Below are 72,089 nucleotides of genomic sequence, written 5' to 3' on the forward strand. Positions count from 1 at the left end.
GCTGCACATTTCACTCCATGCATTTGCATGATGTTGCCATTCTTGTCCCTAACATGGGTAGTTTGGTTTGTACGTTTTCCACAGAGTCGCTTTGTGATTTTGTACACTGTGCCCAGGTTTCCATAGGCTGCAGCTTTCTCGGCTTCACTTGCCAGATGTTCAACAAAGACCCTTTTGTCTCTCCTAGCACTCCTCTTCATCTCTCTGTCCTTGTTTTTATAGGACATCTTGGTTTTCTTGAGGAGTCGTTGGGAAATGGTGTTCAGCATCTTTACCTTCAGCTGCTTCATCTCTTCAACTTTCTGCCCATTGTTAGCAGATATCCATTCTTTGGCCTCTTTCTGCTTGAAGCCCAGGACCTTTTGTGCTGTTTCAGAGTATATGGTCTTGATAGCATTCCATTTGCTGTTTATGGTGGGTTCTTCTTCCATTTCAGAGGAAGCCTCTGGCGTGCTGCAGCGGTTCCTGAGTTCCAACACAAACTCCTTGTTTTTCTTTGGAAACTGGAGTTTTGCAATGTCCAGTTTCTTCTACCGATGGCCTTGTGGGATTGACTTCTTTAACTTGAGTTTAATGGTGGCAGCGATTAGGTAGTGGTCACTATAGGCATCTGCACCCCAGTAAACTCTAACATCTTGCATTACGATTAGTGATGATGTGGTTGATTTGGTTGATGGTCCTACCTTCAGGTGACTGCCATGTGAGCTTATGGATGTTCTTGTGTGGGAAGATGGTACCGCCGATGACCAGGTTGTTACTCATGCAGAAATCAACAAGCGTTCACCATTGTTGTTTCTTTCGCCACATCCATGCCTGCCCATTGCCCTCTCGTTGTTGCAATTGTTGGTTCCCTCTTTGGAATTCATGTCACCAGTTAGGAGAAGAACGTCGTGTTGGGGTACCTTTGAAACCGCCATTTGGAGTTGTTCATACCAGTGTTCTATGACCTCCTCCTCAGCCTCATTGGTTGGTGCACAGCAAATTAAGACTTGCAGCTTAACTTATTTGAAGCAACATTTTAGAAGGTGTTGTTGGAAAACTGTAAGTAGAGAAGGATTTATGAATAAATCACTTAGCAGCCAGACAGCTCCATCCTGCACCAGCTTATTCTGTTTAAAAACGATAAATATTGACTTATCTGCTGGTTGATTTATGTGTTGCACTCTTGCAATGCCACAATCACTGAACGCAATGCTGTTTCACTTACAGTAAACACATGGATGGACCCAGATAAATATGAAATATGTTTCTACTTGTTGCTATGCCACTGCTGTTAGAACCCTTGCTCATCTGCATTTTAACCCTGCAAACTTGTAATGATGCATAGTTCTTGCATTGGATAAAATACCTAATTAAATACAAATCTGAAACATAAAATTGTGTAGGTGGAACACTATTCATCTAGAGAATACATGAAACCATGATCTTTTTTTTCTAATATAAATGCAAAAGTTTGAAATAACTGTTGGAACAGCAGATCACAGGTTAAATTTGGTTGCAAAGTAAAAAATGTTCATCAGACATTTAACACTGACGCCAGCCAATCACATCCACTTTAATACTCAGCTGGAGTGCCAGAACCAGGCAAAGCGTGGGTGGGTAGTTTTTACTAATTACTTAATAGGTAACCTATCAAGTCTGCTAGGAAGTTTTCTTTGGTTTGTATTATCTTATATGCTAATGACAGTCAAAGTGTGTGTTTCTCAGCCATATCATATAAGAGGCACCAGAACCGTCAGAGCGCAGTGTTTATTGTTTCCAGTGTACAGATACTGTCGTAGCTGCACCTGCTAATGGCCACACTCAATACTCAGGCTACCAGCAACTACAGCTTGGTAAGTCTTATACTAACACATACAATATTGATGTTCTGCTGAATGGGTTAGGCTCTGAACCTAAAATGTCTTCCTATTGAATCTGTTGTTGAAAATTGTCACAATTCCAAGTCATAGAACTGTTTCTATTATTACTCACGTTTGTCTCCTTTCCCTCTTACTTCCCTTCCTTTCTCCTCTATATTCCTCTATTCTTCCTTCTCTATTTTGTCCTCTTCTGTTCTGTCCTCAACCCCCCTCTTCTCTTCAGGTGCCACCTTGTACAAAGATCACTGAAGTGCTCGAGAGGTACTTCCTGTCACCGGCTTATGGCATCGAGTTCTGCATTGGTTTTCCTGGCAACTTTGTGGTTGTACTTGGTTACATTTTTTGTTTGCAGCAGTGGCAGAGCTGCAATATTTACCTCTTCAGCCTGGCAGTCTCCGACCTAATTTTCCTCTGCACGCTGCCACGTCTCTCGTACCTCTATGCGAGCAAACAACCAGAGACCAGTCCCCATGCTTGCATTATAAACCGCTATGTACTGTATGTAAATCTTTACACTTCCATCCTGTTTATGGTTTTGCTAAGCATGGACCGCTTCCTGCTCATAAGATATCCAACACGGAACCACTACCTGCTGAGACCACGATCAGCTTTGATCATAACAGGGCTGAGCTGGCTAGCTATCAATGTGGAAATTGCTCCAATGATATCACTGATGATCGATGACCTCCGGGGTGGAAACTGGAGTCGCTGCAGGGATTTTGCCAGCCTGGAAGGAAACATCAATACATTGGGCTACAGCCTGGGACTAACCCTGATTGGTTACCTTCTCCCTGTGCTTGGACTTTGTGGTTTCTCCTACCAAATTGCACATCTGCTCCGTGTCCAGGAAAGGGCTGTCCAGAACAGGACAACATCATACAAGCGGCCTTTGAGGGTTGTTGTATTGGCTGCAGTCATTTTTCTGGTTCTTTACACTCCATTCCATGTGCTGAGAAATGTCAGAATAGCATCTAATGAGGCCTGGGCAGGGCTTTGTACAAAGATGTACATACAGGGCATCTACATCTTGACCCGACCATGGGCCTTCTTGCACAGTGTCTTCGGCCCTGTCTTCTACTTCCTCATGGGTGACAAGTTCAGAGAGCTCCTATTCGCCAAGCTCAGAAAGCTGGGCAGAATGAAAGAGCGGCAAAGAGGGCCAGACTGAAAACATTCAACACATATCCCTATGAGACACACATCAACATAGTGCAACCAAACACGTGGACCACCTCTATCTTTACATGTATTTTGTTAAGGCTTTATGCTTTACTTTATTTCTGCTGTGTTTTAATTACCTCCACCCATGGAGGTTAGGTTTTCGGTTTGGCTTGTCCGTTGTTTGTTGGTTTGTTGGTTTGTGTGTTAGTCAGCAGGATTACGTAAAAACTACTGGCACGATTTTATGAAACTTGGTGGAAGGGTGTAGCAAAGAATCCAAAGAACAACCCATTGAATTTTGGAGCGGATCTGAATCACGGGGCATTTGTGTTGCATTTATGTGGTGTCGGAATAATTTTCCGTAGTGACTATTTCCACATATATTACATCGCATCCAAATAAGTATCACAATATTAAAGTAACTGTGTGGGCATAACTTGCACTGTACTGTGATGTTGTTCCACTTTTCTGCTTTAAATGCAAAATACTGCTGACATTTTCACCCAGTAAAAGCCGTTTTTTACTACTAACGTTAAAGACAGTGATAATGAAGCTGTAGCTCTGGTTTCACTCGAGAACAGAATGGTGTTGTGTGAGGTTCGTGAAGTGTTCTAATGTGTGCGCATGTGCATAGGAGTATATCATTCTTTATTTTAAGATGTAATCCTGCTAATAATCCCCATTTTTACTAAATGTATCGGTAATATGATTGTGTCTTTTTTGTTTGTAACTTTAACAAAATAGAGTTACTTTCCCATGTAGTCTATTCTCCCCAAGCCTGATTATATGTGATAGAAGATATGTCTAGATATCCATAAAGGGGAACTGATGCAAAGTTAGATTTCATGTTTACAAAGTAAAGTAACATAAAATAACTGATAAACATAATTAAAGATGTATAAACAATTTTAACATAATAATTCAGTTAAAGGCCAGAGCCTATTTTTATATTAATGCACTGTTTAAGCATGAGTATGTATGTGCAGAATGGTTGCTGTTTGTATTCGTATCTGTATTTGTTGAAAAAGCATAATTATTTGTAGTCAGATGAAACTGGAGGTGGATGTTTTGTCATTTGTACTACTATTTTTGGGATGTTAGTGCGTTACAGTCTGCCTTTTACTGTATTACTTTTAAATGTAATAAAATAGAACTTAACTCAACTAATAATTAATGGCTGCTACTTCTATTTTCTATTGGGAGGTTAATTATTTGTGAGAAAATAAAAAATATATTGGGAGATGAATTTAAGCATTTCTTTTTTCATCTTTAAATATTCATTATCTTTTAAATAAAAGGGTGATCAGGGTGTTTTGTGTTTTTTGACAGAAGACTAAAAGTTTAATGCAAAGCTGATCAGAAGCCACCTCTTACTATTTGGATGTATGGGCTTTTCATCAGCACCATAATTTAGTCATACTTTAGATAGATTTCAAATAAAAAGTGTTGAATTTCAATTCCATTACAGTACAAGCAATACCAAAATGTAAAAATGAGCAATGTCCTAATGGTTTATGATGTAAAATCCTTCCATCCCCATCTTGAAAAAAACGTCCACTGTGAAAATGGTGTTGCAGTATGTTCATTTAGCCTCTTGTTAGGACACACCATATTTCAATAAAGCTTGTTTATAGAGTTAGGTGGTCTCATTTATTGAAACCTTTTAATATATCCTTCAATTCTAATGTAAATTTCTAAAGTTGATTCCATGAAAGCCTCATTAATATTGGACTCAATATCAAGTCAATGATCTTTCATCAAACACATAACTTCATCGGGCTTTAATGCAACAGATAGCGTCAAGTGCTTTCTTTCAGCCATGACTAATCACACCATGCTTAATCCCTCATTTCTTTACATTGGCATCTCTGCTGGAATGAGCAAAGAAAATAAGCAATGGTGATATATTGGGCTGCGTACTATGTGTGCGTTTCAAGTTTTAATATAAAAGCCAGAGTAGTTATATTGCAACAGAACCAATGAGAAAAGCAGCAGAAAGGTTTATATGAGGATGAATACAAAACCTAAAGCTCTATTCTTCATATAATGTGACATATTATCGGCCATAAACACAGTTTTTCCCACACAATTACTCAGATTCTATTTGTGGTGGTAGCTGACCAGTTATCAAGCAAGTAAGCTAACGTTAGCCAGTATGGGGTGCGAAATGTAAAAGTTCGGTTACAATTTTTTAGCTGATAAATTTTCAACATTTAGCTCACTTTCCTCACATTAAGCGCATTTTCCTCACATTTGAGACAGAAATTATATATATATATATATATATATATATTTTATATCTAAATGTTAAATGTTAAATCTAAATGTTATATCTAAATCTACATGTTAAATTTATATCTAAATGTTATATTTACATCTAAATGTTAAATGTTAAATCTAAATATTATATCTAAATCTAAATCTTAAATATATATCTAAATATTATATCTAAATCTTAAATATATATCTAAATGTTAAATGTTAAATCTAAATGTTATATCTAAATGTGTCGCCAAGTGTAAAGCTAAACATTTAGAAAATATTCAAATCCCCAAGGAAACCACGGCCACTGCAGTGGCTTCAAATCGCGCTGCACTGCCCCCACCCCCTCCCCCGCTCCCACCCCACACTAATTGCAAGTAGCAGGAAACACATCTACAGGGAAACAGTTTTTGACACAACACCTGCCGTGATGCTCCAGCAAGGGGTATCTCTGCTATAGCCAGTGGGTACTTGGAAAGATTGTGGAGCAGCTTAACTAATCAAAATAATAATTGAACTATGATTGATTTAAAACAATATATCAGCTAAAACAGCTCAACACATACGTTAAAACATATAGCGAAGTAATCAATGGTAGAAAAAAATAGCTAAAAGTGGCCTACTGACTTAGCTAACAGTTGAAATGATTAGCTAAAAGTAATGGATGACTTTTGAAACATTAACCACACTTCAAGTAAAAGGTCTTGTTAGTAGAATTTCTGACCAAACCAACCTAAATGTTTAAAGTTCAATTGCATGAAAATGTAAGAATATTCACTTTAATATGATAAATAGTGTGAACACATTGGGAATTGATAGGGCGGGGTATGGGAGTTTATATGACAGGGCTGTGGGGGAACCTCAGACCAGAAGGGTTGGAAAGCACTGATCTACATTATTTTATATTATTGACCGACCAGTATATTACAGACATGTCTTAATAGTTGTGTTAATCACATTACCGTTGTTTGAATTACATATCTCCGTGTGTGACTAACATCATCCTTCCCAAGCAATCTAACATTAGCCCAGCATGGATAAAGTCCAGCTATGCATCCAACATATTCATCCGAACACAACTAAAATGTCACAATCCAGCCACTTGTAAGAATTTTGTAATACTAGTTACATAGCAAGTTATCGTGTTTTATTAACCTTAATTCTGTTTGCCAAGGCTATATTCATATTATATTTAGCTATCCGTTGCTAACGCTAACGTTAGCTAGCTAATTTACCGTATTTCCTCAAATAAAAACCGGTAGTCAATTACTCTGATAGTGGCCGGGGGCGTGGTCAACACGGACAAATAAAGGCCGGTCTCAAATTAAGGCCAGGGAAAAAATAGTGTGGATAATCTCCTAAATGCCTTTCATATAATATTAAGTCTAAATAAAATTCAAGTTCATTGTAATGTACATTTCTACCAATTTCATTTAACAGATTCAACAATATATTCATGCTTTTTTCCACACTTTGTTTTTCTGGATTATTGTCCAACCGGTATTTTAGTCAATGCGGCTATATGTGTAACTCAGCCAAGTGTAGTTTGCAGTAACGTACAGGTGCCAATAGATGGCAGTAGCTACATTGGATGTAACACGGGTCTCATTTAGTGCTAGCAGAGAAAGACGGACTCTGGTGCTATTGACGGACTTTTCAACAACAAAACGAAAAGAGTTTTAAAGTATGCGGAGGAAAACTCAGGTGAAAAAGCTGCGAGACGTTTCGACATTGACCCCAGGAGAATCCGATACTGGAAGAAACAGAAGGATGAGCTGACAAGATTAGCCGACAAAAGCAGAGCACAGCTAGCTAGCTGGAGGTGGGAGGAAAGAAGTTAGCCTGGAGCTAGAAACAAAGCTAGCTACCGTCTGTAACGTTAATCAGATACTAGTGTGCTGCAAACCAGCAACTACTGTATGCTCTTATTGTAATATACCAGCAATACTGTAGTACCTGTATTTGAAATAAATACCCGGTACATTTACAGGGTTCAAACTGACACAATGGTGGTGTTTGATTCATTCTGACCCAAATTGTTTTGTTGCCCTTCTGGCTGTTGTTGTATATGGTGATATTTTTGCAAATGTTTCTTAAAAAATGAATGATCTCTATCCACTGGAACGCTATGGTTTTTCATTTAAAACAGTTTATTTAAAATAGTTATACTTATCAAACAGATGAAATTAAGAATAAAGGCCTGCCTCTAATAAAAGCCTGCTTCAAATACAAGCCTGGTACCTTCTCCAGTTCAGGTAAATAAAGGCCCCGGCTTTTATTTGAGGAAATACGGTATATACACACACATATATATATATATATATATATATATATATATATATGTATATATATATGTATATATATGTATATATATATGTATATATATATATATATATATATATATATATATGTATGTATACCGGTATGTCAAAAAGCAGTAGCTAACGAATTTTACTGCCAAGATATGGTTTCATTGTAAGACAGTGTAAACACATGACAACACTTGACGAGTCTTACAACACCTCTCTGGTCTCTAGTGAAATCATATCTTGGCAGTAGTTAGCTAACGTTTCTGCTTTTTGAGATAAATTAGCGTTAGCAACGGATAGCTCCTTCGCAAGCTAATATAGCAACATAATTCAGGTTAATAAAATACGGTAATGTAACCAAAGTATTGAAAACTACTTACATGTGGCTATAGTGTGACAGGCCTACTGCTGTTCAGTCTCACATTGCGAGATCTAGCTAACTTAGCTAGTTACAGTGCTGCGAGGCCTGTTCAGATGACATGTCGGCTGCAGTGTGTGAGCTAGATTGCTTGTGAAGGATGAGTCAAACTAACGTTAAACACAAAAGGATATATGAGTCAAACAAAACAACGGCATTATAGTACACACAAATATTAAGAAATTTCTGTGATATAAGTCAATAATACAAAATACTGACCGAAATATGTTTTAATCCAGTAACATTAGTCGAACAGCTCCACTGTAGTCAGTATTTACTATACCAACAGGTGTTGACTGAAAATTGCGGTGCAGCGCGATGTGAAGCCACTGCAGTGGGCGTGGTTTCCTTGGGGATTTGAATATTTTCTAAATATTTAGCTTTACACTTGGCGACACATTTAGATATAACATTTAGATTTAACATTTAACATTTAGATATATATTTAAGATTTAGATTTAGATATAATATTTAGATATATATTTAAGATTTAGATTTAGATATAATATTTAGATTTAACATTTAACATTTAGATATAAATTTAACATTTAGATTTAGATATAACATTTAGATTTAACATTTAACATTTAGATATAAAATTAACATTTAGATTTAGATATAAATTTAACATTTAGATTTAGATATAACATTTAGATTTAACATTTAACATTTAGATATATATTTAACATTTAGATTTAGATTTAACATTTAGATTTAGATATAACATTTAGATATAAATTTAACATTTAGATTTAGATATAACATTTAGATTTAACATTTATATATATATATATATATATATATATATATATATATATATATACCTACCAGGTATACCTCCCTATATATATATATATATATATATATATATAATTTCTGTCTCAAATGTGAAGAAAATGCTCTAAATGTGAGGACAGTGAGCTAAATGTTGAAAATTTATCAACTAAAAAATTGTAACCGAACTTTTACATTCGGCACCCCATAAGCCAGCAGCTAAAACCAAGATATCACAATATATTTCTCGTCATAGGCTCCTCTCTGATTTTTTCACCACTGGGGGTAAAAGGTGTTGTTATACTCCACGCACCTGGGAGACTTACTTCATGGGTGTCCGTTATTACAAAGTTTCTTAGCAGCAGGAAATGAGGCAGATGCTAGCTTACTTAGCATTAGATTAGTCAACTACCAATACAGCTGTGGCAAATTTAAATGTGGGTTAGGTTAGTGCTAGTCTCGCATTGCCAGACCTTACTCTGGATACACCCATCATGCGCTCTAGGATAGGTAAAAAAACGCTCTGCGTTGTTTGCATTTCTTTGAACCAATCACAATCATCTTGGCGGCGCTAAGCTCTGGACGAAGCAACGGTGTATCTGCAATAGTTTCAGGGAGGAACTTGCTTTGGTGGAACATGTGCACCCCGCAAAAGAAAACCCCACTTAGAATATTAAATTAATATAACTGTTCACACAACGTGAGCTATTTAAATTAGCTGGATACATGGTTAAACGTAATTTGTTCAGACCAATGTGTTGCCGTGTGTACTTTGTCCATAGCAGGTCTGCCTTTTTGCACGATCCAAATTTTCTTCAAAACTTGCCATTTTCAGCATGTATCTTGCAATCCCTCTCCGGGAACCATCACCTTATGGTGGTGGAGAGGTTTGTGTGTCCCTATGAACCTGAGGGCTGTGTTGTCTGGAGCTTGGTGCTCCTGGTAGGGTCTCCCTTGGCAAAGTGGTTTCAGGTGAGGGGCCAGACAAAGAATGGTTCATAAACCCCTATGAGTCATCGAGGAAGAGATGAAGTTACCCTGCCCGGAGGAAGCCCGGGGCCCCCGTTTGGAGCCAGGCCCAGATGGAGGGCTCGTCAGCGAGCGCCTGGTTTCCGGGTTTGCCACGGAGCCTGGTGGGGCACAGCCTCCCTCTCCAACCCATGGGCCCACCACCTGTGGGAGGAACTGCTAGGGGCAGGTGCGCTGCCACACGGGTGGCAGTGAAGGTCAGGGGCCTCGACAGACCAGACCCAGGCGACAGAGGCTGCCTCTGGGAATGTAGAACGTCACCTCGCTGTGGGGGAGCCGGAACTTGCGCGGGAGGTGGAGCGCTACCAATTAGATCTGGTGGGGCTTACCTCTACGCACAGTCTCGGTTCTGGAACCATACTCCTGGATAAGGGTTGGACTCTTTTCTTCTCCGGAGTTGCCCAGGGTGTGAGGCGTCAGGCGGATGTGGGGATACTCACGAGCACCCGGCTGAGCGCCGCTACGTTGGAGTTCACCCCAGTGGACGAGAGGGTCGCCTCCTTATGCCTGCGGGTTGTGGGGGGAAAACTCTGACTGTTGTTTGTGCATATGCACCAAACAAAAGCTCGGAGTATTCGGCCTTCTTGGAGACCTTGAATGGAGTCCTGCATGGGGCTCCAGGGGGGGGACTCCATAGTTCTGCTGGGGGACTTCAACGCGCACGTGGGCAATGACGGAGACACATGGAGAGGCGTGATTGGGAGGAACGGCCTCCCTGATCTAAATCCGAGTGGTTGTTTGTTGTTGGACTTCTGTGCTAGTCATGGATTGTCTATAACGAACACCATGTTTGAACATAAGGATGCTCATAAGTGTACTTGGTACCAGAGCACCCTAGGCCAAAGGTCAATGATCGATTTTATAATCGTTTCATCTGATCTGAGGCTGTATGTTTTGGACACTCCAGAAGAGAGGGGCAGAGCTGTGAACCGATCACCATCTGGTGGTGAGTTGGGTCATGGGGTGAGGGAAGACTCTGGACAGGCCAGGTAAGCCCAAACGGGTAGTGCGGGTAAATTGGGAACGTCGGGAGGAGGCCCCTGTCCAACAGACTTTCAACTCACACCTCCGGCGGAGCTTTTTGTGCATCCCTGTGGAGGCTGGGGGCATTGAATCTGAGTGGACGATGTTCAAAGTTTCCATTGCTGAAGCTGTGACGAGGAGCTGTGGTTTTAGGGTCTTAGGTGCCTCAAGGGGCGGTAACCCATGAACACCGTGGTGGACACCGGCGGTCAGGGAAGCCGTCCAACTGAAGAAGGAGTCTTTCCGGGATATGTTATCCCGGAGGACTCCAGAGGCAGTTGCAGGGTACCGAAGGGCCCGAAGAGCTGCAGCCTCTGCCGTGAAAGAGGCAGAGCAGCGGGTGTGGGAAAAGTTCGGAGAAGACATGGAGAAGGACTTTCGGTCAGCACCAAGGTGCTTCTGGAAAACCGTTCGCCACCTCAGGAGGGGGAAGCGGGGAACCATCCAAGCTGTGTACAGTAAGGATGGGTCACTGTTGACCTCAACTGAGGAGGTAATAGGTATAAATAAAGTTATAGGTAATAACTTTGAGGAACTCCTAAATCCAACTAATACGCCCTCTATGTCAGAGGCAGAGCTGGAGGATGATGGGGATTGTCGTCAATTTCCCTGGTGGAAGTCGCTGAGGTAGTCAAACAACTCCACAGTGGCAAAGCCCCAGGGATTGATGAGATCCATCCAGAAATGCTGAAAGCTCTGGGTGTGGAGGGGCTGTCTTGGTTGACACGCCTCTTCAACATTGCGTGGAAGTTTGGGACAGTACCTAAGGAGTGGCAGACAGGGGTGGTGGTTCCCCTGTTCAAAAAGGGGGACCAGAGGGTGTGTGCCAATTACAGGGATATCACACTTCTCAGCCTCCCTGGTAAAGTATACTCCAAGGTGCTGGAAAGGAGGGTTCGGCAGATAGGCGAACCTTGGGTTGAAGAGGAACAATGCGGATTCCGTCCTGGTCGTGGAACAACGGACCAGCTCTTTACTCTCGCAAGGATCCTGAAGGGAGCCTGGGAGTATTAGTACTACATGTGTTTTGTGGATCTGGAGAAGGCATATGACCGGGTCCCCCGGGAGATACTGTGGGAGGTGCTGCGGGAGTATAGGGTTAGGGGGTCCCTTCTCAAGGCCATCCAATCTCTGTATGACCAAAGTAAGAGCTGTGTCCGGGTTCTCAGCAGTAAGTCGGACTCGTTTCAGGTGAGAGTTGGCCTCCGCCAGGGCTGCGCTTTGTCACCAATCCTGTTTGTAATATTTATGGAAAGGATATCGAGGCGTAGTCGGGGTGGGGAGGGGTTGCAGTTCGGTGGGCTGGGGATCTTATCGCTGCTCTTTGCAGATGATGTGGTCCTGATGGCATCATCGGCCAGCGACCTTCAGCACTCACTGGATCGGTTCGCAGCCGAGTGTGAAGCGGCTGGGATGAGGATCAGCACCTCTAAATCTGAGGCCATGGTTCTCAGCAGGAAACCGATGGAGTGCCTACTCCAGGTAGGGAATGAGTCCTTACCCCATGTGAAGGAGTTCAAGTACCTTGGGGTCTTGTTCGCGAGTGAGGGGACAATGGAACGGGAGATTGGTCGGAGAATCAGCGCAGCGGGTGCGGTATTACATTCAATTTATCGCACCGTTGTGATGAAAAGAGAGCTGAGCCAGAAGGCAAAGCTCTTGATCTACCAGTCAATTTTCGTTCCTACCCTCACCTATGGTCATGAAGGCTGGGTCATGACCGAAAGAACGAGATCCAGGGTACAAGCGGCCGAAATGGGTTTCCTCAGGAGGGTGGCTGGTGTCTCCCTTAGAGATAGGGTGAGAAGCTCAGTTATCCATGAGGAGCTCGGAGTACAGCTCCTCACTCCTTTGCGTCGAAAGGAGCCAGTTGAGGTGGTTTGGGCATCTGGTAAGGATGCACCCTGGGCACCTCTCTATGGAGGTGTTCCAGACACGTCGAGCTGGGAGGAGGCCTCGGGGAAGACCCAGGACTAGGTGGAGGGATTATATCTCCAACCTGGCCTGGGAACGCCTCGGGATCCCCCAGTCGGAGCTGGTTAATGTGGCTTGGGGAAAGGGAAGTTTGGGGTCCCCTGCTTGAGCTGCTGCCCTCACGACCCAACCCCGGATAAGCAGACGAAGATGGATGGATGGATGGATGGATGGATTGCAAGCTCGAAGTTTGATGTTGTTTCCCAAAGTGAAGGGATTTTGAGAACAGCAACACACAGAGAGCAGAAGGTGAGGGACATCTGAAGTCAGGCTTTGTCCTGGAAATGTACTTCCATTGATTCAGACTAGCCCAGTGCTGTTATCTGAGGTCAAAACAATAATACTGAAAATAAAATTTGAGGGTGTTGAACATTCTTGTACCCTCATAACATTACTGTAGGCCTACAGTTTTGTCACCAAGCAATAGCATTAGACACTTGTGAACATAGCACATTGTAATAAGTTGGATCAATATTGTATGATTTACAATTACTCTCAAAAGTATCATCTGGGGTTTCCTATGTTTTGCTGGAAGTTAGAGCAACTAGACGAGTCAAAGGTAATATGAAGCTATTGACAGGCGACCAAATGACACACTATGTCATAATTAAAATTACAGTTCTATCTAGGTTTAACAATTGTTGGAAACATTTGGGATAATGGAAGTACACAACATATATAACATAGGTATAGTCGACATTTTAAGGCAGAAATATTACAAAGTATATATTTAAAGCTGTAATAAATAATCATGGTTACAAAATATAATGTTGAACCTTGCTAAGCCAATTAATTGCAATTTATATAATTCATTTTATGGATATAAGCTTTTACTTTTTGACATACACTAAACATTCTACATACATACATTGTTTATTTGGATTACAATTAAATTAGATACGTGTATTGTTTTAAGTCTACATGGTAAGTTTACCATCTGAAGAAACTCTGGAGTGTTTTTATTTCTCACTAAGGAAAACATTTGTGATTTCAATAATCACCTTGTGATTACACTAAGAATATTGTTATATTGGGTTAGGTTTTGACATGCCAGATTTGTCACATTTACCTAAAGATTTTATTCTCTCCAATATCAAACTAAGCAAAGCTGGTACATGACTTTTGTTTTGATTTATTATTTATCTCGAACAATCAACAATGTTGCAAAAGAAAACAAAACAAATTCAACTTTGCTGTAGTCTTGCCCAAAAATGTGAGTGGCTTGTTGTGAAAGAGGTGAGATCCCCTTCCAAGTCAAAATTAATTAATTTCCAACACAACACCTGGTGAGCTCCTGTTTCATAGCCTCAGGCCCAGCTCTCATCAGTCCTGTTGGAAACACTTGCTTGTCTTTGCTTGCCCAGCTGGCCCCTTGTTCCCCCACAACCCCCTGGGTAAAAGGTAAATTGGCAGGTTTAGGATGAAGCCATGACACCACCTCCATAATACACAATAACAAGCTTTTGTGTTTCCAAGGTGTGTTACGCTTCAGTGCATGTTATTATTTAATTACATGTTCACAAACAAAACACACCACACACGCAAACACATACACACTCATGCATACCTCTCCATATGGTGCACATCCCAAACATTGAATCAGGTCTTTCGTTTTTTTTTTTTTTTTTTTTTCATGTATAAACATTGGATACACGTGAAAAGCTTGCGTACGCTGGTTTTTACATACACAGTGTGATGTGTAAAAATTTACTTGACATAAGAAGGTGCGGCAACCACGCAAACTTTTGAGCAGACGTGTGTACGTGCGGGTCGTCCGCAAAGTCTTGTCTAACGTGGCAAATTCGAACTGAAAAGTGCCGAAACTCACCAAACATTACAAAATAGTATAGTATAGTGTAATACAAAAGTTTCCGCTACTGTCATAAGACTGTTACGTTGACTATGAAAAAACATAATTATATCCGCTGAATTTCCATAAAAGTTTGATCATTTATGTCAGGGGTCCCCAAACTTTTTTCTGTGAGGGCCACATCATTTTCCCTTTCTCTAATGGGGGGCCGGGTCGGTCTGTAACAAAAAATGACATGGGCCGGAGTGACTACCAATGTTATTGTGGAGATTCTATTATGATTTTAAATGTATTTGTTATGCCTCCTAATGCTAGATTAACGTTAGTTTATTATTTTGTTATGCACTGTACAGACAAATGAACATTACTTTTCAAGCGATATATAGACTATTAAAAGTGCATTATTACTATCATAATGACATTTTTTCATATTTATTGCTATTGAAATCAAAACATACATACATTCAGTGTGAACGGTGAGCTTGCTTCTGGCTGGTGAGATGTCCAATGTCAGGTTCCATTCCTGTCATAGCCAGTCTCAAAGACTGATGCAAATGTTCATCAGTGAGTCTTGATCTCATGGGAATTTTCATCAGTTTCATGCGTGAAAAGGTTTGCTCACAGATATACGTGCTGCCAAAAAGTGTGGACATCTTCATTGCATGCCTTTTGATGTTTGGGTATGTCTCATTAGGGAGGGCAGCATAGAATTCAATGAGACTGTTGGGTTTAAATGCGTCTTTCAAAACATCACAGTTCTGTAACTCAGCCAACTCAAACTGACAAGAAGGTAGGGCTTTATCAATGTCGACAGCAAATGGGTTCTGGAAAACAAGTACTAGGACAAGTAGCTCACGGAATCAGACACCAAACTCTGCCTTAAGCATTTCCAGCGCTTCCACCGACTTTTCAGCTGGCAATGGGGCCACTGGTTTCTCAGCTGAGAGGTTTTGTGTAGTAGAGAGATGGGTGAAGTCTTGTTTTTGCACTTGTCCCACAAGCAGTGCTAGTTTCACCTCAAATGCTTTTATGTGGGCACACATGTCACATACTAGTTTCCCCTTGCCTTGGAGCTGCACGTTGAGGCTATTCAACATTTCTGTCACGTCTGTTAAAAAGGTGAGGTCCCATTTCCATTCTGTGTCGATCAGTTCTGGGACAGTTATGCCCTTTGTCAGAAGAAAGGCGTTGATTTTGGGTAGCAGCATGTAAAAACTAAAGAAGACTCTAGCTTTCCGTCATATGTGCTGAAACTGACCCTATGTTCCAGTAGAACTACATGAAGCAGGTCATTTAAAAACAATTCTGGCTCCTCTGGCACCACCTACAGCCTGTAGTGCGATTTGCAAAAACTTCTTCCACTTTCTCCTGCAGCTGGGCATACACATTATCTCCCATTTCTTCAATTTGTCTGGTGATTGTACTTGCGGACAGACTCACCGCATTAAAACGTCTTTCTTATCGGGGCACACCTCCTCCGCAAAAGCATTCATACATTTCTTGACAAACTCACCATCACTGAATGGCCTACCGCTGGTTGCAATCAGTTTAGCTACCTGAAAGCTAGCTCGAGGACTGGTTCAATTGGGTTTGGCGTACAAACGTATTCTGCTGAGCTAATAGTCCACTTTTTAGCTTCGACACTGTCTGCTCTCATTTGGCCTTGCAAGCTTGCATACTTGTCTCTGTGGCGGGTTTCATAGTGTCAGCACAGATGTATTCTTTGAACACAGATACTGTTTCTTGACAGATGAGACAGCCATTTCTTTGCATTGAACAAAAAAATAATCACTTGTCCACTGCTGGATAAATACCCTGCATTCAGAATCAACTTTTGTCTTTCTCAACCGTTTGGCCATTTTGTTGTGTCTTTGAATTTTCTTGCTGGCGCGCGTGCACCTGCCATAGTTCGGCAGCTAGCTCCCGTCGCTTCCCGCTGTCCCTTGTACCTACACCTTACCTGCGCCTGTGCAGTGCTGCTGCACACGAGGAGAGAGCAGAGAGGGAAGGGGCTGCTTCTCAGTCACAGAACAGAAGAGAGAGGCGACTGTTTTGGCGGCCACAAGAGAGAAATCCTTGCATGCTCGCTCACAGATATGGTTATTTTAATTTTAAAAATATGTCTCTGTCATTGTTCAGAGGGCCGGTCCAAATGTGGGGTCAAGCCAGATCCGGCCCGTGGGCTCTAGTTTGGGGACCCCTGATTTATGTGACTAATGGTTCACATCTTTCATACTATTAACTGTTTAATTCGCAGGCTACTTAACTTCTGTTAAACAGGAAGGCATGAAATACATGAAAAAGCCACTTAGAACATAGGCATACAGATGACAGAAAGTACTGTCATCTCACTCACTGTCTTACTCACTCTGCAACAAAAAGATTGGCTCAGAAAAATGCACTGAGCTTGAGGACTTCATGCTGAACTTACAACTTCTGGATGTAATTTCACAACATTAACACTATGCAGTTTAAATATGCAGTCTCTCTTTTAGGGAACGTTCCCTCAGGGTTATAACATTCCCTAAACATTAAGGGAACCAACCAACTGAAACATTCTCCTGTGGTTGCACTGTACCTCCACACAACGTTCCCATTTGGTTGTTTTTGGTTGTTCTGAGTGCGGTTTTGAAAATGTACGTTTATTTAAACCAGCTCCATTTAAGTTTTTGAAGTAGCATATAAAAGGTTTGCAGTCACTTGATTTAGATTCACTAACAAATGATTGGTCTTATAAAATCTAAGTAAGATATAAACAACATAGAAAGAGAATATATTTATTTTTAGGCTGATATCAATTTTGCTAAAAAACAATGCTTTTGTGCTTGATTTCGGTTTTTTAACTGTATTAGGTGCTTTGCCTTTCTGAGAATATAGTTCCCAGTTTGTATACGGTTAGAGGACGGCTGTGTCTCATATGACCTTGCTATTTGTACACCCTGTGACTATACAAATCACAACATGTAAATAGAAAATTGTTGGTGTTATTTTGTCAATTATTCGGAGCAGTAGGCTAATTGGAACCGGTTACCTCCAAGATCTGTGCTAGGCTTAGCTAGCGCTGGGGGCATCAGACAGAGTCACAACACGCACGGAGATGAGAAGGGTATGTATCGACTTGTCTAACTCTGGGGGTTATGGTGAATAAGCTAAAGTCCCAATAAGTCGGTGTGTTCCTTTAAAACAAGAATCTATCAATAGAACGATTTTCACAACTAAGAAAATTCACTTATTTCATTTCACATTTCATTTATAACAAGTGGCTCAGTCCAGTGTACAAATCTGACCGTTACACCCCCATGCCAGAAGGGGTGCCTCTGCTTTCAGGTGACCGATTGAAGTCCTGTCCTGACTTCCGTATACACCAAAGTCTGCTTCAAGATGGCGAACAGGGCACAGAAAACGTTATAAGATCCATTCGTTTGGTCCCAAATTCGAACTGAAATACTGCCATTGACTAAAACATATGCTGACTACACCTCACCGACGGTGTTATAACGCAAGGTAGGACAAAGATACCAAGAAAGACATTGTCGGCCGTCAACAGCAAAGACTTTCCTCTGCTCAAGACTGCTAGCCCGAATGCTAACGCGGGAAACATGTTAGCTTTCCACAGCTATGCCGCGAGTGCTGCTACCCCTATGGATACATCAACGTTGACGACAGAGACTGAGCCTTCCCTCGGTGATGTTTTAGCCGCCATAAGGAACCTGGACAACAAGGTGGACGTGTAACGTGGATGAGAGATAAAGCCATGGATGTATTAAGAGAAGCGCTGTTCACGAAACTGCAGGCTAACCTAGCACGACATAATGATTACACCTCCTTGGTTGTCTAAATACATCCATCGTTTATTTAGATAATGGTGATTATGTAATGTAATGTAATGACCTTTTAAGTACAGACTACTTTATTTACACCGTTCAAGTATTCTTTTTGCAATAAGTACAAATTGTATGGTCTTTTATTTCAGATGAATCTGTTCCACAAGCAAGAAAGCATTCCAGGACGGAGCGTGTGTCTGGAAGCCCTGTCCGTAAGTTAACATTTATGCATGCATTTAAGAAATGCGTGTGTGTGTGTGTTTGTGTGTGCGTGCGCACGTGATCAGGGTGCATTTGGAATAAATTGCCTATCTAAGGAGGAGAGGGAGGAATGAGCACAAGTGAAACTAGCAGATACAGTCCATCACCTTTTCACTTCTTCATTTCACACGCACACGCACACACACACACACACACACACACACACACAAACACACATTATGGCCCTTCCAACTGCTGAAGTCACGCCCTTTGTCTGACATAGAGATATGAAGAAATGTGGCACTAATGGGCATTAGAGGAGATGATATTGGCCAGCATCCAGACTCCCTCTGCAGGGCTAGAAATTCATAAAGGTTATATGAAGTCTAGAAGAGATGAGATGAAGAGAAAAAACATTGTTTGGAGACTGGGAGGTTCAAATCCTGAGCTCCTTGTGTTTTTCTTCTGTACTTCCATCATTTACTAAGTACTGCTTTACTATCAGTCACTAGGGTTAGGGTAAGCTGTATGCTGTAAATATGCATTCAGTATGTCATCATATTTGACCTATAATTCTACAAAAGGTGAGTACTTTCACTGTGTGATGAGGGCACTGTAACATACTGATTGGTATAGCTCCTCCTCAACTAACTAGTTCATCAGTTCATCACAAGCTCTGTCATCTATTTCTTTTCTGCCTCACTGGTGCTCATTCTGTCTCCTTAACAGTGCACAATGATTTAACAATAAGGATTTAGGATTAGGACTCATGCATTGTCCCCCATCAATCCATCAGATTGTTTTAGTTCATTTGATCTAACTTCAAGGTTTTTTATTTATGTTGTTGTTGTTGTTGCTACTTAATTTCATCAAAGTCATTTCCCACAAACACAAGACAGGACACTTGTGGAGTTTAGCCTGGTATCAGATCTTTGGGCTAATACTGCTCTCTGCTGGATTACATTTGTATCACAAGATGTCTGTCAGGGCTAGTACATTAAATGTGCTGCAATAAATGCTATTTACGGTTTATATACAATTCCCATCAATTTCCTTCTCTGGTATGAGGATTGTAATTTTCATAGTTGTATGGGCTCTTTTATGGGCTACTTTTATACCCGTCTCACAACTCCATGAACACATACACACACAGGCGGTAGGAGATTACTATGGTTTTCAGTAACTGCATTCAAATTTAAATTCAGTGGTACACTTTGGAGGTAGTTTAGTACAGTGGTTTCCAACCTCACTGTTGGGACCACTACAAGGGGAGAAAAGCAACAAAAACATTTCTGCTAGACAAAGGTTTTCATGTGTTCCTCCAGTCTTTTTTTCTTCTAACTTACTGGCTAATTGACTTCTTTACGGCTCTGAATTTTTTTTAAAGTAAAACACAACAACAAAATCCCTTTGGTTGAACTGGTCACAAGTGGTAGACATATCAAAATGGGGATGATGGTGATGAGGTCACAATGGTTATGTGTACAGTGTTGTAGTTGTAGCTTGTAACTAATTCCTAAGAATGACTCAAACCAACACATGTACACACACACACAAACACACACACACACACACACACACACACACACACACACACACACACACACACATACACACACAATGGCCCTTCCACCTGCTGAAGTCAAGCCTTTTTGTCTGAAATAGAGATATGATGAATTGTGGCACTACGTTAGAAGAGATGATATTGGCCGACATCCAGACTCCCTCTACAGGGCTAGAAATGCATAAAGGTTATATGAAGTCTATAAAAAATGTAAGACAAAAACATTGTTTGGTGACTGGGAGGTTCAAATCCTGAGCTCCTTGTGTTTTTATATAAACAGTTGTGTACTTTTACTTTTAAAGACAAACACATAGTCCACAGATCATTCACTGTGAATTGTTCAAACCAGAGAAACCTCCAGAAGGCTGGCCACATAAAGACAACCATTAGTAATGAGGAATGGTCATGTGTTTAACATAAGCTATCCAAAGTCAGTGTTAAAAATAAGACTTGTGTCACTGCTCCACTGTTGGTCTTCACTAGAACAAATCCAAAATCTTCTAAAACACAGGAATGCAGAAAGATTACTCTTGATCCCAGAGTAATATAACCAAACAAACCACTGTCAGTCCCAGACTGGGGTTTTTAAAGACATGCCCATTCTATTATACCTAGCTTACTGTCTCTGCAGGGCAAGGTAAAAAATAAATAACACTAACCTGACTTTGTCTCACGTGTCTCTCAGCTCATGTGCTTGGCTAAGGCTGACCAACAGTGTAAGCTTTGTTGCCAAAATATACTGTAGGCTCCCTATTAGAACCAACATGATCAAGATGTGTTATGCAACCACAGGAAAGGTGCTTGATACCATAGATTGAAAATGAAAGTCAACACTGTAGTATAGTTTTGTGGTTTGTGCTCCATTGTTCCAAAGCAAAGTGAATAAGGCCTTGTTCAGACTGCCAGCCCAAATCTGTTTTTTGGCATATCCAGATGGTATCCAGATTGATTTTAGAAAGTCTGGACAGCAAATAACCAAATTGAAATGATTTTTTTTTTTTGCAAATCTGATCCAAGCCACATTTGGAAGTAGTTTGAAATGCGATTCCATCGGATTTCTATAAATGCGTCTCAGTTCGGACATTCTGGCCAGGAAGATTGTAATGCATTTTTTTGCTCGTGATACTGATAATAATTGACTTTTCTCATGTGTAGAGAGCATGTGAACATTTCTCAGATGTTTATAATTAGCATGTCAAAACACCATGTTCAATTTAAAAGGATTAGAATTAAAGACACCAATTGTATGTCAGACAGTCAAGAAGAGCATCAGGTTTGGACTACATCAACAGATATATACACTTATAGATACACTTCCACACTGATTAAAGATTAGGTGTTGAGATTAGTTAAGAAAGCTACATCCTCAATCGTCATTGTCACATTAATAGAGGTCTAGGAACCCATATGATTAGTTAAACCTAGCCCTGAGTCATCTCTTCATAGAAAAATGTTAGTTCAAGCACTTACAAAGAAAGAACTGTGTATGAATTACCACTTCATATTCGTCAGCTCTTTGTCCAAATACATTTTCTATTACCTATAGACAGACAAAATACTGGAATATCTAGTAAATGTTTGTAAAGCAAACAGTTTATCATACTTTTATTTTTAGACCTGGGCTTAGTTTAATTTTGCTGCACATTTCACTCCATGCATTTGCATGATGTTGCCATTCTTGTCCCTAACATGGGTAGTTTGGTTTGTACGTTTTCCACAGAGTCGCTTTGTGATTTTGTACACTGTGCCCAGGTTTCCATAGGCTGCAGCTTTCTCGGCTTCACTTGCCAGATGTTCAACAAAGACCCTTTTGTCTCCCCTAGCACTCCTCTTCACCTCTCTGTCCTTGTTTTTATAGGACATCTTGGTTTTCTTGAGGAGTCGTTGGGACTTGGTGTTCAGCATCTTTACCTTCAGCTGCTTCATCTCTTCAACTTTCTGCCAAGTGTTAGCAGATATCCATTCTTTGGCCTCTTTCTGCTTGAAGCCCAGGACCTTTTGTGCTGTTTCAGAGTATATGGTCTTGATAGCATTCCATTTGCTGTTTATGGTGGGTTCTTCTTCCATTTCAGAGGAAGCCTCTGGCGTGCTGCAGCGGTTCCTGAGTTCCAACACAAACTCCTTGTTTTTCTTTGGAAACTGGAGTTTTGCAATGTCCAGTTTCTTCTACCGATGGCCTTGTGGGATTGACTTCTTTAACTTGAGTTTAATGGTGGCAGCGATTAGGTAGTGGTCACTATAGGCATCTGCACCCCAGTAAACTCTAACATCTTGCATTACGATTAGTGATGATGTGGTCGATTTGGTTGATGGTCCTACCTTCAGGTGACTGCCATGTGAGCTTATGGATGTTCTTATGTGGGAAGATGGTACCGCCGATGACCAGGTTGTTACTCATGCAGAAATCAACAAGCGTTCACCATTGTTGTTTCTGTCGCCACATCCATGCCTGCCCATTGCCCTCTCGTTGTTGCAATTGTCGGTTCCCTCTTTGGAATTCATGTCACCAGTTAGGAGAAGAACGTCGTGTTGGGGTACCTTTGAAACCGCCATTTGGAGTTGTTCATACCAGTGTTCTATGACCTCCTCCTCAGCCTCGCTGGTTGGTACACAGCAAATTAAGACTTGCAGCTTAACTTATTTGGACCAACATTTTAGAAGGTGTTGTTGGAAAACTGTAAGTAGAGAAGGCTTTATGAATAAATCAGTTAGCAGCCAGACAGCTCCATCCTGCACCAGCTTATTCTGTTTAAAAACAATAAATATTGACTTATCTGCTGGTTGATTTATGTGTTGCACTCTTGCAATGCCACAATCACTGAACGCAATGCTGTTTCACTGACAGTAAACACATGGATGGACCCAGATAAATATGAAATCTGTTTCTACTTGTTGCTATGCCACTGCTGTTAGAACCCTTGCTATCTGCATTTTAACCCTGCAAACTTGTAATGATGCATAGTTCTTGCATTGGATAAAATACCTAATTAAATACAAATCTGAAACATAAAATTGTGTAGGTGGAACACTATTCTTCTAGAGAATACATGAAACCATGATCTTTTTTTTCTAATATAAATGCAAAAGTTTGAAATAACTGTTGGAACAGCAGATCACAGGTTAAATTTGGTTGCAAAGTAAAAAATGTTCATCAGACATTTAACACTGACGCCAGCCAATCACATCCACTTTAATACTCTGGAGTGCCAGGTAGCCAGGCAAAGCGTGGGTGGGCAGTTTTACTAATTACTTAATAGGTAACCTATCAAGTCTGCTAGGAAGTTTTCTTTGGTTTGTATTATCTTATATGCAAATCACACTCAAAGTGTGTGTTTCTCAGCCATATCATATAAGAGGCACCAGAACCGTCAGACAGCAGTGTTTATTGTTTCCAGTGTACAGATACTGTCGTAGCTGCACCTGCTCATGGCCACACTCAATACTCAGGCTACCAGCAACTACAGCATGGTAAGTCTTATACTAACACATACAATATTGATGTTGTGCTGAATGTGTTAGGCTCTGAACCTAAAATGTCTTCCTATTAAATCTGTTGTTGAAAATTGTCACAATTCCAAATCATAGAACTGTTTCTATTATTACTCACGTTTGTCTCCTTTCCCTCTTACTTCCCTTCCTTTCTCCTCTATATTCCTCTATTCTTCCTTCTCTATTTTGTCCTCTTCTGTTCTGTCCTCAACTCCCCTCTTCTCTTCAGGTGCCACCTTGTACAAAGATCACTGAAGTGCTCGAGAGGTACTACCTGTCACCGTCTTATGGCATCGAGTTCTGCATTGGTTTTCCTGGCAACTTTGTGGTTGTACTTGGTTACATTTTTGGTTTGCAGCAGTGGCAGAGCTGCAATATTTACCTCTTCAGCCTGGCAGTCTCCGACCTAATTTTCCTCTGCACGCTGCCACGTCTCTCGTACAACTATGCGTACAAACAACCAGAGACCAGTCCCCATGTTTGCATTATAAACCGCTATGTACTAAATGTAAATCTTTACTCTTCCATCCTGTTTATGGTTTTGCTAAGCATGGACCGCTTCCTGCTCATAAGATATCCAACACGGAACCACTACCTGCTGAGACCACGATCAGCCTTGATCATAACAGGGCTGAGCTGGCTAGCTGTCAATGTGGAAATTGCTCCATTGATATCACTGATGATAGATGACCTCCGAGATGGAAACTGGAGTCGCTGCAGGGATTTTGCCAGCCTGGAAGGAAACATCAATATGTTGGGCTACAGCCTGGGACTAACCCTGACTGGTTACCTTCTCCCTGTGCTTGGACTTTGTGGTTTCTCCTACCAAATTTCACATCTGCTCCGTGTCCAGGAAAGGGCTGTCCAGAACAGGACAACATCATACAAGCGGCCTTTAAGGGTTGTTTTAATGGCTGCAGTCATTTTTCTGGTTCTCTACACTCCATACCATGTGCTGAGAAATGTCAGAATAGCATCTAATAAGGCCTGGGCAGGGATTTGTACAAAAATGTACATACAGGGCCTGTACACCTTGACCAGACCGTTGGCCTTCTCGCACAGTGTCATCAACCCTGTCTTCTACTTCCTGATGGGTGACAAGTTCAGAGAGCTCCTATTCGCCAAGCTCAGAAAGCTGGGCAGAATGAAAGAGCGGCAAAGAGGGCCAGACTGAAACATAGTGCAACCAAACACGTGGACCACCTCTATCTTTACATCTATTTTGTTAAGGTTTTATGCTTTACTTTATTTCCGCTGTGTTTTAATTACCTCCACCCATGGAGGTTATGGTTTTGGTTTGGCTTGTCCTTTGTTTGTTGGTTTGTTTGTCTGTCAGCAGGATAATGTAAAAACTACTGGCACGATTTTATGAAACTTGGTGGAAGGGTGTAGCAAAGAATCCAAAGAAGAACCCATTGAATTTTGGAGCGGATCTGATGTTCCACTTTTCTGCTTTAAATGCAAAATACTGCTGACATTTTCACCCAGTAAAAGCTTTTTTTTACTACTAACGTTAAAGACAGTGATAATGAAGCTGTAGCTCTGGTTTCACTCAAGAACAGAATGGTGTTGTGTGAGGTTTGTGAAGTGTTCTAATATGTCCGCATGTGCATAGTAGTATATTGTTCTTTATTTTAAGATGTAATCCTGCTAATAATCCCCATTTTTACTAAATGTATCAGTAATATGATTGTGTCTTTTTTGTTTGTAACTTTATCAAAATAGAGTTACTTTCCCATGTAGTCTATTCTCCCCAAGCCTGATTATATGTGATAGAAGACATGTCTAGATATCCATAAAGGGGAACTGATGCAAAGTTAGCTTTCATGTTAGTAACAGTGCAAGTAACATAAAATAATTTATAAACTTAATTAAAGATTTATAAACAATTATAACATAAAAATTCAGCTGAAAGCCAGAGCCTATTTTTTTATTAATGCACTAACGTTTAAGCATGAGTATGTATATGCAGAATGGTTGCTGTTTGTATTCATATCTGTATTTGTTGAAAAAGCATAACTATTTAATCAGATGAAACCGGAGGTGGATGTTTTGTCATTTGTACTACTATTTTTGGCATGTTTGTACATATTACTTTTAAATGTAATAAAATATAACTTAACTCAACTAATAATTATTGACTGCTTCTTCTATTTTCTATTGGGAGCTTAATTATTTGTGAGAAAATAAAAATACATGAGATGCATTGAAGAATTTCTTTTTTCATTTTTAAATATTCATTGTCTTTTAAATAAAAGTGTGATACTTTAGCTAGACTTCAAATAAAAAATGCTGAATTTCAATTCCATTACAGTACAAGCAATACCAAAAAGTAAAAATAAGTCCTAATGGTTTATGATGCATACAATATAACAGCAACATGCAGTTAGAAGACATTTATCACATCACCCCATTATTGTCACTTCCCAATCCCTGCTGAGTGATGTTGTGTATGTTTGCGGGGAGAGATAAGAGCCTATACCAAATATCAATTACATATATTTTTGTCATTCACATAATAATCCATTCCATGTAGTTGGCTGACAGAATACCTGTTACTTTTACACTTTTAATGAGTGCCAATACCAGTAGTGATGAGGCCACTGTGACATACTGATTGGCACAGCTCCACCCTCGACTAACTAGTTCATCACAAGCTCTGTCATCTATTTCTTTTCTGCCTCACTGGTTCTCATTCTGGTTCTCCTTTTTTTCTGACTTCATTTCCATTTAACAGTGCATAATAATTTAACAATTAGGACTTGCTCGCATGCATTGTCCCCCATTAATCCATCAGATTGTATCTTAACTTCCATACATTAATTTAGTTCGTGATCTAACTTTAAGGTGTTTTATTTCATTTTTTGTTGTTGCTACATAATTTCATCAAAGTCATTTCCCACAAACATCAGGCAGGACACTTGTGGAGTTTAGCCTGGTATCAGATCTTTGGGCTTATACTGCACTCTACTGGATTACATTTGAATCACAAGATGTCTGTCAGGGCTAGTACATTAAATGTAATGCAATAAATGCTATTTATGGTTTATATACAATTCCCATCAATTTCCTTCTCTGGTGGGTCTCACTTGTATGAGGTTTGTAATTTGCATAATTGTATGGGCTCTTTTATGGGCTACTTTTATACCCGTCTCACAACTCCATGAACACATACACACACAGGTGGTAGGAGATTACTATGGTTTTCAGTAACTGCATTCAACTTTTAAATTAGATGGTACACTTGGGAGGTAGTTTAGTGCAGTGGTTTCCAACCTCACTGCTGGGACCACTACAAGGGGTCGCAAGACAGGTCTGAGTGCTTTAGTGACATTAGTAAGCAACAAAAACATTTCTGCTACCTACACAAAGGTTTTCAGGTGTTCCTCTAGTCTTTTTTGTCTTTTTCTCTAACTCACTGGCTTATTTACTTCTTCAACAACAAAATCCCTTTGGTTGAACTGGTCATAAATGGTAGACATATGAAACTGGGGATGATTATGATGAGGTCACACTGGTTAAGTGTACAGTTTTGTAATTGTAGCTTTTAACCCTAATTCTTAAGAATGGCTCAAACCAACACACACATAATGGCCCTTCCACCCAATACTATGTTCCTGCAGTACCGGACTCTGCATTTTCAGGCCCACATTTCTACGACCACATTTCCAGGACCCCAGCTTTTTTTTTTTTTTTAACTACAGCACCGTCCCGGAGACTGCATTCTCAGGACTGCATTTCTAGGACCCTAGTTTTTCAATACACCACCTACTGAATTGGATGACCACACGTGTTTAAAAGGTTCATTCCACCCAAAATGTGAGGGTGAAGACAGAACGGACCCAAACGCAGACAGCAGACAAACAAGTTTTATTAAAGGAGAGGGAAGAGGAAGGAGTGGGGAGGCGGACGCCGGGGACAGGAGAAGGGGCTCTGGGGCTGGAGTAGGATGGTGAGGGAATGCTGAGGGAGACTGTAGGGCTAGGATGGTGAGGTAATGCTGAGGGAGGCTGTAGGGTTAGGATGGTGAGAGAATGCTGAGGGAGACTGTAGGGTTAGAATAGTGAGGGAATGCTGAGGGAGACTGTAGGGCTAGGATGGTGAGGGAATGCTGAGGGAGACTGTAGGGCTAGGATGGTGAGGGAGCTAGCAGGGAATAGGATTGCGAGGGAGCTGGGGATGCGCGGGGGAACCGGGACCAAGGGGGCTGAAGAGGGGGCACTGGAGTCCGGGGAAGATGGGAGTCAAGGTGGAGGGTGGCTGGAAGCTGGAACGAAGGCAGGGCAGTGCAGGAGCAGAGCAGGATGGAGCGGAGAGCCGTGAGAGGGGGACCGAACGGTGAAGCCAGCTGACTGGAGGTACGGGAAGCGAGTGGAGAGAATGACTGCAGGGAGGAGACAAAAAGTTAGCGACAGACAAGGACAGGTAAGTACAACGTTTTCTTAGAGAGCTTGTGTTAGCGTGTCACCAGAATGACTGAAGCAACGATCAAGCGAAGATGATGAGTGGATCGGGGGTTCATATACTGGCTTGATAGTAGATGGCTGGCAGGTGTGTACAGCGGGAGGGGTGATGGTGGAATGACGAACAGGTGCGTGTAATCAGCTGGCAGGAGCAGGCAGGAGGAGGGGAACAACACAGGAGACACACACTGTAAACCCGAATGTTCAAAGTAATTAAATAGATTAAGTGGGGTATACTCAAAATTTTAGAAAAAGTTATACTAACTTAATTTTGTCAAGTTGGTGTAACATGTTCTTCATTTTTGAGTATTGTTAACTAATAATTTTTGATTAAATGGAACTATTTTGTGTATAAGTAAGCATAACTTAAAAACATAACTTAAGTGCAACTTAATAGAATTAAGTAATTACATACTAAGAATGATAAAGTCCTGTTATTTCTATTGTTTCAAATAGGGGTGATTTAAAAAAAAAACTTAATTTATATAGCACATGTTAAAATACAATAAAATCTCAAAGTGCTTCACCAAATAAGTAAAATTGATCATAATAAATAAATTGCAATCAGCAAATGGTCTGAAATGCATTAGACATTAGTGGAAGACAACATGTATTTATTTTATTTATTTTTTGTATTTTTAAAACAGTAACAATTTGATTGAGGCAAATGGTCTGAAATGCATTAGACATTAGTGGAGGACAAAATGTATTTATTTTTTGCATTTTTATTGTCATCAATTTAATGTTGCTTATATATTTTTTATTTTTATTTAAGTGTTGAGCAGCTGCAGGGATCATTTTTTATGCCGAGTTAATCTCTGATTCAACCTGCGAAGCAGAAGGTGGTGCTAATATGCATACTACCTTCCTTACCGCTCTTTGGAAAAAAACAGAAGAAGAAAAGTTTGAACAACGCAGCAAGGCGGGAAGCAACAGACAGTAGGCTTGCAGAAGTTACTACCTAAGCAGCAGCAATCAGCCTCACTGGACTTACTGTAAGTTTTGAATGTTAATATTCATTCACTTTTACTTCTTTTATACATTATACATTTTTACATGCGTTTGTCTCAGAGAGTGTAGAACTTCTCCAAGCCCCCGCCCTTCACTGGCTTATCACGGAAGTCTTGTAGGGATTGGCAACTTGTCAGATATAGGTTAGCTGCTAAAGAGCTAGCTAGCTAGCTAGCTAGCTAATTAGCGCGACCACTAACGTTACACACTCCAGCAGCACAGCTAGCGACCCACCACTACCAGACTCACTGAAGAATTTTACGACGGATGAATCTAGTAATCACACGCTCATTCCCCGCTTAAAGGTGGTGTTAGAAAATGAGTTGTTAGTAGAAGCACTAACAGACACCTCATATGCGATAGTTAGTTTTTTGTTGATGGAAACTTTCAATAGTGCACCGCTAAGGTCCAATATCATATTAAAAGAGCATAAACGAGCATAATGAGTCAAACTGAGTTCCTACACTGCAAGTCCGCGCTCCCTGTAGCTTCTAGGGACGCTCGTTTTAAATTCTGTGTGAGCAGACTGTCTGAGACACGGAGATTGCGGTTAACAGAACACGAGTCAACTGCCCGTGCTCGCCCACTTGTGTTGCGTCGGTTTTAAAACAAACGACCCTGCTGGAGGCAAGCTGCTTTTCATGACAAAGATGAATAAAGTAAAAACCCTTAACAGTAAAGCTTTGGTTTGTAGAAATGGCATTATTGTTGATTAAGCATGCAGTAAGGTTCAAGTGCTGCTGCTTTTCTTTACAGTAATGTTAATTTTGCTTGATGGCTTTAGTAACTTCACACTTTAGGGATCAAATGAAAAGATCATTAACAGGGAACATTTATAAGTATTTATAATTCGACACTCTTTGAATGCTTTTACTTGTTCAGTTTCAGATCAGTTTATGCCTTTGCATCTCTCTGTTCCAGTTTCAAAAAGTTAAGGAAGATAACTGGAGATGTGATAAAGATACCAGGTAATCCAATGAATCTCTCTCTCACACACACACACACACACACACACACACACACACACCTCTAAATACCAGTAACTTAAATTGTTTTTTTTTTTCAGACAATGTTTTAGTGTGGTAACCCTAAATCATACACACTCCCACATACACATATCATTTGTTTATTCTACTTGCCTGTTTGATCAAAATAATGCTTTTTGCCGTATTCAAGTCAACAGTTCATGAATGTCTTCTGTTCACGAATATCATCTTCCTAATTGATATTTAACCTTTGGCACTGAACAGATCATATTTTACTTTGTATTTGCTTGCAAATATTGTTGAAGAAAGATGGTGGAGACCACATTCCCCCTATGCCGACAGACCATAGTGATATCCTGCCCACCAGTGAACGAGCTCATGGACCTCTGGCCTGGTCTCAAAATAGAGTCTGAGGTAATATGGATCAGCTCTCTCTTTTAAAGTGAAAATTGTGATTTTTACTCATTTGGCCGATATTTTTGCTTTATAAATGTGTGCTAGATTCTTCAAATTGGACTGTTTTTTTTAAGTGTTCTCCTCCTGCTGTTATTTCTATGCAGTTGTATGCAGAGTTCCAGCGGATTACAAATCAGAACCTGCCCAACACATGCTATCCTGAGCTTGACCGCCATCTTCCTCAACCGATGACCTTATTCAGACAGAAGGCATCAAAAACTGGGAAGACAGCAGATGCTCTGGCTAAAATTAAAAAAAATCAATGATGAACAGGTAAATAGATTTTTACACATTTCATAGGTTGACCCAGTGGAACATTGAACAGGTTCAATGATTCAAATGAGCTTTGTGAATTTTGCAATTAGTCCACTTTATGTTTGCCATTTGTCTGATTGCATTAAAGATGTGAACAGGTTAGAAAGTGGTAAACTACCACCAAGGTTGCAGACCCTCAAGAATGGCTTAATGATGTAGAAACTCATCTGAAAAAAGGCTGCAGGGTAAAGCATTATAAAAGGCTAGTTCAAAGTTATCTCCTTTTGTCTAAATAATGCCTCAAAAAGTTACTGCACTACTTTGCAGGTGTTCAGCCAATAGGCCCAAACTACACAATGTGCCTTTGTTCTCATTAATATAATGCAAAAGTAACGCTAATGTTTTGTATGTTTTAATGTTTTTCTTAACCATTGTGGGCTGCACAAGATGACCCACATTTCACTGTGCATTTGATACTGGTTATGTAAAACATTACATTTTAGAGTTTTAAGTGAAAATGTTCTTAAACAGTCTATAGAATTTTTGAAATTTCACCCAAATTGCTGCCCTGTTGCCTTACTCAGGAATTAACCAGGAAGCCAAAAGCAGTGTTTTTTTTTCTTTTATAGCTGTAGCAAACAATAATTTCATTTTGGTATTATTTATTATTGTTTTTGATTACTCCGATTATTTTCCTGACTATCTGATTAGTTGTCTGGTCAATATCAGAAATTTGTGATACATATTTATTTCCTAGGGCCTTAAAGCAACACGCCTACTTATTGGGGCTTATTCCCCGTATCCCCCAGAGTTCGATAAGTCCATACATACCCTTCTCATCTCCGTGCGTGTCGTAACTCTGTCTGATGCACCCACGCCTAGCTTAGCACAGATCCTGGAGATAACCAGCTCCATCTATGCTCCTAATAAGTGACAAAATAACGCCAACATTTTCCTATTTACATGTTGTGATTTGTATAGTCACAGCGTGTACGAATAACAAGGTCACATGAGACACAGCCATCTTCTAACCGTATACAAACTGGGAACTATATTCTCAGAAGGCAAAGCACTGCTACTTGGGTGGAGTGATTTGCTTGCAGAACTCCAGGCGAACTCTCTGCTCCTCACCACGGGGCTTCTCAGGTGCAAATCACTCTGCCCAAGTAGCAGAAGTATCAGTGCTTCACCCTTTCTGAGAATAGTTGTCAGTATGTATACGGTTAGAAGATGGCTGTTTCTCAGCAGCTAGCAGTGGGTGCGTCAGACACGCACGGAGATGAGAAGGGTATGTATGGACTTATCTAACTCTGGGGGATATGGGGAATAAGCTAAAGTCCCAATAAGTCGGTGTGTTCCTTAAGTGACCAGGAACACATTTGGAAGGCTAGAAGTTTTTCTTCTTAAAAATCTCTCAAATGTATTTATTTATTTATATACAATTTATTTAAGTATATTTTAAAATTATTTTTTTATTCTATTTATTTTAATTTATAAATGTTTATTTATTTTTGTATTTAATTTTAAATTTAACTGTTCAAAAGCGGACTTTCATGACTTTTAGATATATTAAGTTAGGTAAACTTAATGTAAGTGAGGCAATCAGTTGCCACAAAATTTTTAAGTTTTGAGTCACATGTTTTTAAGTAAACAAACTCAACATATTTGACTAATGTGTACTTAAAACAATGACAACACAAACTAATAAACATTGAGTTTGGTTAACATAAACTGGTGTGGTTGTGTACTTATTTTTTTAAAGTTCTGTGAACTTATTCCTGTGGTTTGTAAACTCAAAACTTTTAAGTCATAATAACTGAAAATAATTGAGCTGCCTTAACAGAAAACTGTAAGTCATATTAACTGCAAATATTTGAGTTGAGTTAAATGAGCACTTTTAATTTAACTGTTATCAAAAGGTACATGTAGCAATTCATCCAACCTTTTAAGTTCTGGAAAATTTTGACTTTTAAGTTAATCAACTTAAAAAAATTGTGGCAACTGATTGCCTCACATTTTTTGAGTTCTGGTAACTTATTCGGGTTTACAGTGCAGAAAGAGGCAAAACAAACAAAAACTGACAGTGGGAATAAAATGGGCACTGGGAAACAGAAAATAAAACAAAGACTCACAGCCAGCCGACCCCAACCATAACACAAAAGCTACTTTCTGTCCAAATATTAAGTTTAAAAAGGTTTTTACAGCCAGATACTACTTGTCTTGCAATTCAACTTTCAACAATTCAACCAAACTTGGTTGCTAAGAGTTGCATGTTGGGCAATTTGTGTAGCCTAATTAGCAGACTTAGCTCATTAACAGGTAAAATAAAGATCTACTTTTTAAAATTAATTTTAATTGAAAACAATAATATATTAAACAAATTTCACAACCCACCTCCCAAAAAAGACATTTTTTTTAATGTTGGCATTTCCACGATATACAGACAAACAGGAGAATGAAAGTTTTAGCAATGATCTCTGCGAGAAAGAGAGACAGGGAGAGATGAGAGAGATGCAAGAAAACAATAGAAATTACATTTTATTAACATTTGACTTTTCCTGACTCTTCAACATTAAAACCCATATTGTGAAGTAGGTAACAGCACTACCTTTTAATTGAGGGTCTTCCTTCATTTCTCATTTGTTTTTCCAATCGTCTGCAGAATTCCTCCACTTCACTGAAATAGTATGGACAACATAATCACTGCTTGGTTAATGAAAACAAGTAACACTTGCATTAATTACTACTTCCTAATTAAGGTATTAAGTAATGTTAGTAAATAGTTGATAAAGATTGCATGGCATTGTGTAAAAAACCTGTGAAATACCTGTGATGATAAAGTGTCCCATGTATTACAATTAACGTTAAACATTTCACGTACACTGAAGACAGTGAAGACCAACCCTAAGGACAGGCTTTTATCATCTTTTGAAGTTTAATGTGCGGGCTATAATTAATTATAGTCATTAAGTTAACAAGTAATATGATACACCTAGTTGGGCTTAGCAAATATAGCTAAAACGTTACGGTTTTATTAAACAAATACTTTAGGCTAACAGTTAACAAACTATCATAAGCTAACAATGATTGTAACATTAGGAACTTTAAGACTATTAATGTTCACACTTCAGCTAGATTATTTACAATCAGCAATGTTACTCACACAGGGCTTGACCATAGACAGTGAAAGAAATGGACACAGCGACGCCATAGACTTCAACGGAGACCAATGAAGTCAATTAGAAGCACTTTTCTGGTGATGGCTGAGCGTACTGCGCAGCCTCAAACTGAGCTTGACGACGTAGATGTGACGTGAGCAACCTGTCTGAGAGTTGTAAGTCTTCTGGTAGCTGTGCCAAGAGAAATCTACTTCATATGAATTCACTTGCCACATACCCAAGTATTTTCAATCCATCAAAACGTTGCTGAAATATTTTGTTCCGATGCTTTCATGGACTCTCTATGGGCTTCTCCCTTGACTGTATGCCTACACGTCCCCCCTGATTGCCTGTGAGCTTCTCCTGACTATACGGTAATTTCTCTACTGTGCGACAGAAAGACGCGTGGTTATGACACAATCGTTAGCCTACTTTTACAAAAACGGCTGCTACGGAGCCATAACGTGAGTATAAGGTAAAGGAGCCTTTTATACATTGTCGTGTTTCTTTAGAAATAAACAATGGACAAATAGTCTTTAAACGCTTCAGATGTAAAGTTATTCACTGTCAAAGTGACTCCAAAATGAATGGGAGTCAATGGAACGCTAGCAGAAGGTGATGGCTTGTTAGCCTCAGAATCTCCCGAGGTACGCTTTCCGGGTGCTCGCTTACCCCCTTGGGCTTGATGTGCTCTTCTTCCATTTTTGGTGGAAATGCGGTCCTGTCGCATTATTATTATTACCCACTCACTTTCTTGGCAAGACCCTCCTTCTAGTTAGGGTCCTAGAATTGCGTTCCTGAAAATGCAGTCCTGAAAGCGCAGCCTCTGGAACTGCAGCTATATGCTACTCCTTCCACCTGCTGAAGTCACGCCCTTTGTCTGAAATAGAGATATAAAGAAATGTGGCACTAGTGGGCATTAGAGGAGATGATACTGGCCAGCATCCAGACTCCCTCTCCAGGGCTAGAAATTCATAAAGGTTATATGAAGTCTATAAAAAATAGAGAGAGGTAAAAAAAGAGAGAAAAACATTGTTTGGTGACAGGGAGGTTCAAATCCTGAGCTCCTTGTGTTTTTCTCCTCTACTTCCATCATTTGCTGTAAATGTGCATTCAGTATGTCATCATATTTGACCTATAATTCTACAAAAGGCGAGTACTTTCACTTGTCTTTCTGTATGTTTTTATAGAAATAAAAGGTTCAGATGCATACAAAATAAAAAAAAACAATTGTGTACCACAGGTCATTCACTGTGAATTGTTCAAACCAGAGAAACCTCCAGAAGGCTGGCCACATAAAGACAACCATTAGTAATGAGGAATGGTCATGTGTGAAATAAAAAAAAAACTTTTTGCAGCACTTGCTGTGACGATGCTGATATTTTGTGTTCTGCCACCAGAGGGCACTCTCATTATACAAAATTAAAAACACTTTTATAGTACTAAATACAAAAATATTAAGGGGAGCATCGGATGTATGATTAGATATTTATCTTATCAATGAAAAGCATCTTCTCTTCCCTCTTCCAGAAAGGAAAAATGTGCTGAACTCTGTTATGAACAAAGTGTGACAAGACAAGAGGAGGCAAACTTTATTTACATATAACAAAGTATTTACAGAAAACAAAGAAAAGGGTCATTTGTATTTAAAATTAAACATAAAATCAAAAGAAAAGAGTAATGTTTTACATCTGTGTCCTCAAATCAACCTAATGTCTCATGTAAACTATGCTGCCTGTCTGAACCACAGAAATCCTTCTGACTTGATTTGATGGAAGACACAGGAGAGCACTGCCTGGAGTTTTCTGTGGTTGATATTGGACGAACATTTGTTTTGTATCATATCTGGAGCATGGCCAGGTTTTATCTTATTTAATGATTCACAGATCATCACACATGCTTTATAAGTCATATACCAAAGGATACTTTAACACTTTCACATAAGCTATCCAAAGTCAGTGTTAAAAATAAGACTCGTGTCATTGCCCCACTGCCTTCACTAGAACAAATCCAAACACTTCTAAAACACAGGGAATGCAGAAAGATTACTCTTGCTCCCAGAGTAATATAACCAAACAAACCACTGTCAGTCCCAGAGTGGGTTTTTTAAAGACATGCCCATTCTATTATACCTAGCTTACTTAGTTATTTCATTGGAATTCACTGTATAATTTTACGGATTTTTTCTGTTTTTTCTACATTAAGTGTTAATGCCATAAAAATACAGAAAATACTTTTATTTATAAAAAAAAACATTAAATTAAGGTTTTAGTCTGTAAATTGATATAATGAGATAATATAGTTGTTTAACAGGATAATTCCATTGCTTAATGGTCTTGAAAGTTAAATTACATTGAATTTTATGTAAAATAATATAATTTCTTTTTAAAATACAGATATCTACTGTACATTTTCTGTATTTTCACAGTTTAACTACTGTAGAATTAAAAAGAATTTTAATCAAAAAACATATTTAGAATGTTAAACAAATGTATAAATCTGTACAAACACTGAAAAATATTGAAAAATACCTTAAAATTACATAATTTAAATGAAAACTGCTGTTTTCATACGGTTTTCTTTGGTAAATTCACAAGATTATTCAATCCATCCACAATAACTCCCTGTTAAAGTACAGATTTCTGGATGTAAAACACACAAAAATCATGTCAAATTAATGTAAAATCACCCTATTTGACAGCCCATTAATAGTATCTTAAAAGCTTTAGGCATTTATTTTACATGATTAACCTCGGATTATCCAGTCAATTTACAGTAAATTCCTGTTTAATACTGGTTTTCTACTGTACAAAAACAATATGTGATAAAAACTTGCAGAACCATTATTTCATAGTCATTACTTTATATAAACATTATTTATCAGTAACTACAATCAACTCTTCAATATGTCTACAGGCTTTTCCCTGTAAATGTATAAGGGTTTACTTTATATAAACAATATTGTATAGTGTTAAAAAGAAACTACCTAATATACTGTACTTTAATCATTACTATATCAGGTTTACTTTATACAAACAATACTTTATAGTGATTAAAAGCAACTATTCAATATATCTACAGACTTATCCCATTAATGTACTGTATGTTTACTTTGTAAAAACATTTGACAATATTTACAATTAACTATCCAATATATGCATCAGAGACTCTTCAGAGGGTAAATATTTGTATAATGTAGGGTCCATTTTAGCTTATTCAATGTGGTCTCATACATACTGTGTGTTAGTGTTTAAATCGCTGTCAAACATCATCATGTCCAGTATCTCTTAATGCAAGTCTACTAAATTCTAGCAATAGAGTAGGACTTGTATTTAGCTTTGCAGTTATTTGAAGAGGGATTAACAGAGGTACTGAGACAGGTAGGACCAGCCATACCCGTTTAATGCATTGAATGAGGCTGACATGAACCCTTACTGCATGGCCTCACAACAACTCCACAGCAAAAACCCACAAGCAATTGTTCTCAATTATAGTTGGATCAATGTAATTATATTAGAAACTACACTACTGTAATATTTTGCAAGCATATTTATGGTAATACAAACAGTAAAACAACTTGGCAGCACACAAGCTTAAAAAGCTGTAATGCACCAAATCACCACTGGGGCCAATGTGGACAAAGATGCTGTATTTAGATCTGTCTTTGTAAAAATAAACATTCTTTCACCTAAATATTTGTGGTAACAAAGCCATAGCTTCAGTTATGGGAATGCATAAGAGACAAGAGTCAACCTAAACTACAAGCCTTGGATGTACATGATGTCTATTTTAGTCCAAGTCTGTGATATGCTCATCACTATATAGTCATGTTTTGGTCTGGCGAATTAGTTGACAAAAGAATCGTGCAGCCACAATTCACATCACCCACAACCCTATAGGCCTACAGGATGACAATACAGTTCACAGAGAGCCAGGCAGCCTGCAGCCTGGGTAAGCCTACATCTTCACCATCCTAATATTTTAGGGGGCATCTGATGTTCTCGCCTCATTTCACTTCCGTGGAGGCCATGGGCCTATTTCAGATTCATGGCCCAACATCTTTTTCCATTGACTGCTTACTTGCTGATGTCTGCGGTGATGTCTCATACTGTGTCCACTCTGGCTTTTGATGTTTGTTCCTGTCTATGTCATGCAAACAGCTTAGAGCATGAGCTTCCCTCTTATGTGGGGTAGAATGAATATTCATGCATGTCCAGTACCTTAAATGCCTCACCAAGACCTCGGTGATCTGACCACCCCTGCCTCTGAAATTACACTACAATTTCCATTGACTTGCAATGGTTACACAGGCATTGATGCACATATTGGGAAATGTGTGTTTCATTTAGGTGTAACATTAATAAGTTAAATGGATTGCCTGCCACAGCTATGCTGTTTTATAAGGGGTGGAAAATCAATATTAATGCACACCAGTACCTCAAATACAGTATGTACCTGCTTGCCTAAATTGCACACCACCTAACCTAACTTGTTCCGCTAGTTCCAACCCTCATACAGTTTATTTCAACCCTGATTAGGAAAGTGTGTCCTATGAAAGTCATGCCTACCGACAAACAGTATGGACATCTGCAACATTATGCTTATTTGAGAAATTATCTGTGATTTCATTTCAAAACTGAAAGAGTAGGCTTTTCATAAAAGGCTGTTAATCCACTTTAAAAACATGGAGTCTTCCAATACAAGCTCCAAACTGTTTTAGGCAAGGCTCAGTGAATGTCATGAAATTAAGCAATTCAGAAATTTGGGGAAGTTTTTACTGTTTTTCCCAATTCCCCACAGTCAGAAACTAATATGCATGCGGGACAGACCTCTTTTTTATGTATTTGGTGTACTTCAAATAGAATATGTAGCATACATGTTCTTTTCCTTATGAAGTTAAAATTGTTGTTAAAACAATTTTCTCTTAATATTAAGACCCAAAGTGAGTCACAGTGTTCAACAAAATGCAAGGTCATTGTGCAGTCTACTGCTCCCTCAAATCACTTAGCCTCTCCCCATTTTCTACAGGTTAAAGGGAACAAAGAGTTTTTCATGGGCTGAGGTAATATAAGGTGAATAAAGACAGGGAGGACACAGTGTGAATAAAGCTTTACATCGGTGTGCTATATATATATTTTTTTTATTTAGCAATACATGCAATGTGTGAAAGACTGGGAAGGGATGCTAGGGCTCAACAGTTCAACCAAGGCTTCTAGCATCAGCGTGAACATTAATAATCTGGGCGTGAAGCGATGTAAGACCTTAAAATGGTTGAAAAAACAGAAATGTAAACAGAAATTGTCTCTTTAGTCTATGTGCTTCAGAATTGATATCAAGAAAGTGCGCGCAGATTCAAATAATTGAATGTTGCACAATCATTGGATGAATCATGCCGGGCAGAGACAATCTTGACCAATGATACTGTTTGACTTCATGGGAGGCTGTGCTAACGTCAAACTTGTCTTGACTCAGAGACTATAGCTAAGTTTCCATCCAATTGTCAATCGAATTATCTAAAGTTCGGTAAAAAAACTCATGTGAATAAAGCTGGTGAAAGTGTGTTTCTATACAACGGCTTTAAAGCGAATAAAAACCTGTGCGTAATGACGTCACATGCTGTTTTGCGATCAAATTTTAAGGTGTTTCCATTCATTTTCGCACTGAATCGCACAACATTCAAGCAAACATTTGCGAACAAAGTTTTGCTAGACAAAATGGATCGTGCCATCTACCAACAAATGATCAATATTGCACAAGTTGTAATAGTGCTTATGTGCCAGCTGATAGCGACATATCAAGCCGTAATAAGAAAACAACGACGCTATCAACACATTGCTGTGATGATGCAGATGCACGTAAATGGCCGACGACAACGGAGGCGGCCTGTGGTGTGGGAACGACAGCACTCCAAACAGTTCTGGGAGATCGTGGTTTAGAGACACTTCACGGAAACCCTTTGGTTGAAGAATTTTCGGATTACCAAGACAACATTTGACCTGTTGTGTAATTTTTTTGGCCCGTCCCTTTTCCCAGATGTCGCAAGCTATCGCCCTCCGGTTCCATCCGAGAAGCGTATCGCCATTGCGCTCTACAAACTGGCTCCATGCGCAGAGTACAGAGTGGTAGGCGCAACGTTTGGAGTCAGCAAAACCACCGTGCACTGGTGTGTTTACGCCGTGTGCAATGCCATACGAACGAGGATGATGCGAAGGTATATATACCTACTTGGAGTGGATGAGGTGCATGATATCTCGCTGCGTAACTCCAAAGCGCACCTTGTGCCACAGGTGTATGGCGCAATAGATGGGACTCACGTCCCGATTAGACCCCCTGCTGAAGGCTACAGGGATTTTGTCAATAGAAAGGGCTGGCCATCAATCGTACTACAGGCTGTGGTAGACGATCGTTGCATCAGAGGGGACATTTGTGTCGGCACTCCCGGTAGTGCATCTCCTTGTTCGTCCACTTCCATCTATCTTTGTTGACACCCGCCATGTGTGCAAACAGAGCGGAAATACTGGGCGGAAATTAACTAAAACTTCTTCTTCTTCGTTTTGTGGCGGGTTGCAACCATAAAATGACCTAAAACTTAATCGCAATTCATTATTTATTCGGCAAATAACGTCTCCGTCAGCGTTTATCGCATAAGCTGTATATCGATCAAGATAAAATCCGATGAGACCGAACGTATTTCCTTTGAGTCGATATTCATGAAATTCAATCGAATTTTACTGTTTCCATAAGGCATTTTTCATTCGATATCACTTAATTTGGATAAAAACGTGTGGATGGAAACATAGCTAGTGTGGATAATAGAAATGTTCAGATACCGATACTGGTATCGGCTCCGATACTGCCTAAAACGCTGGTATCGGTATGGGGAAGTACTGGAGTTTATGCATCGATCCGATACCACATAATAAAACCCTAAAGAAAATCTACGTTAAAGTAGTTTATTTATGTTCTTTTTCCATTATAACTGACTGTCAAACTGCATAATAAAAGAAAGTTCTGTGGCGTTCATTGCTTGTGTTTGTTCATGTTTCACAAAGAGTTTAACCTGAGCCAGACCGACAACAAAGATAGAAATCATATCACATCCATACAGGGATAGTAGTATACAGTTGTTAAAACATAATAAAATATATGACACACTGGTATCGGATCGGTACTCGGTATCGGCTGATACGCAAGTTCAGGGTATCAGAATCGGTATCGGGAAGCAAAAAATGGTATCGGGCCATCTCTAGTGGATAATAACGTAACGCAGTAGTCACTGGACTTGTCCACGATGATTCACATTCAGCTTTCACTTAAGGTAAAGTAATACTTTTCTTTTTATTTACATGCAGTTTCCTCACGAGATATCAACTGGACACGAGTTAAGATAACACTTGCATACGTTTCACAATTTCAAAAAATGTCAGCAGGGATAATGTTAGCATTTGCCGTTTATGTGCCTACATTAAGACTGTCCTTATGTAACTTTAGCCTTGAATGTGAACCATGCACCAATATTAATGTTAGCTAGCTAGCTACATATATAACAGTTAACTAGCTACATTATATTTGTCAGTTGACTAACGCTAACGTTAATTTAGTAATGTCAACATTCCATGTTTAACTTAAGTTCCTATTTCCTCGTGCAAACACTGACCTGACAAAGACAGGTGGCCGTTAACTTAGTAACGTTAACTTGCTAAGTAACGTAAGGTTAGTAGTAGACAATTTAGCAGGTCAGCTTGATTAGCTGGGTACTAATACTAGTAATTGAGGAAACTTTATAACGCTCCGTTGCTCCTGACGCTAGGTAGTTAACATCACTGTTTATAACCGGTAAACCGCCGTTTAAAGTTACCACCCAGGTAACAATTTTTGGTTCCCAGAACGTTCTGGGAACTTTCGTTTTTGGTTGCGGGAACGTTCCCTGAAGGTTAGTTTTTGGTTCCCATTATAAGTTTTCCTGACGTTTAAGGAACGTTAGTTTTTGGTTACATCGACCCTTCCCAGAACGTTCCCAGAACGTTCCTAACGTTGCAACCTTTAGAAAACGTTCCCCTAACGTTGTAACCTTTAGAGAACGTTCCCCCACCGTTGTAACCTTTAGAGAACGTTGGTACCAATTTTATTATTAGTTTAAACTGTCTGTGCATGAGCAGGAATGAATTATTATATATTGGCAGGAATGAAAGAACAGGCAAGAGGCAAACTTGATGGAATTCAAAACTTTAATATAAAATTAACAAAATACAAAAAATATAAGAGGCCTAAAAAAATAATATAATATAACAATCAGAAACTATACAAATAAGAAAAAAAACAATGGAGTGGGATATAGAGTGCAAATGTAGTGCAAAGATGCATATTGGAATGATAATGTAATAAATTATTATATATTAGCATATTAACAAATACAATTGCTTTAATAAAAAATACAAGCTGCAAGATGGATGGAAAAAACACAAAAAAAAAAAAAAAAAAATAGAGCTCCATGGTTTGGCTTATAGTCCTTCTCAGCGGGCCTAAAAAGAAAGAAACAAAAGTTTGATATGTCATACTAAGAATCAACACGTTGACAAAAGCAAGACTAATTGCCTTACTAACAACTCTGTTTTTTCACATCATATAGAAGCATTTCAATTTACCGTCTGTGTGGGGCAAACTTCAGCGCTTGCCCGATCAAGTCTTCCACGTCTGCTGCAGTCAGCGTGGGGAAATTCTTCTGGGAGGCCGCTAGACTAGAAGTCAAAATGAAGTAAAGTTACAAGTCAAATTAAAACCTCTTATCAGCCAAGCTAAGCATAATACTGATGTGAACAATAAAATAACACCTGCCTGTTATAACTCTGCAGATAGTCAGGTCCTGGAAGGCCTTCTTTGCCTTTCTTCCCCGCAGGCTATACTCTTTCAGCATGTCATTGGTTGCCACTCGCCGTAGCATGCGTCGGACTGCAGTACCTGTGGTCGGACCTCCAAGCGTTGTCAGGAAAAGTTGCTGTAAAACATATAGAAATACAAATTATACACATGGAACAAAGTGGAGAGCTTGTACAATCTCATTTTGTAAGAAAAGTCAGTTCTGTTATGATGATATTTGAATTCATGCAATTATATAGTGTTAATCTTAGGGAACTTAATTACCAATTTCATCCTCCTCTCCGGGTGACCGAGAATCCGGTCAAACTCCTCCAGCTCGGTGACGGTCGAGCAGGGTGACACCAACGTGTCCTCGCCTGGAGCAGAGGGAGGGGACTGGGAGGTCCTTAACAGCATGAGCAGCTCATCCATCTTCTCATCCATCTTCTCCTCAAATGCATCCATCCGCTGTGTCAGGCGGGCAATGGATGCCCTCATGGCTATGGAAAATTAATGGTGTTAGTTTTAGTTGTTATACATTATAAACTTGCGTATGTGAACAACTTAAGTGAGTCTTCTTACCTCTCATTTCCGTCTCCATGGTCTCCCTCTGTGTGATGAGGTCTGTTGTTTACAACAACAAAAAAAGTTATGTTACTCTCAAGTTCCTTGTCATGAAATTGTATTTAACTGGAAATGGAAAATTCAAAGCCACTGTACCTTCAACTGGGTCCTAAGAAGTGGCAGGCCGAGCTTGCGTCACAATCGACCCATCCAGCTCTGGGCGACTGGCAGGTTTCCTGTACGGTGTTGACTCATCTAAAAAAGTAAATATGAATATCCTAAAATGCTTTCTTGCTTGTGGAATGAATTCATCTGAAATAAAAGACCATACGATTTGTACTGATTGCAAAAAGAATATTTGAAGTGTAAATAATAATACATAGTCTGTACTTAAGGTCTTACCATGATTATCTAAATAAACGATGGATGTATTTAGACAACCAAGGAGGTGTAATCATTATGTCGTGCTAGGTTAGCCTGCAGTTTTGGTGAATAGAGCTTCTCTTAATACATCCATGGCTTTATCTCTCATCCACGTTACAGGCTTTACAGCATACAGCCCTCGGGTGTATCGTAAGATAAGTGTTAAACCCTAAACCCACATCGTCTCTTAGGGACACATAATATATTACGTTAACGTTAGCTAGCTACCTAGCTCCATTATTGCTGTATAATGCTGGCAACCATGTCGGAGCTTTCTTTAACTTGTTTACCAAAATCTCTCACCTTGTTGTCCAGGTTCCTTATGGTGGTTAAAACATTACCGAGGGAAGGCTCAGTCTCTGTGGCCAACGTTGATGTATCTATAGGGCTAGCAGCGCTCACGGCATAGCTAGCTGTGGAAAGCTAACTTGTTTCCCGCGTTAGCATACAGGCTAGCAGTCTTGAGCGGAGAGTCTTTACTGTTGACCGCCGACAATTTCTTTCTTGGTATCTTCGTCCTACCTTGCGTTATAACACCGTCGGTGAGGTGTAGTCAGCATATGTTTTAGTCAATGGCAGTATTTCAGTTCGAATTTGGGACCAAGCAAACGGATCTTTTGTCTGCCTTGTTTGCCAGGTGTTGTATACGGAAGTCAGGACAGGACTTGAATTGGTCACCTGAGAACAGATCTCAGAGGCACTGTCTTCCCCCTACTGGCGTGGGGGTGTAACGGTCGGATTTGTACACTGAACCACTTGTTAGAAGTGAAATGAAAGAAGTGAATTTTCTTAGTTGTGAAAATCGATAGATTCTTGTTTTAAGTATTTTCACCTAATACAGTTAAAAAAAACGAAATCGAGCACAAATTATTGTTTTTAACAAAATTGTTATCAGCCTAAAAATAAATATATTCTCTTGCTATGTTGTTCATCTTACTTAGATTTTATAAGACCAATCATTTTTGAGTGAATCTAAATCAAGTGACTGCAAACCTTTTATATGCTACTTCAAAAACTTAAATGGAGCTGGTATAAATAAACATTTACCAGAAACTAACGTTCCCCAACGTTCCCTAAACGTTCTGTGTTAGTAGGTTATGCCTCAATTTTCAATAAGCTATCTCAGCTGACTAACTTTACGTTGGTTCTATTTTATGAACAGTGAACCACACGTTGTAATTAACAATTTACCCCTGCTTCATTTAAGATTTACAAGTGTAACAAGGTACAACATGACATTAAACGGAGAGTCTGCTTTGTGGACCACATCTTAATTTGAACATGATCGTTATTTTCACTCGTGATTCAGTGTGTCCAACACTATCATTCTGTCTTTCCAGAGAGAATATTTCCATTCTCCCCTTCCACATAAAAATAAATGGACAGGGAATTGAACAAACTCAGAAATAAGATATAGGCTACCAGGGCCCTATTTCAGGTAGAAGGTTTAACAAACTCTGAGTGTAACCCTGGTGTCTGAGTTGATTTACCCTGAGATGGGAAACTCTTGAGTTTTTGGTTTCAGAACAGCTGATATGAGTTGGTTCAATCAACTCAGAGTAGGTTCATGCGCATGCACCACCACAATAAAAAGGCAGCATGAATGGAGCCATGATTCTACGATTCACCATGGTAACAACCACAAACAAACGGGTCGGCGGAAATACTCAATAAAAAAAGAAAAGCAACACAGTGGCTGCTGCAAAAGAGAGAGCATTTGCGTGGGAGAAAATTGCTGCTAGAGTAAATGCGTATATTCCAATATAGTGCATTTTTAATTTCATAAGTATAGCCTAACATTACTGATGAAATGGTATTGAACCTATAATCTATTTCATTTAGGTACAATCCTGAAAAAGAAAAAGTCCTAGGTCTACTAATCCCATTCTGAGGCTGCAGCACTCTGGGGTGCCGAATGTAAAAGTTCGGTTAAAATTTTTTAGCTGATGAATTTTCAACATTTAGCTCACTTTCCTCACATTTAGCGCATTTTCCTCACATTTGAGACAGAAATTATATATATATATATATATATATATATATATATATATATATATATATAATATCTAAATGTTAAATGTTAAATCTAAATATATCTAAATCTAAATGTTATATCTAAATCTAAATGTTAAATATATATCTAAATGTTAAATGTTAAATCTAAATGTTATATCTAAATCTAAATGTTAAATTTATATCTAAATGTTAAATGTTAAATATAAATATTATATCTAAATCTAAATCTTAAATATATATCTAAATATTATATCTAAATCTAAATCTTAAATATATATCTAAATGTTAAATGTTAAATCTAAATATTATATCTAAATCTAAATGTTATATCTAAATCTAAATGTTAAATATATATCTAAATGTTAAATGTTAAATCTAAATATATCTAAATCTAAATGTTAAATTTATATCTAAATGTTAAATGTTAAATCTAAATATTATATCTAAATCTAAATCTTAAATATATATCTAAATATTATATCTAAATCTAAATCTTAAATATATATCTAAATGTTAAATGTTAAATCTAAATCTTAAATATATATCTAAATATTATATCTAAATCTAAATCTTAAATATATATCTAAATGTTAAATGTTAAATCTAAATGTTATATCTAAATGTGTCGCCAAGAGTAAAGCTAAATATTTAGAAAATATTCAAATCCCCAAGGAAACCACGCCCACTGCAGTGGGCTGCACCGCAAGTTTCAGTCAACACCAGTAGCTAAATACTGACTACAGTGGAGCTGTTCGACTAATGTTACTGGATTAAAACACATTTCGGTCAGTATTTTGTATTATTGACTTATATCACAGAAATTTCTTAATATTTGTGTGTACTATAATGCCGTTGTTTTGTTTGACTCATATCTCCTTGTGTGTTTAACGTTAGTTTGACTCATCCTTCACAAGCAATCTAGCTAGCTCACACACTGCAGCCGACATGTCCTCTGAACAAGCCTCGCAGCGCTAGGTCTCGCAATGCGAGACTGAACAGCAGTAGACCTGTCACACTATAGCCACATGTAGCTAAGTAGTTTTTAATACTTGGGTTACATTACCGTATTTTATTAACCTGAATTATGTTGCTATATTAGCTTGCGAAGGAGCTATCCGTTGCTAACACTAATTTATCTTAAAAAGCAGAAACGTTAGCTAACTACTGCCAAGATATGATTTCACTAGAGACCAGAGAGGTGTTGTAATCAAGTGTTGTCATGTGTTTACACTGTCTTACAATGAAACCATATCTTGGCAGTAACATTAACACGTTAGCTACTGCTTTTTGACATAAATTAGCTAGCTAACGTTAGCGTTAGCAACGGATAGCTACTTTGCAAGCCAATAAAATATAGCCTTGGCAAACAGAATTAAAGTGCCCATATTATGAAAAAATCACTTTTTCTGGGATTTGGGGTGTTATGTTGTGTCTCTGGTGCTTCCACACACATACAAACTTTGAAAAAAATCCATCCATGCTGTTTAGAGTGAGATACAGTTCCTGAATGTGTCCTGCCTTCAGTCTCTGGGTGAGCTGTTCAAAATCGGCACGGCTTGTGACGTCACAAGCCGAAACGAGCAGGCTAACCGCAACCATGCTAACGCTAGCATGCTAACGCTAGCATGCTACCTCATTCTCAATAGCAAAGCACTGCTACAACACACACAAGTTCACCATAATCTACAAAAGAACTACTTAAATGTGCGCCCTCATTTAGAAGTCTCCCAGCTAATCCTGCCTTGTAACTGACCGAAGTTGTAGAAACAGCCTTTCTTTTACTGTCTATGGAGCTAGCTAGCTGACATGATCTACATCTGAGCTACTGCACATGTGCAAGTGCAATCAAAGATAGTACAGAAGAAGAAGAAGAAGAAAAGAGGTCTCACTCTGTAGCTAAAACAGAGACCAGCTGAAAAGAGGATCTGCAGCAGTGAGAGAGAGCGGTACAGTACAACTAAAATATGGTGTTTTTTGAAAATTAAACCATGTAAACCTATTCTGGTACAACCTTAAAATACAATTATGAACCTGAAAATGAGCATAATATGGCTGCATTAAGGTTAATAAAACACGATAACTATGTAACCAGTATTACAAACTTCTTACAAGTGGCTGGATTGTGACATTTTAGTTTTGTTCAGATGAATATGTTGGATGCATAGCTGGACTTTATCCATGCTGAGCTAATGTTAGATTGCTTGGGAAGGATGACGTTGGTCACACACGGAGATATGTAATTCAAACAACGGTATTGTGATTAACACAACTATTAAGGCATTTCTGTAATATACTGGTCGGTCAATAATATAAAATACTGTAGATCAGTGCTTTCCAACCCTTCTGGTCTGAGTTTCCCCCCACAGCCCTGTCATATAAACTCACATACCCCGCCCTATCAATTCCCAATGTGTTCACACTATTTATCATATTAAAGTGAATATTCTTACATTTTCATGTAAGAACTGTAAACATTTAGGTTGGTTTGGTCAGAAATTCTACTAACTAGAGTCTAGTTAGTAGAATTTCTGACCAAACCAACCTAAATAAAAGGTCTAGTTACTAGACCTTTTACATGAAGTGTGGTTAATGTTTCAAAAGTCATCCATTACTTTTAACAGTTAGCTAAGTCAGTAGGCCACTTTTAGCTATTTTTTTCTACCATTGATTACTTCGCTATATGTTTTAACATATGTGTTGAGCTGTTTTAGCTGATATATTGTTTTAAATCAATCATAATTCAATTATTATTTTTGATTAGTTAAGCTGCTCCACAATCTTTCCAAGTACCCACTGGCTACAGCAGAGATACCCCTTGCTGGGGCATCATGGCAGGTGTTGTGTCAAAGACTGTTTCCCTGTAGATGTGTTTCCTGCTACTTGCGATCTAATTGGAGACAAACAGCCAATCAGAATTGACCTTTTGTGCAGCAAAAGGAAGCCACTGCAGAGGGCGTGGTTTCCTTGGAGATTTGAATATTTTCTAAATATTTAGCTTTACACTTGGCGACACATTTAGATATAACATTTAGATTTAACATTTAGATATATATTTAAGATTTAGATTTAGATATAATATTTAGATATATATTTAAGATTTAGATATAACATTTAGATATATATTTAAGATTTAGATTTAGATATAATATTTAGATATATATTTAAGATTTAGATATAACATTTAGATATATATTTAAGATTTAGATTTAGATATAATATTTAGATATATATTTAAGATTTAGATTTAGATTTAACATTTAGATATATATTTAAGATTTAGATTTAGATATAATATTTAGATATATATTTAAGATTTAGATATAACATTTAGATATATATTTAAGATTTAGATTTAACATTTAACATTTAGATATAATATATATATATATATATATATATATATATATATATATATATATATATAATTTCTGTCTCAAATGTGAGGAAAGTGAGCTAAATGTTGAAAATTCATCAGCTAAAAAATTGTAACCGAACTTTTACATTCGGAACCCCATACAGCACCATCATTAACAGAATTATAATTCATAATCTTTTATTTCAAAGGGTTTACATCATTCACCTGCAATACTGTGGAACTCCTTTTAAAAACGTTTAAAACACGTTTCAGAGCGAGTCACACTCTTCTGACGGCGCTTTGCTACAGTGGCTTTACTAAAATGCTCCGCATCACCAATGTTGTAAAGACAAATGCCGATGGCAAAAAAACGTAAGGCGACACAAATAATCTGCTGGGATGTAGCATAGATGGGTGACGTTAGTGATATGAGGACGGATAAGGTTGTAGGCTACATAACTGATCGACTGGGAAGAAAAATTATACCGCTCAAATAGGAAGTTATCTAAAAATTAAAATGTCGGGGCTTCAATATCATCTCCCGTCGTATGTTTAACTCTCTGTGAACTGAAGCAGCTTCATCATCAATGGGATCGTAGACAAAAGGAAATGCCATGTTTTGAGAAATAAAATGTTTTATAGTCTGCCTAACATGGTTAATAAACCAACATATTTTTTATTTTTATTTATGCAGATAACAAACTGCGCTAAAATGCACCTGATACAGACTGACTGAATGAATGAATGAGGAAATGAAAGAGAGGTGTGTCAGAGGGAGGAGACTGAGAGAAACTCGAGGTTTCTTGAAGAAAACCTGCTCCCGACCAGGTTAGGTTCACAGACTCAGTTACCATAGTAACTGACTCTGAGGTTAAGTTGCCTCTCTTTCTGAAACGGAAAACCCAGAGTTTCCCTCATCTCAGGGTTAACAAACTCAGAGTTTTCACTAAACCTGCTTTCTGAAATACCACCCTGCTCTATTTATAAGTGTTTCTCCCTCCAGACAATTGCACTCAGTCTGTAATTAAATATGTATTTTAAGTTTCATTTTTGCTGTAAATCTAAATAAATAAAAACCTGGTGGTCAATGCTGGGAAGCCTCCACATATAAATCTATGTATAGTACTGTTACAGTAATTTTCAAATCTCACCCTAATTCTTTAATCCCTATTTAGGTCAAGATTGAAGAAAGGAGGATACCAAGATAAGAAGATCAAGGAGATAAAGAAAGCTAAAGTAAATAGATGTTCACCATACAGTATCACACATTATCATCTGTACCATACCCGTTATTATCTGTACCTTACCACATCTTTCTCACCCATGTTTTGGCTCTCATTCTGTGTTCAGTTTGACAAGGATCAACAGACCAGACAGCTCTCCCACAGCCAGCCTGAGAACCTTACGGTCTGATTAGCCTGGGTGAAGTTGTAGACTTGTGCATCAGATGGCTGAGAAAAAGATAGCCCAGAACAAGAGGGAGCCCAGCAGAGGCTAAGAAGGAGGCAGCAAAGGAGTTCACAAACCCACATACAGCTGAAGGAGGTACCGAATGACATCTGGGGTCCATTTTAGAAAGCAGGTTTAGTGAAAACTCTGAGTTTGCTAACCCTGAGATGAGGGTAATTCTGGGTTTTCGGTTGCAGAAAGAGAGGTAACTTAACCTCGGACTCTGTGAACCTAACCTGGTTTGGAGCAGGTTTTCTTATTTCAGTCTCCTCCCTCTGACACAGCGCTCTTTCATTTCATCATTCATTTATCAGTCTTAATCAGGTGCGTTTTAGTGCAGTTTGTTATCTGCATGAATACAAAAAAAACAGGGTTGGTTTATTAACCATGTTAGGCAGACTATGAAACGTTTTTTTCTCGAACATGGCATTTCCTTTTGTCGATGATCCCGTTGATGAAGAAGCTGTATTACTTTGCAGGGAGTTAAACATACGTCTGGAGATGATATTGAAACCCCGACATTTTAATTTCCAGCTAACTTCCTATTTTGAGCGGTATCATTTTTCTTCCCAGTTATGTAGCCTACCTAACCTTATCCGTCCTCATATCACTAACGTCACCCATCGTGGACATCCCAGCACATTCTTTGTGTCACATTAAAAAAATGAAAAAACAGTAGTTTTCTTTACAACATTGGTGATGCGGAGCATTTTAGTAAAGCCACTGTAGCAAAGCGCCGTCAGAAGAGTGTGACTCACTCTGAAACATTTTGTAAATGTTTTTGTAGTGTTCCCTGGACACAAACCAGTAAGAGCCATTAAAAAGATGTTCCACAGTATTGCAGGTGAATGATGTAAACCCTTTGAAATAAAAGATTATGAATTATAATTCTGTTAATGATGCAGCCTCAGAATGGGATTAGCAGGGCTAGGATTTTTATAGATTATAGGTTCAATACCATTTCACCAGTAATATTATACTTATGATTAAATATGATATACACTATATTGGAACTAACAAATTTACTGTAGCAGCATTTTTCTCCCACGCAAATTCTCTCTTTTACAGCAGCCGCTGTGTTGCTTTTTTAACTAAATACATGTTAACTCGCTGTATGTGCGCATGAGTATTTCCGCCCACAAGTTTGTTTGTGGTTGTTACCATGGTAAATCGTAGTATCATGGCTCCATTCATGCTGCCTGAAACCGAAAACTCAGAGTTTTCCATCTCAGGGTAAATCAACTCAGATATCAGGGTTACACTCAGAGTTTGTTAAACCTCCTTCCTGAAACGGGCCCCTGCATTGTTAACGGCTGCTTTACCTGGTCTGTGCTTGTAAACAAAAACAAAAAAAACAACCGAGAGGTTACACCCCTTTTTGTTGGTACAGCCTTACTTGAGTCTAAACACAGTGACTTGGGACTTGTTCAAGACGGTGAAGGTTAAGACTTGTGACTTACACATGTGTGACTTAAGACAGTTACACACCGGGGGCGTGACGAATAAGCGACGCCAATATGCAAAATAATCGGCTGTGAATATTTCACATCAAAACTATTCACGCCGGCAGCGATGCAAATTTGCGACAGTTTTCAATACAAGTTTTGGATATTCGCGCCAGCTCATCTACCATGTCAGTAGGACAGATGCTGAAGAGAGAGAGAAAGTGACGGAAGATGTGGTGTGAGCGGACGAGAAAGAGAGAGCAGTCGGAGCAGAGGAGAGTTAACGTTTAGTGGTGAAGATATGAAGTGATTGTACAGCAGCTAGATTCTGCAGTTTGAGAACAAATAAATGCAGCAGCTCCTCAAAAGCACCAAAAGGTGTCCTGTCTGGTTTCCAGGCTGCTGAGTGGAGGGACGGGGGCTAGCTCTGGATACGTCCCAGGAAAAGCTGTAACACTAAGCTACTGTAAGCTATTTATTAAGATTTCCTCCAACTCTAATTGAGTATACAGTTAATACTCAATTGAATTCCCTCTGCAAAACAGTGTAGCATATGTCTCGGGCTTATTGTGAAAGGTAAAAACGGAAAGAATGTTTCTGGCATGTGCTGCCTTTGTAGAGGTTGAAAGGAGTAATAAAGTTTGCTGACGACGTACAGTCTGTAGTTCGGACAGCAGCCTCCGTGTTGTTGTTTGGTGATCTTCATAAGTAAACACTTCTTGTGACAAAAACAACCGTTCGAAAAAATATATTGACATGCGAAATAATCGCATGGAAAAAACGTCCCTGGTGTGCAACGGCCTTTAATCTCACCTCTGATATTTGTGAGTAAGAGCTACTCTCCCGCCACAACCCAGAAATGTGAGACTCAAACTATGATGTCATCAGGTTACTAAGCTGCTTCATAGACAATGAATGTGAAACTAATTTTGTAGAATATAAAAAAACCCAAATGAGGTTTATTCTATGTTAGCGTTTCATTTCTGAAACACTTACCCGTTACCTCCGAACATCCCCCTGGGTGTTCTCAGTGCCATCTTTTCTTTATTTTATCAGATGACATCACAAATTTGAGTTTTTGGATTTTGGAGAGAGTTTTTCATGTTCACTGACATTTTGAACACACATGTATGAATTCCCAAATTGCCCATAGTTCCCCTTTTGCTAAAAAGCAATGTACCAGATGGTTTTTGCTCCCATAAGTTTATTCATATGTGAACTTTAAGGATAGCACTGTTTAAATAGTGCATTTCTATGTAAAACAAGCAGTAAATGGTCAATTTATGATAATTTCTGGTTATGATACATCTTAAAATATCATACATCTCAAATACACATTTCATTCCATTCATTTGAATGATATCACTGGTCTTTTCAATGCTAAATATTAATGTGTTGCCCAAATATCATTTGATGCAGATAACGTAATGCTGCAATGCAAAGCCTCTTTCCTAACTATATCCAGGACCTTTCTTTCAAGCCAAAATAGCTTTTTTGCCCTATAAGATAATATTTACTGCTCAGTGCACTATAGTTTTAGTTGTTGTCACAATGTTAATTGATCTATGTGCCCATACTATTAACAAACTATTTTCAAAATCTTTAATCTGAATGGGCGAATGACAGCTAGTGTTTTTGCTAGTGCCCCTGCAGCAGATTAAAATATTTATTTCAAAGCCTTGAAAGAGCAACTAGCAATTTAAGCACTTTGAGCTTATGCTTTAAGAAGTTCACAACATGTATGCAGAAAGACAGCGACAAGTTGTCCGGTAACCACTTTCTGACTCAAGAGGTATGGCAGCAGTGCTACCCAAAAATGAATCACAATGCTGCATACATGTAGAGTACATGACAATGAAGAAAATGTGCTGATTTGAAACTAATCTAAGATTTAATTTAAGACGTGTGAGGCCAACAAAGGAACTAAATGTGTTTGTGTTGACTGAAATAAATAGAGGAAATGTGTTTGTGTTGACTGAAACAAATAGAGGAACTTTAAAGTGCCTGTGGAAAGTACCAATGACGGAAATAAATTGCTAGTTCATGATAAATAGACCAAAAGGGACAGTATATAAATGCTAAAATTTAAAGAAGTAGTCAGACTCAAAATAAATTGCTACTGGAGGAAACACTGCATTAGCACTGCTCAAAACTAATAATTTATTTACATTTCTACATTTCCCTGAAGAAGGAAGATTCTAGTAAGCAGAGGAAAGAAAAGAAATATTGCAAGAAAAAGAGAAGTGAAGCCCGAAATGGCTGCATGGATAGCTAGCATCAAGGAAAAATAATGCTACCAGAAAATGTTTTTGAAAAGTCTTGTGGCTTTTGTCTGTTTTACCTGCAACAACCACATTTTATTTTTGTGTTTTTTGCAGTTCAGTTTTTCTTTCTTTTGAGACCAAGTTCATAGGAGATTGTAAGTACAACTATAGAATAAAGTTTGGAAAGGGATCAATAATTCTCTTATTCATCATTCCATTTCACATTTTACCTGCTAATTGCTGTTGGTACATATATAGCACATACTGTAAACTAAGCCTATTCTGTATAGCAATATAAACGGTTTGCAATGCCACAATCACTGAATGCAATGCTGTTTCACTGACTCATCCCTCATAGCAGCAGTGCTACCCAAAAATGATTCATAATGCTGCATACATGTAGAGTACATGACAATGGAGAAAATGTGCTGATTTAAAAATAATCTAAGATTTAATTTAAGACGTGTGAGGCCAACACAGGAACTAAATGTATTTGTGTTGACTGAAATAAATAGGGGAATTTTAAAGTGCCTGTGGAAAGTACCAATGACGGAAATAAATTGCTAGTTTACGAGAAATACAGTGATTGAGTCATTAGTTCATTAGCAGCCGGACAGCTCCATCCTGCACCAGCTTATTCTGTTTAAAAACGATAAATATTGACTTATCTGCTGGTTGATTTATGTGTTGCACTCTTGCAATGCCACTCTTGCAATGCTGTTTCACTGATAGTAAACACATGGATGGACCCATCTGACAGATGTAGGTAGCATATTTGAATCTGGATATCTAAAACAATTATTTAAAACACTTAAATTGGGTGTGATATACACTTTGGCAGATGAATATAAAATATGATTCTACTTGTTGCTATGCCACTGCTGCTAGTACCCTTGCCAGCATTAGTTGTCAGACTTCACCTGCATTTTAACCCTGCAAACCTGTAATGATGCATGATTTCTTGCATTGTAATTGGATGAAATACCTAATTAAATACAAATCTGAAACATAAAATTGTCTAGGTGGAACACTTCTTCTAGAGAATACATGAAACCATGATCGTTTTTTTTCTAAAATAAATGCAAAAGTTTGAAATAACTGTTGGAACATTAGATCACAGGTTAAATTTGGTTGAAAAGTAAAAATGTTCATCAGACATTTAACACAAATGGCAGCCAATCAGATCCACTTTAATAAATACTCAAAGCGTGTGTGGGCAGTTTTTACTTAATACTTAATGGGTAACCTATCAAGTCTGCTAGGAAGTTTTCTTTGGTTTGTATCATCGTTTCATATGTAATATGCAAATAACTTAAAGTGTGTGTGTTTCTCAGCCATATATATGAGGCACCAGAACCGTCAGACAGCAGTGTTTATTGTTTCCAGTGTACAGATACTGTCGTAGCTGCACCTGCTAATGGCCACACTCAATACTCAGGCTACCAGCAACTACAGCTTGGTAAGTCTTATACTAACACATACAATATTGATGTTGTGCTGAATGGGTTAGGCTCTGAACCTAAAATGTCTTCCTATTGAATCTGTTGTTGAAAATTGTCACAATTCCAAGTCATAGAACTGTTTCTATTATTACTCACGTTTGTCTCCTTTCGCTCTTACTTCCCTTCCTTTCTCCTCTATATTCCTCTATTCTTCCTTCTCTATTTTGTCCTCTTCTGTTCTGTCCTCAACCCCCCTCTTCTCTTCAGGTGCCACCTTGTACAAACATCCCTGAAGTGCTCCTGCGGTACTACCTGCCACCGGCTTATGGCATTGAGTTCTGCATTGGTTTTCCTGGAAACTTTGTGGTTGTACTTGGTTACATATTTTGTTTGCAGCAGTGGCAGAGCTGCAATATTTACCTCTTCAGCCTGGCAGTCTCCGACCTAATTTTCCTCTGCACGCTGCCACGTCTCTCGTACCTCTATGCAAACAACCAATCAGAGACCAGTCCCCATGCTTGCATTATCAACCGCTATGTACTCCATGTAAATCTTTACTCTTCCATCCTGTTTATGGTTTTGCTAAGCATGGACCGCTTCCTGCTCATAAGATATCCAACACGGAACCATTACCTGCTGAGACCACGATCAGCCTTGATCATAACAGGGCTGAGCTGGCTAGCTGTCAATGTGGAAGTTGCTCCAATGATATCACTGATGATAGATGACCTCCGGGGTGGAAACTGGAGTCGCTGCAAGGATTTTGCCAGCCTGGAAGGAAACATCAATACATTGGGCTACAGCCTAGGACTAACCCTGACTGGTTACCTTCTCCCTGTGCTTGGACTTTGTGGTTTCTCCTACCAAATTGCACATCTGCTCCGTGTCCAGGAAAGGGCTGTCCAGAACAGGACAACATCATACAAGCGGCCTTTAAGGGTTGTTGTAATGGCTGCAGTCATTTTTCTGGTTCTCTACACTCCATACCATGTGCTGAGAAATGTCAGAATAGCATCTAATGAGGCCTGGGCAGGGCTTTGTACAAAGATGTACATACAGGGCCTGTACATCCTGACCCGACCATTGGCCTTCTTGCACAGTGTCATCAACCCTGTCTTCTACTTCCTCATGGGTGACAAGTTCAGAGAGCTCCTATTCGCCAAGCTCAGAAAGCTGGGCAGAATGAAAGAGCGGCAAAGAGGGCCAGACTGAAAACATTCAACACATATCCCTATGAGACACACATCAACATCTTCACTATCTTTACATGTATTTTGTTGAAGTTGTACGCTTTACTTTATTTCTGCTGTGTTTTAATTACCTCCGCCCATGGAGGTTATGGTTTTGGTTCGCGTAGCAAAGAAGCCAAAGAAAAACACGTTAATTTTGGAGCGGATCTGAATCACAGGGCATTTGTGCTGCATTCATGTGGTGTCGGAATAATTTTCCGTAGTGACCATTTCCACATATATTACATCACATCCAAATAAGTATTACAATATTAAAGTAACTATGTACATATGGGCATAACTTGCACTGTACTGTGGTGAATTTCCACTTTTCTGCTTTAAATACAAAATACTGCTGACATTTTCACCCAGTAAAAGCTTTTTTTTTACTACTAACGTTAAAGACAGTGATAATGAAGCTGTAGCTCTGGTTTCACTCGAGAACAGAATGGTGTTGTGTGAGGTTCGTGAAGTGTTCTAATGTCTGCACATGTGCATAATAGTATATACCGTTCTTTATTTTAAGATGTAATCCTGCTAATAATCCCCATTTTTCCTAAATGATTGTGATTGTGTCTTTTTTGTTTGTAACTTTATCAAAATAGAGTTACTTTCCCATGTAGTCTATTCTCCCCAAGCCTGATTATATGTGATAGAAGACATGTCTAGATATCCATAAAGGGGAACTGATGCAAAGTTAGCTTTCATGTTAGTAACAGTGCAAGTAACATAAAATAATTTATAAACTTAATTAAAGATTTATAAACAATGATAACATAAACATTCAGCTAAAAGCCAGAGCCTATTTTTATATTAATGCACTGTTTAAGCATGAGTATGTATGTGCAGAATGGTTGCTGTTTGTATTCATATCTGTGTTTGTTGAAAAAGCATAACTATTTAGTCAGATGAAACTGGAGGTGGATGTTTTGTCATTTGTACTACTATTTTTGGGATGTGTGTACATAAAATAAAAATAAAAATATATGAGATGCATTGAAGAATTTATTTTTTCATCTTTAAATATTCATTGTCTTTTAAATAAAAGTGTGATACTTTAGCTAGACTTCAAATAAGAAATGCTGAATTTCAATTCCATTACAGTACAAGCAATACCAAAAAGTAAAAATAAGGAGTGTCCTAATGGTTTATGATGCATACAATATAACAGCAACATGCAGTTAGAAGACATTTATCACATCACCCCATTATTGTCACTTCCCAATCCCTGCTGAGTGATGTTGTGTATGTTTGCGGGGAGAGATAAGAGCCTATACCAAATATCAATTACATATATTTTTGTCATTCACATAATAATCCATTCCATGTAGTTGGCTGACAGAATACCTGTTACTTTTACACTTTTAAGGAGTGCCAATACCAGTAGTGATGAGGCCACTGTGACATACTGATTGGCACAGCTCCACCCTCGACTAACTAGTTCATCACAAGCTCTGTCATCTATTTCTTTTCTGCCTCACTGGTCCTCATTCTGGTTCTCCTTTTTTTCTGACTTCATTTCCATTTAACAGTGCATAATAATTTAACAATTAGTTTGTATCTTAACTTTCATACATTATTTTAGTTCATTTGATGCAACTTTAAGGTGTTTTATTTATTTTTTGTTGTTGCTACTTAATTTCATCAAAGTCATTTCCCACAAACATAAGGCAGGACACTTGTGGAGTTTAGCCTGGTATCAGATCTTTGGGCTAATACTGCACTCTACTGGATTACATTTGAATCACAAGATGTCTGTCAGGGCTAGTACATTAAATGTATTTTAGATGTATTTAGATGTATGTATTAGTAGGATAACCCGTTGAGATGAATCATCTCATTTTCAAGGGGGTCCTTAAAACAATTAAACAGTAAATACAAAACACAAAATACATTCACAAATACATACATCACTCCCAAGCCTAACTGCTCCAACAACAACTGATCTCCCCCTCCCCCATATACACACAAGTAAAAACACATACATCCCAAATATGTTGCTATTTTAGTAGATGCACAAACAGGAGCCAACTCATAAAATACATAAATAAATCAACAAAAATCGTAATATGTCAAGTTAGAAACAAGAGCAGGTTAATTGTAAATAATTAAAGACATATGCCTTAAACAAAACAAATTAAGTAATTGATCTAAGTGAAGTGGGCAAGGTATTCCAATCAGATGGTGCTTTAAATTTAAAGGCACATCGTCCAATTTCTTTGGAGATTCTGGGAACAAAGAAAAAGGGGTACACAGTATGTCTCAGACTATATGTTGATCTATAAGGGATTAAATTTTGTTTCAAATAAGTAGGATAGTTAAAGAAAATTGATTTAAAAATAAAATGCAGCCAGTGAGAATGCCTTCTAGATTTAGGTGTTAACCAATCAAGCGACTCATACATCAGGCAATGATGGGTTCTATAAGGACACCTCAGTGTTGTAGTTATGGACATTTCTGTTGCCTGTTATTATTATTCTGTTTGTTTCCCGTTTTGTATATTGTATTCTGTGGACTGTGTATTTCGTGGTGTATATTTCTGTTCCCTGTTTTGTATTATGTTCTGTTTCCTGTTTTATTTTGATAGTCTAGTTTTCTGTCTTGTCTAGTTTTACTTCCTGTGTTTTCCCGCCTTTTTTTGATTACTTTGCCTCTCCTAATGTGTTTCACCTGTTATATCACCTGCCCCTTATTTGCTCATTACCTCTTGTATTTAGCCCCTGTGTTCCCTTTGTGGTGTCAGATCGTTTTGTGTCTCAGTCCTGTCAGTTTGTGTGTGTTTGTGTGCTTTCCCAGTGTCTTTTCTGGTCAGCTTCTACCCTTTCTGTATTTCCCTGGTTTTTTACTCCTCTGGTTTTTTGGATTCCCTTTTTACTTCTTTTTTGGAATTGTTTTTTTGCCTGCTTCCCCCAAGACTCCTTTGGTTATTTTGTGTTTCGATTAATAAATCCTCGATCTCAAATCTTCTCCTGCCTGCCTGCCTCTCCCTGCATTTGGGTCCTTTAATCTCTGGAAGCGTGACACCTCAGAACAAATCGACAGAGACTGTTATAGGCTACATTGAGAGGGATAAGATTTGTTTCAGAGGTATTCTGATAACCTCTGCATAATCTAATATTGGTAATAGAAGCTGTGAGATAATCCTTTTCCTAACCTGTAGCGTAAAACAGTTGATCGAACGATATAGTGTTCTCAGACTATAGTTTATTTTCTTAACAACTGAATTAATGAGGTTTAAAAGACAGCTGAGAGTCAAGCAAGAAACCAAGATATTTAAATTCCTCCACTTTCTCAAGTGTTGTTCCATCCAAGAAGCGAATTAAACAGTTATTAACTGGGTGAAGAGAATTAAATTTAGTGCTGAACAACATGGTATATGATTTCTTCTTATTAAGTAAAAGTTTGTTATGTGAAAACCATTTTTGAACGGCATCAAAGTCAGCCTGTAGTGAATGCTCAATATGTAAGATATCTAGTTTGGAGGAATAGATCACTGTATCATCTGCATATAAATGAATATGACAAGTAGAGCAGGATTGCGGAAGATCATTAATAAAAACAGATAACAAAGGCCCAAGAGATGAGCCTTGAGGTACACCTTTTTCAATAGTTATACATTTAGACTGACAAGCATTATGTGCTGCAATAAATGCTATTTACGGTTTATATACAATTCCCATCAATTTCCTTCTCTGGCTTGACCATAGACAGTGAAAGAAATTGATACAGCGACGCAATAGACTTCAACGGAGACCAGTGAAGTCAATTAGAAGCACTTTTCCAGTGATGGCTGAGCGTACTGCACAGCCTCAAACTGAGCTTGACGACGCAGATATGATGTGAGCAACCTGTCTGATGGTTGTAAGTCTTCTGGTAGCTGTGCCAAGAGAAATCTGTTTGTTCTTGGATAAATGTTACTTCATATGAATTCACTTGCCACATACCCAAGTATTTCCAATCCATCAAAACGTTGCTGAAATATTTTGTTCCGATGCTTTCATGGACTCTCTATGGGCTTCTCTCTTGACTGTATGCCTACACGTCCCCCCCAATTGTCTGCAAGCTTCTCCTGACTATACGGTAATTTCTCTACTGTGCGACAGAAGGTCGCGTGGTTATGACACAATCGTTAGCCTATTTTTACAAAAACGGCTGCTAGGGGGCCATAACGTGAGATACAAGGTAATGGAGCCTTTTATACATTGTCGTGTTTCTTTAGAAATAAACAATGGACAAATAGAGTCTTTAAACGCTTCAGATGTAAAGTTATTCACTGTCAAAGTGACTCCAAAATGAATGGGAGTCAATGGAACGCTAGCAGAAGGTGATGGCTTGTTAGCCTCAGAATCTCCCCATAAGAGGTACGCTTTCCGGATGCTCGCTTACCCCCTTGGGCTTGACGTGCTCTTCTTCCATTTTTGGTGGAAATGCGGTCCTGTCACATTAGTATGAAGGTAAATATGGTGCAAAAAGGGAGAGCTTGTAGAATACAATGTGAGAACTTGCAGAACAAAAAATCTGAACTTGTATGTTAAAATTTGCACTTGTAAAAATTTTATTTGCACTTGTAAAAATAAAATTTGCACTTGTAAAAAATATTCACACACATGTGATCTGAATTTGAAGTCATACAAAGAAAAAAAAAATGAGCTTGTAAAAAAAATCTGAACTTGTAAGTTGAAATTTGCACTTGTAGAAAATGTTCACACACCTGTATTCTGAATGTGAAGTTACAGAAAAGATATTCACAAATGTGTAGATTGATATTTACATGAACACAATGACAGCTGCAAACTTATAATGCAACATTTACTCGTATACTTTTTTTTTACTCTGGTTCATTTTCCATCACAACCACAACTCAACAAAGTGATTACAACCTCTGGAATCTGTCACTGCAACTTCACATATGTGCTCTCTCGCATCACAAAGTGGCGAATCTGCGCACCTCGACTTTCACAACACTCTTGACGATACATTTGGTGCAAAACTAATTTGTACCTGTGGACTTAGGCTGTGGAGCTCTGAGCTAACAGAACGGGAAAAGCAGGGTTTCTATCGCCAGATGAGGGACAACTCTGTCTGGCTTATTTATGTAGCATGGAAACTTGGTGGAATAGCATGCTAGCGTTAGCTAACTAGCAGCCAGCCCGCTTCTAAATAAATACCTTTTAATTGTCTAAACATTTTTAACAGTCAAACTAAAACACTGGCGGTGAGCTCCACGGCCTGCAGCAGCAGACGGACCGTCATCAGTGGGGATCGACCAGCGTAGTAACACTGCTTTTGCCAGAAAGCTTCGCTGCCGACCTCGACCTGCAGTCGGAGCTCCAGCAGGACACGGAGAGCCCCACATCCGGTAGCAGCGGCCCATCCCCCGGCCATGACCAGAGCTTGCTTTGCTGATGTTGTGCATCCCTGCTAAGAATTGCACCCGCCTGGGCAGAAACAATAATTTCTTCAGAATTCATTGCTGCCGAAAATTGCATCTAGGTAGCAAGGAAATGCTACTACAGAGTCTGATAAAACATTGATGTCTCTAAACCTTCTAAAATCCTAATCATTATTGATGAACATGACAAAGAGATTTACTATTGCCTAGTTTTTAAACAGTACTTTGCCTTATAAAATCATTATTTTCCCTAGTGGATGCAATTCTTGGCAGGGATGCGAAACTTGGCACCTGTTACCCACTGATGACGGTTCAGTTCAGATCACATGTGTGTGAATATTTTTTACAAGTGCAAATTTTATTTTTACAAGGGCAAATTAAATTTTTACAAGTGCAAATTTTAACATACAAGTTCAGATTTTTTGTTCTGCAAGTTCTCACATTGTATTCTACAAGCTCTCCCTTTTTGCACGATATTTACCTTCATACATTATTATTATTATTACCCACTCACTTTCTTGGCAAGACCCGCCCTCTAGTTAGGGTCCTAGAATTGCGTTCCTGAAAATGCAGTCCTGTAAGTGCAGCCTCTGGAACTGCAGCTATATGCTACTCCTTCCACCTTCTGAAGTCACGCCCTTTATGTGAAATAGAGATATGAAGAAATGTGGCACTAGTGGGCATTAGAGGAGATGATATCGGCCAGTATCCAGACTCCCTCTGCAGGGCTAGAAATTCATAAAGGTTATATGAAGTCTATAAAACATTTACGAGAAAAATATTGTTTGGTGACTGGGATTTTCAAATCCTGAGCTCCTTGTGTTTTTCTTCTCTACTTCCATCATTTACTAAGTACTGTTTTTACTATCAGTCACTCTTGATCATTTTCAACTGCCAAATGCTGTAAATGTGCATTCAGTATGTTATCATATTTGACCTATAATTCTACAAAAGGCGAGTACTTTCACTTTCTTTCTGTAACATATTTTTTATAGAAATAAAAGGTCCAGATGCATACAAAATAAAAATAAAAAACAATTGTGTACCACAGGTCATTCACTGTGAATTGTTCAAACCAGAGAAACCTCCAGAAGGCTGGCCACATAAAATCAACCATTAGTAATGAGGAATGGTCATGTGTGAAATAAAAAAAAAAAAACTTTTTGCAGCACTTGCTGTGACAACGCTGATATTTTGTCTATGTGGTCTGTCACCAGAGGGCACTTTCTATATATAAAATTTAAAAAACTTTTATAGTACTAAATAAAAAAATATTAAGGGCACTATCGGATGTATGATTAGATATTTATCTTATCAACGAAAAGCATCTTCTCTTCCCTCTTCCAGAAAGGAAAAATGTGCTGAACTCTGTTATGAACAAAGTGTGACAAGACAAGAGGAGGCAAACTTTATTTACATATAACAACGTATTTACAGAAAACAAAAAAAAGGGTAATTTGTATTTAAAATTAAACGTAAAATCAAAAGAAAATAGTAATGTTTTACTTCTGTGTCCTCAAATCAACCTAATGTCTCATGTAAACTATGCTGCCTGTCTGAACCACAGAAATCCTACGGACTTGATTTGATGGAAGACACAGGAGAGCACTGCCTGGAGTTTTCTGTGGTTGATATTGGACGAACATTTGTTTTGTATCATATCTGGAGCATGGCCAGGTTTTATCTTATTTAATGATTCACAGATGATCACACATGCTTTATAAGTCATATACCAAAGGATACTTTAACACTTTCACATAAGCTATCCAAAGTCAGTGTTAAAAATAACACTTGTGTCATTGCCCCACTGCCTTCACTAGAACAAATCCAAACACTTCTAAAACACAGGAATGCAGAAAGATTACTCTTGATCCCAGAGTAATATAACCAAACAAACCACTGTCAGTCCCAGACTGGGGTTTTTAAAGACATGCCCATTCTATTATACCTAGCTTACAGGGCAATGTAAAAAATAAATAACACTACCCTGACTTTGTCTCATGTCTCTCAGCAGTAGATCATGTGCTTTGCTAAGGCTGACCAACAGTGTAAGCTTTGTTGCCAAAATATACTGTAGGCTCCCTATTAGAACCAACATGATCAAGATGTGTTATGCAACCACAGGAAAGGTGCTTGATACCATAGATTGAAAATGAAAGTCAACACTGTAGTATAGTTTTGTGTTTTCTGCTCCATTGTTCCAAAGCAAAGTGAATAAGGCCTTGTTCAGACTGCCAGCCCACATCCGTTTTTTTTCTTTCTCGCATATCCAGGTGGTATCCAGATTGATTTTAGAAAGTCTGCACAGCAAAAATCTAAATGAAATGAAATTTTTTCAAATCCGATCCAAGCCACATTTGGAAGTAGTTTGACAGATTTGTCTCAGTTTGGACACTCTAGCCGCTGGCCGGGAAGATTGTAATGCATTTTTTTGCTCGTGATACTGATAATAATTGACTTTTCTCATGTGTAGAGAGCATGTGAACATTTCTCAGATGTTTATAATTAGCATGTCAAAACACCATGTTCAATTTAAAAGGATTAGAATTAAAGATGCCAATTGTATGTCAGACAGTCAAGAAGAGCATCAGGTTTGGACTACATCAACAGATATATACACTTATAGATACACTTCCACACTGATTAAAGATTAGTTGTTGAGATTAGTTAAGAAAGTTACATCCTCAATCGTCATTGTCACATTAATAGAGTTCTCTAATAAGAAATATGATTAATTAAACCTAGCTAGGGCTGAAACGATTCCTCGAATAACTCGAATAATTCGATTACAAAAAATCCTCGAAGCAAAATTCTTTGCCTCGAAGCTTCGTTAAATCAACGTAATTAAGGTTGTACGGCTCACTGTGTTTCCACACGGAGGATAATTACTAGCGCACACAACAGTTTGACGCTTCTGTGGACACAAGATCGTTTATACTGTCTATGCACGAGACTGACGGCCCAGATTACAAATGAATGAAGACGAAAATAGCGAGGGTCTAAGAGAAGAGACAGGCGAGAGAAAACGACAGAAAGTTTGGGATCATTTTAAGCTGCAAACATGCTACTACATCATCTTTGTAGAAAACCTCCAGTCTACTCATCCATTCCACGGAGCGAACCCGACACAAGGTAGCTAACTACTGTCTGCTGCTCTCGTCCACCACGCTGTTTTACACAACTAGCTAGCCTACAGCATGCTACTCTGCAAATAGTCATGTTTTACCAACAAGCTAAAACGAAAGCTGTCGGTTTGTAGTAACTGTTTATTAGTTTGCTACTAATCTTTGGAAACTTAGCTGCTGCCGGAGACAAACCGGCTCCTCCCCCCAGCATGGCCACTTAATATGCACATGAATGACGTCATCATGCCGGTGATGTCTGCATTCTTTAGTCTTTCTCCTCACTCAGTATTAGCCTTCTTAAAATGTGTCCCCCAGAACAGTGTAGTTGAATAGCCCTGCTGTAATCTTTGTACAGTCACATTTACCTGGGCTTAGTGAACAGCTCTTTTGCTTATCCAGGGCAAAGAGCCAGAAGCAAGAAGGGGAAGGGGGTGAAAAATATTAACATTTGGGCCACCAAAAATTTACTTGGAATTTGGCAATAAAAAATGTTGCCTTTTCAAAAAAAGCCTTCCTTTTTTTTTTAGTACACAGCAATAATAAATATTTACTATTGCTGTTTACTAAGTATTTCTTACAAAGTATTTCTTATCCGATTACTCGATTAATCGATGGAATAATCGGTAGAATACTCGATTACTAAAATAATCGATAGCTGCAGCCCTAAACCTAGCCCTGACTCATCCCTTCATAGAAAAATGTTAGTTCAAGCACTTACAAAGAAAGAACTATCCATGAATCACCACTTCATATTTGTCAGCTCATTGTCCAAATATGAATCTCTTACCTATTCCAACGACCAGGCAATGATAAAGTGAGACAGATAAAATACTGGAATATCTAGTAAGTGTTTGTAGAGCAAACAGTTTATCATACTTTTATTTTTAGACCTGGGCTTAGTTTCATTTTTGCTGCACATTTCACTCCATGCATTTGAATGATATCACTGTTTTTTTCAATGCTAAAATGTGTTGCCCAAATATCACTTGATGCAGATGACATAATGCTGCAATGCAAAGCCTCTTTCCTAACTATATCCAGGACCTTTCTTTCAAGCCAAAATAGCTTTTTTTGCCCTAAAAAATAATATTTACTGTTCAGTGCACTATAGTTTTAGTTGTTGTCACAATGTTAATTGATGTACTGTATGTGCCCATACTATTAACAAACTATTTTCAAAATCTTTAATCTGAATGGGTAAATAACAGCTAGTGTTTCTGTTTTGTTTGTTTTTTTAAAGAAAAAGTGCCCCTGCAGCAGATTAAAATATTTCTTTCAAAGCCTTGAAAGAGCGACTAATAATTTAAGCACTTTGAGCTTATGCTGCTTAAGAAGTTCACAACATGTATGCAGAAAGACAGCAACAAGTTGTCCGGTAACCACTTTCTGACTCAAGAGGTATGGCAGCAGTGCTACCCAAAAATGAATCACAATGCTGCATACATGTAGAGTACATGACAATGAAGAAAATGTGCTGATTTGAAACTAATCTAAGATTTAATTTAAGACGTGTGAGGCCAACACAGGAACTAAATGTGTTTGTGTTGACTGAATCAGAATCAGAATCAGAATCAGAAAGGGCTTTATTGCCAAGTACGTTGCACATACGAGGAATTTGTCATGGTGTTGTTGGAGCATGTCACACATTCAAATATAAGAAGGATAAAAAGAATATAAACAATATAAGTATAAACATATACACACAGTATGTATTAATAACGATAAAATAAATTTAAATAAATAGTAAAATAAGTTAAACAGTAGTAAAAAGGAACGCTACAGCAGAGTAGGTACAGTGGCATGAGGAGCCAGAGGAGTAGTTTGGAGAGAGTCAGGGTGGGTTCCGGGCCTTGTTAATAAGGCTAGTGGCGGAGGGGAAAAAACTGTTTATGTGGCGTGAGGTTTTGGTCCTGATATACCTCAGCCTCCTGCCAGAGGGGAGTGGCTCAAAGAGCTTGTGTCAGGGGTGGGAGGGATCAGCCACAATCTGGAGCGGCGGCAGATTGCAGCCAATCACGTTCTCAGCTGACCGAATGATACGCTGCAGCCTGCCCTTGTCCTTGGCAGTGGCAGCAGCGTACCAGATGGTGATGGAGGATGTGAGGATGGACTCAATGATGGCTGTGTAGAAGTGCACCATCATTGTCTTTGGCAGGTTGAATTTCTTCAGCTGCCGCAGGAAGTACATCCTCTGTTGTGCTTTCTTGACGAGGGAGCTGATGTTCAGCTCCCACTTGAGGTCCTGGGAGATGGTAGTTCCCAGGAAGCGGAAAGACTCCACAGTGTCAATTGTGGAGCCACAGAGGGTGATGGGGGCAGGTGGGGCTGGGTTCTTTCTGAAGTCAAGTAATACAACCATCTCCACTGTCTTTAGAGCATTGAGCTCTAGATTGTTTTGGTTGCACCAGGTCACCAGGTGGTCAGCCTCCGACCTGTAGGTGGACTTGTCTCCATCAGTGATGAGTCCGATGAGGGAGGTGTCGTCCGCAAACTTCAGAAGCTTGACGGACTGGTGACTGGAGGTGCAGCTGTTGGTGTACAGGGAGAAGAGCAGAGGAGAAAGAACGCAGCCCTGAGGGAATCCGGTGCTGATGGTCTGTGAGTCGGAGACGTGTTTCCCCAGCTTCACATGCTGCTTCCTGTCAGACAGGAAGTCAGTGATCCACCTGCAGGTGGAGTCAGGCACGCCTAGCTGGGAGAGTTTCTCCTGAAGCAGAGCCGGGATGATGGTGTTGAAGGCAGAGCTGAAGTCCACAAACAGGATCCTGGCGTAGGTTCCTGCAGAGTCCAGGTGCCGGAGGATGTAGTGGAGGGCCAGGTTGACTGCATCATCTACAGACCTATTGGCTCTGTAGGCAAACTGCAGGCGGTCCAGGAGGGGGTCGGTGATGTCTTTGAGGTGTGAAAGCACAAGGCGCTCAAAGGACTTCATAACCACAGAGGTCAGGGCGACGGGTCTGAAGTCATTAAGTCCTGTGGTCCTTGGCTTCTTGGGGACAGGGATTATGGTTGAGGTCTTGAAGCAGGCTGGCATGTGACATGTCTCCAGTGAGGTGTTAAAAATGTCTGTGAACACTGGAGACAGCTGATCAGCGCAGTGCTTCAAGCTGGATGGGGAGACAGCATCCGGTCCAGCAGCTTTCCTGGGATTCTGTCTCCTAAAGAGTCTGTTGACGTCCCTCTCGTGAAGGGAGAGAGTCGTCACTGAGGTGGGAGGGGGGGTGGAGGTGGAGGGGACCTTTAAGGAGTGCATTGGTGGGGGGGGCCAAGACCCTGTTGAGGTGGAGGTGATGCACAGTGGCTGTAGCTGTAGGGCGGTGTCGTGGGGGATGGTGTCAGTACTGTCCTTTTGTCTTTCAAATCGACAGTAGAACTCGTTCAGGTCGTTGGCTAGGTGTCGGTCATTGAAGGAGTGGGGGGTTTTAGGCTTGTAGTTGGTGATCTGCTAAAGTCCTTTCCAGACAGTCGCAGAGTCGTTAGCTGAGAACTGGCGTTGGAGCTTCTCAGAGTACCGATGTTTAGCCTCCTTCACTGCCTTGCTAAATTTGTACTTTGACTCTTTAAATCTGTCTTTGTCCCCACTCCTGAACAAGTCTTCCTTAGCCAGCCTTAACCTTCTGAGTTTGACTGTGAACCAGGGTTTGTCATTGTTGTAACTCATCCTGGTGCTTGATGGAACACAGCAGTCCTCAGAGAAGCTTATGTATGACGTCACAGCCTCTGTGTACTCATCCAGACTGTTGGTAGCAGTCCTGAACACATCCCAGTCAGTGGAGTCCAAACACGACTGGAGATCCTCCACAGCTACACTGGTCCACTTCCTTGATGTCCTCGCTACAGGTTTGCAGAGCTTTAGTTTCTGCCTGTAGGCGGGGATCAGGTGGACCATGACGTGGTCAGAGTGACCAAGTGCAGCACGGGGGACGGCGTGATAAGCATCCCTGACTGTGGTGTAACAGTGATCCAGAATGTTCTCCTCTCTGGTCGGGCATTTAATATGTTGTTTATATTTAGGGAGTTCATGAGTGAGGTTCCCTTTATTAAAGTCAACAAGGACAATAACTAGGGAGTCCGGATCGGTCCGCTCCACACACAGTATCTGGTCGGCAAGCATGCGCTGCGCGTCCTGCACGTTGGCCTGCGGTGAGATGTAAACACCGACCAGAATGAATGAATGGAACTCACGGGGTGAATAAAAAGGCTTACAGTTTATGATGAAATACTCCAGGTCAGGAGAACAATGCTGAATAATGAATAATGAAATAAAAACAGGAACTTTAAAGTGCCTGTGGAAAGTACCAATGACGGAAATAAATTGCTAGTTTATGAGAAATAGAGTGATTGAGTCATTAGTTCATTATCTTATCTATATCTTGCAGACACTGTCATCATCACACAGATAATTTCCAAATAGAGACCAAAAGGGACAGTATATAAATGCTAAGATGTAAAGAAGTAGTCAGACTACTGGAGGGGACACTACATTAACACTGCTCAAAACTAATAATTTCTTTACATTTTACAATTTTCTACATTTCCCTGAAGAACGAAGATTCTAGTAAGTAGAGGAAAGAAAAGAAATATTGGAAGAAAAACAGAAGTGAAGCCCAAAATGGCTGCTTGGATAGCTAGCCTCAAGAAAAAATAATGCTACCAGGAAATGTTTTTGAAAAGTCTTGTGGCTTTTGTCTGTTTTACCTGCAACAACCACATTTTCTGTTTGAGCTTTTTTGCAGTACAGTTTTTCTTTCTTTTGAGACCAAGAGATCACAATCAGCTCTTGGAAGATTGTAAGTACAACTCTAAAATAAAGTTTGGAAAGAGATCGATAATTCTCTTATTCATTATTCCATTTCACATTTTACCTGCTAATTGATGTTTGTACACATATAGCACATACTGTAAACTAAGCCTATTCTGTATAGCAATATAAAAGGGTTTGCATCAAAGTCTGTCCTCAGTGAAGTAAAAACAAAGATAGTGTGTGTATCTATGTGCATAGATGGAGGCTCTATTGGTTGCTTTAAAAATCAACGCTTTCCTCAAAGGAAAATAAGACTTGCAGCTTAACTTATTTGGACCAACATTTTAGAAGGTGTTGTTGGAAAACTGTAAGTAGAGAAGGCTTTATGAATAAATCAGTTAGCAGCCAGACAGCTCCATCCTGCACCAGCTTATTCTGTTTAAAAACGATAAATATTGACTTATCTGCTGGTTGATTTATGTGTTGCACTCTTGCAATGCCACAATCACTGAACGCAATGCTGTTTCACTGATAGTAAACACATGGATGGACCCATCTGACAGATGTAGGTAGCATATTTGAATCTGGATATCTAAAACAATTATTTAAAACACTTAAATTGGGTGTGATATACACTTTGGCAGATGAATATAAAATATGATTCTACTTGTTGCTATGCCACTGCTGTTAGTACCCTTGCCAGCATTAGTTGTCAGACTTCATCTGCATTTTAACCCTGCAAACCTGTAATGATGCATGATTTCTTGCATTGTAATTGGATGAAATACCTAATTAAATACAAATCTGAAACATAAAATTGTCTAGGTGGAACACTTCTTCTAGAGAATACATGAAACCATGATCTTTCTTTTCTAAAATAAATGCAAAAGTTTGAAATAACTGTTGGAATATTAGATCACAGGTTAAATTTGGTTGAAAAGTAAAAATGTTCAGACATTTAACACAAATGGCAGCCAATCAGATCCACTTCAATAAATACTCAGTTGGAGTGCCAGAACCAGGCAAAGCGTGGGTGGGAAGTTTTTACTAATTACTTAATAGGTAACCTATCAAGTCTGCTAGGAAGTTTGTATCATCGTTTCATATGTAATATGCAAATAACTTAAAGTGTCATATCATATCAGAGGCACCAGAACCGTCACACAGCAGTGTTTATTGTTTCCAGTGTACAGATACTGTCGTAGCTGCACCCGCTCATGGCCACACTCAATACTCAGGCTACCAGCAACTACAGCTTGGTAAGTCTTATACTAACACATACAATATTGATGTTGTGCTGAATGTGTTAGGCTCTGAACCTTAAATGTCTTCCTATTGAATCTGTTGTTGAAAATTGTCACAATTTCATGTCATAGAACTGTTTCTATTATTACTCACGTTTGTTTCCTTTCCCTATTACTTCCCTTCCTTTCTCCTCTATATTCCTCTATTCTTCCTTCTCTATTTTGTCCTCTTCTGTTCTGTCCTCCCCTCCCCTCTTCTCTTCAGGTGCCACCTTGTACAAACATCCCTGAAGTGCTCGAGAGGTACTACTTGTCACCGTCTTATGGCATTGAGTTCTGCATTGGTTTTCCTGGCAACTTTGTGGTTGTACTTGGTTACATATTTTGTTTGCAGCAGTGGCAGAGCTGCAACATTTACCTCTTCAGCCTGGCAGTCTCCGACCTAATTTTCCTCTGCACACTGCCACGTCTCGTGTATCTCTATGCAAACAACCAATCAGAGACCAGACCCT

At 39.0% G+C, this 72,089-nt stretch overlaps 4 protein-coding genes across 4 annotated transcripts in view; all 4 read left to right on the forward strand.

Moving 5' to 3' along the window:
- The first annotated feature begins 1,793 nt into the window (after positions 1-1,793).
- Positions 1,794-3,388, forward strand: LOC116050801 (succinate receptor 1-like). Its single transcript, XM_031301013.1, has 2 exons — positions 1,794-1,835; positions 2,086-3,388. The coding sequence occupies exons 1-2, from the start codon at positions 1,794-1,796 to the stop codon at positions 3,028-3,030; spliced, it is 987 nt and encodes a 328-aa protein (XP_031156873.1). The 3' UTR covers positions 3,031-3,388.
- A 20,103-nt stretch (positions 3,389-23,491) lies between these two features.
- LOC118495109 (succinate receptor 1-like) lies at positions 23,492-24,874 on the forward strand. The gene is made up of 2 exons (XM_036001534.1): positions 23,492-23,679; positions 23,930-24,874. Exons 1-2 carry the CDS (start codon positions 23,638-23,640, stop codon positions 24,872-24,874), a joined length of 987 nt encoding a protein of 328 aa, XP_035857427.1. The 5' UTR covers positions 23,492-23,637.
- Positions 24,875-55,783: 30,909 nt separating this feature from the next.
- Positions 55,784-57,289, forward strand: LOC116050824 (succinate receptor 1-like). Its single transcript, XM_031301042.1, has 2 exons — positions 55,784-55,860; positions 56,111-57,289. Exons 1-2 carry the CDS (start codon positions 55,819-55,821, stop codon positions 57,053-57,055), a joined length of 987 nt encoding a protein of 328 aa, XP_031156902.1. The 5' UTR covers positions 55,784-55,818; the 3' UTR covers positions 57,056-57,289.
- A 14,226-nt stretch (positions 57,290-71,515) lies between these two features.
- LOC116050823 (succinate receptor 1-like) overlaps positions 71,516-72,089 on the forward strand; it is a 1,323-nt gene continuing 749 nt past the window's right edge. The window contains exons 1-2 of the mRNA XM_031301040.2: positions 71,516-71,592; positions 71,843-72,089. The exon at positions 71,843-72,089 is cut by the window's right edge and continues 749 nt beyond it. Coding sequence (XP_031156900.1) covers positions 71,551-71,592; positions 71,843-72,089 — 289 coding nt within the window. The 5' untranslated portion in view covers positions 71,516-71,550. The remainder of the gene's footprint in view (positions 71,593-71,842) is intronic.

Source organism: Sander lucioperca, chromosome 5, assembly GCF_008315115.2.
Source record: "Sander lucioperca isolate FBNREF2018 chromosome 5, SLUC_FBN_1.2, whole genome shotgun sequence".
NCBI classification, from domain to species: Eukaryota; Metazoa; Chordata; class Actinopteri; order Perciformes; family Percidae; genus Sander; species Sander lucioperca.

What these genes read in the sequence shown, in the direction of transcription:
- LOC116050801 (XM_031301013.1), top strand. Translation starts at nt 1,794, where the DNA reads ATGGCCACACTCAATACTCAGGCTACCAGCAACTACAGCTTG. An exon ending in CTACCAGCAACTACAGCTTG is followed by an intron (nt 1,836 to 2,085) that starts GTAAGTCTTATA and finishes TCTTCTCTTCAG; the next exon opens with GTGCCACCTTGTACAAAGAT.
- LOC118495109 (XM_036001534.1), top strand. Translation starts at nt 23,638, where the DNA reads ATGGCCACACTCAATACTCAGGCTACCAGCAACTACAGCATG. An exon ending in CTACCAGCAACTACAGCATG is followed by an intron (nt 23,680 to 23,929) that starts GTAAGTCTTATA and finishes TCTTCTCTTCAG; the next exon opens with GTGCCACCTTGTACAAAGAT.
- LOC116050824 (XM_031301042.1), top strand. Translation starts at nt 55,819, where the DNA reads ATGGCCACACTCAATACTCAGGCTACCAGCAACTACAGCTTG. An exon ending in CTACCAGCAACTACAGCTTG is followed by an intron (nt 55,861 to 56,110) that starts GTAAGTCTTATA and finishes TCTTCTCTTCAG; the next exon opens with GTGCCACCTTGTACAAACAT.